Raw genomic sequence first — 71,385 nt, forward strand, 5'->3', positions numbered from 1 at the left:
TTTTTTAATCTCACTCTCTCTCTTCCTCTCACTTTTAGAGTTTCTATCTTTCTCCCACGCTCTCTCCTCTCTTCCTCTCACCTTGAAAGCTTCTCCTCTCTTTCAATATTGGCTTTTAGGCCTCAGATCGACGTGGCACAGATTAGCATGGAGGCTTTGGGTAGGTGGGATTTAGATCGCCGTGGTCCGGTGTCTACTCATGGGTAGTCGTGGCTCACCGTGGGTGAGGTGGTCGTGGCTCGTCGTGGGTCGCCGTGGGTGGGGTGGTCGTGGCTCGCCATGGGTGGTCTTGGCTCGCTGTGGGTCGGTTGGATTTGATGGGTTGGCTGGGTTGGATTCGATGGTGGCTGGGTTGGCTTCGGTGGTTGTTGGGTTGGTTTAGCTGGTGGGTTTGTGGCTTGGTAGAACTGAAGGGTATGGATCTTGGGTCTTGCGTGGGTCTCTGAAAACTAAAGGGTATGGATCTTAGTGGTTGTTTGTGGCTCGGTAGTGGGTTTGGGTATGAATCTCAGTGGTTTGGGTATGAAGGTTTAGTAGTGACAGTGGTATGAATTTTCTGGGTTTGTTCTTGTTCTCCTCCTTCTGGGTTTTGAATTTTCTGGGGTTTTGAATTTTCTTACTTTTTTGGGTTTTTATTTTTATTTCAGTTTTTTCCTTTTTTTTTTTTTTTTTCATTTAGTTAAAATTTACACAAAACATCAAACACAAAAATCAAATCCAGATTTTCAGAATATGGGTTTGAATTTAATTTTTTGGGTTTTAAATTTGTTGGGTTTGTGTTTTGTTGATCTTATTCTTGCTGGGTTTTAAATTTGCTGGGTTTGAAATTTGTTGTTCTTGCTGGGTTTGGTTTTTATTTCTGTTTTTAATTTTTTTATTTAGTTAAAATTAATAATTTTTTTTTTTTTTTAATTTAGAGGCTGACGTGGAAAGCCACGTGGACACAGGATGCATTATTTTAATATTTTTAATTTATTCTGTTTGCCAGCTGTGCAATTTTCATCTCTGATGTAACGTCGGGGACAAAAACAAGACGCGTTTTCTAGAATAGGGGCTAAAATCGGTGAAAAAAAAAGTTAGGGATCAAAGTAAGAATCGTGTGAAAATGTAGGGATGAAAAAGGGTTTTATCCCTTATTAAAACCATCAAAAGTTCACCACTCGATTCCACTAGATACTTGCAAACCAAATAATCACCATGCTCTGGCTTTCACTATTAGTGACTGTGTCCACAATTTTCTCTAAGAAATTCAAGTATTGCTAATGTCACATACATGGAGCACTGCTTTAATGCTAATGGCATGTAACTTCCCCTCATATAAAAGATGTTGTCTTCAAACAATACAATCTCACCATCTCCATCTATTCCCTCCTGATCATCTTCTAATTGATCATTACTACTAAAATTGCCTTAAAATATATTTTTCCTCCCACATGTAAGGTTCGTTCTTCAATAGCTTCATCTTCATCATCGCTACTATTGTAGTCTTATTCTTCACTATCATCATCATCATTGCTACTATTGTAGTCTTCACCTTCACTATTATCATTGATAAGCCCAACATATTTTTCCTCAGGCAGAGAACTCGTCCATAATGGCCAGCACTAGATGAGGGAAAGACATTAAACTCCAATCAACGAGGAAAGCGTTACACGCCAACAATAAGTATTCATGCCATTGGGAGAAGCAAGATCCTCTCATTCAAACCCCTTAGAGGCATTATATATATTGCATTGAAGACTGCCATCAAACACCCCTAACGGTTATGACGAAGAGGAAAAAACGTATATATACATACCTCAAGACCTTGGGAGAGGTACTGAAAAACTCTAACAAATACACCTTCATACTTTGGCATTGAATCTTCTTTTCTTTTTTAGTTACCTGACTTTACAATCGGAGATGCTGTGGTCGACACCACACCGGTGTCCTTTTGTCTTACATTCTTGCAAGGCTCTAGATGACCTTGGTTAGTTCTCCTTTTGGACGATCATTTGGACTAATGATTTTAGCATCATCAGTTTGGCATCGTCTATGGAGACGACATATTTTTGCATCTAGTTTTAGAAGTACAATTCCGTTCAACTCATGAAGTCCAGATGGAGTCCAACATTCCCCAGGATCCTGCAGCGTTAGCCCTGCAAATACAAACACTCACAGCTAGCGTGAAGGAGCTTACCAGGAAAAACCAAGAAATGAGGCTGCAACTACAGCAAGAGGACAATCGTTCCAAGACCAACTAGGACGATGACGGGGGCAGCCAAAGAAGGGATGACCATCGACAATCAGCTATTTCGAAAGGAACAAGTTCGAACCTTATCCAAGAAATGAGAAAAGAGATGGATGAGCTGAGGAGTGCAATCAAAGAAAAAACTAATCAGAGCTTAGACCGGATGGTCAAAAAAACCAATTCACCCTTCACTACAGCAATTTTTGGAATGTCCAGTACCCTTAAAGTTCTGTCTACCACATCTCGAGCCATTTAACGGACTAAAGGATCCCTTGGATCACCTCAACACTTTCAAGACGACTTTGGGTCTCCAATAGCCCCATGATGAGATACTATGTCGTTCTTTCCCCACTACTCTCAAAGTAGCAGCTAGGGAGTGGTTCACTAAGCTACCAACGTCGTCCATTGACAGCTTCGAGCAGCTAGGCAATTCTTTCCTCCGTCACTTTGTCGGCGAGCAGCGCCCAAAAAGGCCAACCGACCATTTGCTTACCCTATTAGGCAAGGAGAAAAAGAGACCCTGAGGTCGTATGTAACGCGTTTCACTCGAGAAACTTTGGAGGTAGACGAAGCAGATGACAAAACACAGTTGACAACCTTCAAAGTTGGATTGAAGTCTAGAGAGTTCGTGGTCTCTCTAGCGAAGAATCCTCCTAAGACAATGACAGAAATGCTTTTGAAAGCGTAGAAGTACATGAATGCTGAGGATGCCCTGGCAGCAATAGAAATGGTAGAGAAGCCCAAAGAAAAGAGGAGAGAGAAGGAAGATGACCAAAGAGGACGAAAAAGGGTACGAGCAGATTGTCAGAAGACTGAAGAGAACAAAAGGAGAGATGATAAAAACCCTCGGACGATAAAGTTCACTCCTTTAATTATGCATGTTGACCAAATTTTGGCGCAGATTAAAGATGAACACTTCCTCAAATGGCCTAGGCTGTTACACTCGTCGCCCAATGTGCGTGATAAGAGAAATATTGCCGTTTCCACAAGGACTACGGGCATTACACAAAGGACTACAGAGACCTAAAGGAGCAGACAGAAGAGCTCATACGAAAAGGGAAGTTGCAAAAGTTCGTAAAGAATGGAGATTCCAACAGATCCAAGGACGATAATAAGGGTTAATGCGAAGCCTCTCAGAGTGACGAAGACCACATATCCCTTCATCCACAAAGTGCCATAAGGGAGATAAAAACAATCACATGAGGATTGTCAATAGGGGGATCATTTAAGTCACTCAGGAAGTTATACCAGAGGCAGGTAAATAGTGTTCATGGGATGCCACCTCTGAAGCAAAGGTGGAAGGACCTAGATATTCTATTTTCAGAAGAAGAGCCAGAGGGGTGAAATAGCCTCATAACATTATGCTCATGATTGAAGGATTTAATACCAGGAAGGTTCTGGTAGACAATGAGAGCTCGACATATATCATTTATCTCTTTGCCTTTTGGCAGTTAAAAGTAGCCCCGAAAAGACTTCGTCCATTCGAATCCCTCCTCGTCAGTTTCAGTGGAGACAAGGTGTATCCACGGGGAATAGTAATGTTGATGGTCACGGCTGGTTCATACCCCCTCCAGGTAACCAATCAACATAACTTCTTGATAGTTGACTCACCTTCGTCTTACAATGTGATCATAGGAAAGCCCACCCTTAATCATTGGAAAGCAACCACTTCCACATAATGCCTGAAGGTGAAGTTCCCAATAGAACGAGGAATTGGGGAAATAAGAGGAGACCAGGTGTTAGCGCAAGAATGCTACCAGGCAATCTTAGCGTTAAAAGAAAATCATACATGGATAATTGAAGAAAAGACGCTGAAAATTGCCGAGAAACTAGAGACGGTTGAGTTGGTCGAAGGAGATCCTACAAAGACGACCCAGGTAGGGACGAGTTTGAACCTCTAGATGAAGAAAGAAATCATTAGTTTTCTGAAGGATAACCTGGACGTATTCACCTGGAGTCATGAAGATATGCTTGGCATACCAACAAACATCATTCAACACCGCCTAAATGTGGATCCTGAGAGGCAACCCATCCAGCAGAGAAGAAGAGTTTTTACTCCTGAACGAAATAAAGCAATCATGGATAAGGTGAACAAGCTGCTCGCTACTAACTTCATCAGGGAAGTCTACTATCCCGAGTGGCTGGCCAATGTCTTCATGGTCAAAAAGGTAAACGGGAAATGGAGAATGTGCGTTGACTTCACGGATTTAAATAGCGTCTGCCCGAAGGACAGCTTCCCTCTACCTAGGATTGACCAACTTATGGACTCGACAGCAAGGCACAAGCTTCTCACCTTTATAGACAACTTTTTCGAGTATAACTAAATTCAGATGGCAAAAGAAGATCAAGAGAAGACTGCCTTTATCACTAGCCAGGGGCTCTATTATTACAGGGTCATGCCATTCGGCTTGAAGAACACAGGAGCCACATACCAGAGGTTGGTAAACCAGATGTTCAGTAAGTAGATTGGGAGGAATGTAGAGGTATATGTGGACGACATGCTCGTCAAGAGCAAGGAAGAGGAGAATCACTTGGACGATCTTAAGGAGACGTTCAACACACTCAAGTAGTATAATATGAAGCTAAACCCGGCCAAATGCGCCTTTGGGGTATCCTCTGGAAAATTCCTTAGCTTCATGGTATCATAAAGAGGAATAGAAGTAAATCCAGAAAAGGTAAGAGCCATCTTCGAGATGTCCTCCCTAAAGACGATCAAGGAAGTACAGTCCCTCACGGGAAGGGTGGTAGCCCTCAATAGGTTCGTCTCCAAAGCAACAGACAAATGCCTTCCTTTCTTTAAGAGCTTAAAGCAGGCCTTCGTCTGGATAGACGAGTGTGAAGCAACATTCCAGGAGCTAAAGCGTTACCTGAGCAACCCCCCACTCTTGAGTCCGTCCAAAGAAGGAGAAGACATGTTCCTTTACTTAGCTATGTCCGCAATTGCGATGAGCGCAGCCTTGATCAGGGAAGAAAATAGGATACAACACTCGATGTATTACATCAACTAGGCCTTTCAAGGAATAAAAGCCCGATACCCGCGAATAGAGAAGATCACCTTCACCTTGATAGTGGCTTCCAGAAAGCTCTGTCTGTACTTTCAGGCTAACCAAATCATAGTAATGATGGACCAGCCTATTAAGAAAGCAATGAATAAACCTGAGGCTGCTGGACGAATGGTATAGTGGGCCATCGAGCTTAGCTAGTTTGACATAGAGTATCGACCCCAAACGGCCATAAAAGCATAGGCGCTGGCAAATTTCATAGCAGAATTCACCTCCCCCGAACACGAAGACAGCCAGGAAGAACTCTGAACAATCCATACAGACGGGTCATCCACACCAAAGAGAGGCGGAGCAGGCGTTGTCATCACTTCCCCTGAGGGGGACACTTTGAAGTCTGGAGTTCAACTTAATTTCCCCGTAACCAACAACAAAGCGAAGTACAAGGCTATATTGACAGGGCTGAAGATCGCCCAGGTGCTTGGAGTTAAAACTGCCTTGCTAAGAAGTGATTCACACCTCATCATAGGGCAAGTTAAGGGAGATTTTGAAGCAAAGGAAGTAAGGATGCAGAGATATCTCAAGTTGACGAACCAATTGATTAGCAAGTTTGATCGAGTAGAGTTTGCTCAAATCCCACGAGATCAAAATGCAGAAGCTGGTGAAGTGGCTAGGAGTGCGTCAATAGATACTCAAGCAAAGGTGATTGATTGGAGATTGGAAGAACAGGACTCTCCCAGCATCAAAGAATTTCAGACCTTCCTAATGCATACCCGCACTGGATGGACGAGCCCGATCTTGTCCTATCTTAAGGATGGACGATTACCACCGAATCTTGACGAAGCCAAGAAGATCAAGAAACGAGCTATTAGATTCACAGTGTTAAATGACGAGCTTTACAAAAGAGGCTTCTCGTAACCTTATTTGAGGTGTGTCGAAGAAGAAGAAACCAAGTATGTTCTGGAAGAAGTTCATGGGGGCATTTGCGGTGACCACTTGGGAGCAAAATCCCTCGTAAGAAAGAACATGAGGGCAGGTTATTTTTGGCCCACAATGCAACAAGATGCAGCGAACTTCATCAAGAAATGTGACAACTGCCAAAGATATGGGAACGTCTATCGAGTCCCAGGAGAGAAGATGACGGCCATCACTTCGCCCTGGCTGTTTGTACAGTGGGGGATTGATATCATGAGGCCTCTGCCACATGGAAAGAAGCAAGTAAAGTTCTTACTCATCGTTATCGAGTACTTTACAAAATGGGTGGAGGTAGAAGCACTAGTCACGATCACAGAAGCAAAGGTACAAAGTTTTGTATGGAAAAATATTGTTTGAAGGTTTAGGATCCCGCAAATGATCATCTCGAATAATGGTTGTCAGTTCGACAGTCAAGGATTCAGATCGTTTTGCTCAAGCCTTGGCATCAAGAACAAATATTCATCCCTGAGACATCCTCAAGCCCATGGACAGACTGAAGTAACGAATCAGACATTACTGAAGATCATCAAGGCTCGACTAGTGGGGGAAAAGGGAGCATGACCAAAGGAGTTACCCAGCGTTTTATGGGCTTGTAGAACTACAGTAAGAACCCCAATAGGAGAAACACCCTTCAACTTGACATATGGCACAGAAGCAGTCATTCCCGTCAAAATGGGGCTTACTAGCCTCAAGAAGGAGTTCTTTACGAACACAGCAACGATGACCAATTAAGGTTGAACCTAGATTGTTTGGAAGAAGTTAGAGACCAAACTTCTCAAAGAATGACCAAGTATCAGCAGAAGATGGCAGAGTACTACAACCAGAAAGTAAAGCTCAAAAGGTTCCACATCGGAGACCTCGTCCTACGAAAAGTGACACCTGCAACGAAGGATCCAGCACAAGGCAAGTTAAGGCCAACATGGGAAGGGCCCTATAGAGTCGTCCACTATTCTCAGCGAGGAAGCTACCACCTGGAAGATTTGGACGGGAAGAAGTTACCTTGTCCTTAGAATGTTGAACATCTAAAGAGGTATTACGAATAGGAACTGTAGCTCATTTGTAAGCAGTCAGCGTTGTCTTATACTTTTTAAAGCAGAACAAATAAACATATTATTCGGTGATTAACATATTCTGACCATCTTTTTCACGTTCGAACTAAAATCACGATCTGGACACAAAAACTCCAACCAAGTTAAAATGATAAGATACCTCCAAAGGATGTAAATCATTTTAACTAAAAAAGATGATAAGATTTCTTAAATGAATGTACATCGTCCACACCTAGAAAAGACGATAAAATTCCTTAAATGGATGTAAATCGTCCCCAACCAAGTTAAAATGATAAGATTCCACCAAAGGATGTAAATCATTTTAACTAGAAAAGACGATAAGATTCCTTAAATGGATGTACGTCATTCACATCATCTAAAGATGATAAGATTCCTTGAATGGATGTAAATCTTCCCAACTGAGTTAAAGCGATGAGGTTTTTTCTAACTAGAGCAGACGATAAAAGTCTTTGGACTGATGTACATCGTTCCCACTAAGTGGAGATGATAAGATTCCTTAAAGAAGGCGTGGCTCGTTGAGGCCTAGACCTTGAATAGATGAAATTTGTGTAACTAGAAACTAAGGCCGAGGCAATAGAATGGCGAAGTAAAATTCATAAGTAGAAAAAATTTCTTCTAAGTCCCAAGATGGACGAAGAGCATGCCCCAGCAAAAATTTTTCCTAAGTCCCAAGATGGACGAAGAGCATGCCCCAACGAAAATTTTTTCTAAGTCCCAAGATGGACAAAAAGCATGCCCCAGCAACGCAAAGTATAGCAAAACAAAAAATATAAGTATTCACAAACCACATGAATGCAAAGAAGGTAAACACACACACACACACACACACACACACACACACACACACACATATATATATGAAAAAGTTGTAAATTGTTCAAAAGCCCCAAAACAGGTGAGGCACCCAAAAAGTACCCAAAAAAAAAAAAGTAAACAAAGATAAAGGAGCTAGGCAGCAGGGTCGTCATTCCCTCCCTTTTCTAGCGCTAGGGGTTCCTCATCAACAGCTGCAGAAGTCTGAGCAACTTGTGCAGCCTTGTTCGCTTCTATTTCTTTGTTGATAGCCTCAAAGTCTAGATCTTCTAGGTCCGTCTCTAGGCCATGCTTCACTAGGTATCTCCTCAGCAACTCAAAACCTTTATAGTACCAGTTGAACATGATTGTATTGTACTAGTCCGTGAGTTGAAAATCATGGACGGCCTTGGCCATAGCATTCTTCATTTTCTGGTTGGTCGCCGCAAGTTGCTCGTCCTTCTACTTCACTAGCAGCTTCTCCGCATTGAGCTCCTTGGACAAAGCCTTGAGCTTCTCCTTAGACACATTACTGTTGTCCATTATGGCAATCAAGTCCCTTCTCAAGCGAGAACCCTCAGCCTCCAATGCCTCCACCTTAGAATTGGCCACCACGGCCTTCTCCTCGTTCAACAGATATTGGGAGGTAATGTGCATCGTCTACCTCAACACCTGGCAACCAAAGCATACAATGATCAAAATTGACTAAGGTAACCTATGGACGAGCAATGAAAGACGAAGGAAGATTACCTGGACGAGCTTATGCACATGACGGCTCACCATTTTGTGAGAAGACACGCTTGAAATGTCCTTTATCTCTTCGGGCGTCACAACCTCATTGGCTAGAGCAAGAGTTGTCCCTACATCAGCCCAAACGCTAGCTCCTATCTTCTCCTTTCCTTTATCCCCCGTTTGGCATTTCTTTGAAGGAGGAATGATCTCCTCAATAGAAATGGCCGAGGAAATAGCTTGGCCCTTTACTGGAGCAAGGATGGACGAAACCCTCTCGATCACTTCCTTTTCTTTCTCCTTCATAACAACCCTCACTCTTCGTTGATCGATACTAGAGAGGGGCTTATTTTTTTTCACCTTGATCCGAGCATACAACTCCTGGTTAAATTTAGTAGTCATCTCTTTTATAAAAAATAAAAAAAAAAACGCACAAGTTTAGAATGGACAATTAATGTAAGCAACGAAGTTAAGATTTTTGCACAAGATGTGAACACACCAAGTTGCGGGGTCTCTCACCGATGCAACAGCCTAGGGACCTCCCCCCAAAAGTCATCGGAAAGGGTCTCCCAACCATCACCCGACACAAAAAATACCTAGACTTCTAGTACCGGAAGGACGAAGGCAAATTGACGATGAGTCGAGACCTTCCGTCCCAGGGTACGAGCTCATAGTAACTAAACTCTTTAGATTCCTTTAAACGATAGAGATGGACGAACTCATTTAGCGTGATCATGTCTCCGTCAACTATGGTCGTCCAAATCACCATATAGCTTATGAAGATTCTCCATGAATTTAGCATAAGCTGTCCTGGGGCTATATTTAGATAATGGAGAAGTTCCATTATGAAAGGATGAACACGAAATCTAAGGCCACATAGGAAAGCTGCCTCATAAAATCACACCTCGCCGTGGGCAAAGGTACATGATTTCTCACCAAACCAAGGAAGACGAATCCTAGTTTCCTAGGGAACTGGAACCTATCCCTAAATCTACCAAGGGTTTCCTTGTTTAGGGAACACTTCTCTTTGAGGGCGTAAAATGGTCAGGATAAGGGCGAAACAGAAAGGTGGGGAGACGCGGGTATAGAAGCAGTGATGTCTGTGTCAATCCCAACCATGCCAGCTTTAGACGACGGACTCGTCTCCAAATCACTCGATCTAATCTCCAAACCCATCCTTTCCCTCCTTAATACCTCTCGCATAGACCTAAACCAATCTAAGGATTGGTGCAACAGAGGATACAAGCTAACCAACGCTAGCTTTAAACCACTATCACCCAAGACAAAACCCCCAACCCACAGACAATGACCACTAAGGGAACCTAAAAATGCTCCCAAGCGAGCAAAGAAAAATGCAATAGAGGGAGAAGTACACCTAATATCAAAGTAATCAACCATTAAACACAAGGGAAAGGAGGAAATAAAAAGTCCTAAAAAGGAAAAAGGAACAGAAAAGGGGCTTACCTAAGAAAGAGGAAGAAACTGAAAAATCAGAGAAGCAAATGCGAATCAGAAAAAAGGAAAGTGAAGAGAGAAGGAAAACACAAAGATACTTAAAAGGTTGCCTCGGAAAACGAAAAGGTGTGGAAAACCAAAAAGTTTCACTGGAGTGAAAACTCCTTAGCTACTCCAGGCGTGATGCATGGCCACGACATGCGCCACACCACCACCACGCAATAAATACGAAAGGGGTGGATCCCCAAACGCCACAACCGCCAAAAAAAAAAAACTTTACATATTCTTGTGACCGTCCTCAAGTGGACGACCTCGAAATAGGGGGGCAACTGATAAGCCCAACATATTTTCCTTAGGCAAAGAACTTGTCCATAATGGCCAACACTAGACGAAGGAAAGACATTAAACCCCAATCAATGAGGAAAGTGTTACACGCCAACAATAAGTATTCATGTCGTTAGGAGGAGCAAGATCCTCTAATTCAAACCCCTCAGAGGAATTACAGTTATTGCATTGAAGACTGCCATCAAACATCCCCAATGGCTATGACGAAGAGGTAGACACGTATATATACATACTTCAGGACCTTGGGAGAGGTACTGAAAAACTCTAACGAATACACCTTCGTACTTAGGCATTGAATTTTCTTTTCTCTTTTAGTTACCTGACTTTACCATCGGAGGCGCTGTGACTAGCACCACATCAGTGTCCCTTTGTCTTACATTCTTGCAAGGCTCTGGATGACCTTGGTCAGTTCTCCTTTTGGACGATCATTTGGACTGACGATTTTAGCATCATCAATCATAGTAGTCTTCATTGTCACTATTATCATCATCCTCATCGCTACTATTGTAGTCTTCATCATCACTATCATCGTCAACTTCATCATCACCTCTAAAAATATTTATACCTCCAACATTAAGGAAATCATCTTCTTGTCCTTGACCATCAAAAGCACCTTCACCAGTGTCATGAACTTGATAGTTACTCCAATTTTTGTGGTAATTAAGTCGGCAAAAGGCTAAAAGACTTCTATAAGCAATTGCCACAACTATACAATTACCAGTAGCTATGTTTTCTGGAAGTAGCTTCTGAAGAGAATATAGTCTTTTTGATTTTGTATAGAAGAGTTGCAGGGTTTAATTGCTTAAATTGCGAACGTATAGTCTGTGATGAGGCAATGGAATCCAAACACCAGAAAAAGGATTGAACAAGAAATCCCCTTGAGTCATATATATGATCGCCTAATATAAACCAACCATAAGATGACCCAAAACACCAACTTCGGCTCACAAATCTTGATTACGGAATCTCCTAAAAGCTGTTATTCTCAAGACTAAAGAAAGTACGTGATGTTTTGGCACTTTGAAAATCCTATAGCTCGTTCACATTAATAAATCTATATCTTTTAGCTTTGGACCATTTGGTGTTTATAAAACTTGGCCAATTATATTGGACAAAATTTAGCTACAAGATTGGTTGTAGCATAAGAGTACAACCTTACTTAATATCTTTTTATTAGAGGTGAATTTTGACAAATCTTTAATTGGATTACATCTTCTTCTTATATCATTCATGCAATTAAAAATCAATAGCTATGTTATCAATAAATTGTTTAAATTATAAGTTTTTGTAGTTTAAAATTATGTATAAAATATAAGTTTATAGATATATAGTAAATAATATCTGATTGACACAAAATTTGACATGTATATTAAGAGCGGAAAGAACACGCAATTCAATAGTTAGATTTTCAAAATATGTAGTAATGTTTATTTATTGAGTAATGTTGTACCTTAGGTTATAATCAATTTTGTAGCTAAATTTTGTTCAATTATATTTTATGTTTAACCATTCAATATATATATATATATATATAAGTTATTATAATCCCTTGCACTATAGTTTAACTTTAATCACACAATATATGCTAATCATATTTTTCATAATAATATTAATTTCTTTCCAACTAAATCATATATGATTTTGTGTTTGACAGATGCCTGTGCTGAATGTGTATGAAGCAACAAAGCAAATAAGGAAAATGGAGACGTCCTACTGTGTTCATATTCCAATCTTTGCATTTACTGCTCATACATCAGGTGGGGAAGCTAACATGGCAATTGAGGCTAGAATGGATATGTTGATCTTGGCAAACCACTGAAAAAGGAACATCTTTTGGAGGCCATTAAATATATCGATACTAAATGAAAATATGCGTAAGCGTACCTTATGACTCTTATCTATGCAATAATGGTGACTCTTTATGGTAGTTTTGTTGTACATGTAATATATGTATGTGCAGTTGAAATCGTGCTAAAATATAGAGAAATGCTAAAGCATTTTTGTTGGAATGTAGAAGTTCATAACATTGATTGAAAATATGAAGTCATTTATACATTCTATATGGTTTTTAGTTTTTTGTTTATCGAGGAAGGACACAAAATCATAGTTTTTAGCGGTTTCCAAATGTTAGCATCTAAAATGAAAGGCCCCAATTCAATTAACAATAGAAAGTTTATAGCACAAAAGTATGACATGGTAGACAGCAAGATCATTTTTGTCAATTTCAGTTCACTTCGGCCTGTTCAGTCCACTTTGGTCTATTTCATTGCACTGACTTAAAAATAAAATAAAGACAGGTTTGGGTTAATAATACTTATTCTAAATCAAAATGTATTAAAAAAATAGGAGGAAATACTATTTTCGTCCCTACATTTTCATCTCATTCCCACTTTGGTTCCTACTTTTTTTTTAATACCAATTTTAGTTCCTAAAATAAAAAAACCTTTCCATTTTGATCCTTACCATTATCGCACTAACGGAAAATAGTCTATGTGGCAAACGAAGTACACAAGTCAGCATTTTAAATATTAAAAAAAGTCACGTCATTATTTTTCATTTTATTTAATTATTTTAAAATAAAATAAAATTTTCCTTTTTTTCCCCATAAAATATTTAATTGCTCTTCATGTTCTTCCCAAGAACATGGTTGCCCAAAAAATTAAAAATTCAAGATTTTCTTCTCTTTTCTTGCATTTTCTTAGCAACCAAACCGACAAAAACACATACAAAATATGATCAAACTCAACAATTCTAACACAATCAACTAACAAAACCCAAACCACGGTTAGATAAAAAAAGACACATAACTAAAAATACCAAAACCCAAACCACAGTCAGATCAAAACACAAAACCAAAAATACCAAAACCCAAACTGGTCAAATCAAAACAAAAAACCAAAAATACCATAACCCATTCCCACAGCAAGCACTCAAAACCCACTTAGACACCCATAAATTCTTTTGAAACCAACCCATACCCATGAGCACACACACACACACGGCACACACAACTCTTCGTTTTGATCTGAGAAATTAGAGAGAGAGATAGTGATGGTGGTGGCCAGCATTTTCATGACGGAGCAAGGAGGCTCCACCACGTCGACTATGCTGTTGCCACTCTTCAATTTTGCTCTCTCCAATTTCCTCTCTACCAAGTCCTTCACACATAGCTCTTCGTTTTGATTTAGAGGTAAGCGAAATGGGTTGTTACTGGGTTGAATTTTTTGGTTTGGTTTTGGAATTTTTGGGCTTTAAGATTTGATGACTGATGTGTTTTTTGGTTTGTTTTTCTTGTGGGTATTCTATGTCTTTTGGGTTTACTGGAGATGGGTTTAATTGCAAGTTGTTGGTGGTTGTGAACAGAGAAAGGTAGTGGCTTGGTGGTTGGCTAGTTCCAATGATGGGTGGGGTCGAATTTGTGTTTGTGTTTGGATTTGGGTTTTTTGGGTTTTCTAAAGATGGATTATGGGTTTTCTAAAGATGGATTGTTGGGTTTATGTTTGTATTCTTGCTAATGTTTGGGTTTGGGTTTGGGTTTGTGTTTGTTGTTTTTGTGTTTGGTTGACAAGAAAGATCTGTTGTTGGGTTTGTGTTTGTATTCTTGCTAATGTTTGGGTTTGTTTTTGTGTTTGGTTGACAAGGAAGATCTATTACTAGGTTTGTGTTTGTGTTCTTGCTGGAAATCAGTTTGTGTTTATATTTTTGTGTTTGGTTGACAAGAAAGGGCAAGAAAATGCTAGAAAATCTGGGCATGTGTTCTTTTGTTTAAATCTGGATTTGTGTTCTTTAGAGTTCTTGTTGAAGATGAACTTAGATCTAAATTCATGTATTTTTTAGATTTTAGTTTAGTTTTTTTCTTTTTTCTTTTGTAAAAATTGATAAATTAATTTTCTTTTTTAAAATGGGAGGTTGATGTGGCATTTTTATTATTATTTTATTAGCCATGTCAGTATTTGTTGTGCAAATAGTGTACTCTGTTTGCCACGTAGGATATTTTTTGTTAAGTGAGTAACGTTAAGGATCAAAATGAAACAGTTTTTGATTTTAGGGACTAAAAGCAGTAAAAAAGAAGTAGGGACCAAGGTGGGAATGGGGTGAAAATGTAAGGACGAAAATAGTATTTCCACCTAAAAAATATAGATGACAAAAAAATAATAATATTATTTTTAATTTAATGATTTGTGGTATTATCATTTTTTTTTTTAAAAAGTAAGTTACACAGTTTTAATGTTTTGATATGATATAATTTGAATTTGAAAATCAAATTTTTAACACTTATTCTAAATCAGAATGTATTAAAAAATATAGATGACAAAAAATAATAATATTATTATTTTTAATTTAATGAGTTGTGGTATTATCTTTCTTTTTAAGTAAATTACACAATTTTAGTGTTTTGATATGATATAATTTGAATTTGAAAACCAATTTTTAAGTCATATAGAAATTAATCAAGAGATTTCTATAATTATGGTTCTCTTAAGCTTTTAAATAATTCACTTGAGTACGTGAAAGCTTTTTTCTATTGACAAATAAAGCTTATCTTGTAATGTATATAGTTTAGTGTTTTTTTTTTTTTTTTTCGATACATTTGTAATGTATAAGTTATTCAGCATACTATGACAGAAATTCCTTTATAAATAAATTTACTATTCTCTCCATTCTCGAACAAGAATAATCATATATATTTTCATGCAAGCATTCAAAATAGTTAATATGACAAAACAAGGCTGCATGAAGTAAACTCTTTATGTTGATGACTTTGTTGTATTGGAAGAGGCACCATACTTTTTAATGAAAAAAATATTTAAAAAATTATATAAACACAAAAAATTGTAATTGTTCCACGCATTGCATGGACCTAGTGTATATAAAAAAAAGTATAAAACTAAAAGCATTTAGCTTTTGGATAACCTTATAATATTATACATACTTTTTGAGATCTCACAATTTTACGTGTCATTATTTTAATATTCTTTTAAAATTAAATTTAAATTATTTTGTGTGTTTAAACAATCCATTAGAATCTTGACAAATCCTATTTTCTTTAAATGTTAGAATATATAGTTCTATATATAAACAAAATTATAACAAATACTTGATCTTAGAATATATAGTTCCATATAGAAATCTTATCGTAATAAATCTTTGTTAATACTATTAACTACCAAAATTTGATATTTACACAAAAGAGAAAAAAAAATCATATTCTATCTATTTTGGGCCGTTTCTTTTCTTGGGCCGAAACGGATAAGAATATGGGCTCTTGGGCTGAGTTAAAATAAGAGGGGTTTGAGGAAAAAAAAAAAAAAAACTAGGCCGATGGCCCAAAAATGTTCCCTAACCCAATAAGGCTGCTCGAAGATATTAGATTCCCCCAAATTTCTAATCGGTGGCTACTCAAATTTAGAGAAGTAGAACTCTGATTCCATTCTCTCCTCGACAAATAAGTCCATACACTGTCACGCTACGACTTCCTTAAAAGAAAATTTCTTTTTTAAAAATAGACTTTTACTCAAATTAAAAAAAAAAATTCTTTAACTATGGTTTACTCTTACCTTAATATGAATAATATTATTTTTTAGCGAGATTAGAATAAATTGTAATTAAGAAAATAATAAATTAAGGGAATTTTTTTCTATTAAAAAAACAAATATTATATTACACCATCCAATAACTTGTTATTGAATTCATATTTTGAAAATCCAACCATTGAATTATATGTTCTATATATTATTAACATGCATGTCAATTTTCATACCAATCGAATGTGATTTATCATTCAATCCATAAAGTCCTCTTTTATACATAATTTTAAACTACAACAGACATCTAATTTCAGGATTTTCTATAAGTACCAAATGGATGTGCTGTCATTTGAAAGAAGAAAATAAATCTAGATTAACTAAACTGCAGGTTCACTACTACTAAATTGAGATTACAGATGAGTTATTGTTTGGATTTGATCTTCTCTATTCATCTTACATGGGCTTTCTTTGACAAGGTTCTAGCAAACTATGAAACTAACCTCATTGTCAACTAAAGATCAACTAATAAAGCTCAAATAACCCAGAACCAACCAAGAACTGAACCAGCAACCAAACCAAGTCCCAGGAAAACAATCATTACAATTGCAGAAATCTCTGCTTCTGAAACTGGTACAGACTTGGGAGTGAGGATCATGAAGACACTTGTAAGATATCCATTGGTTAATCCAAGCATAAAAGTTAGAGTTACCACTGGTACCTCAGTTTTTAGCCACTTTGGTCCATGCAGACAAGCTGTGAAGAGTGGATAGAACATAAGCCTGGCAATGCAAGCCCATGAAGCAATTTTAATACTGTTTAGAAGGTAGATTGCAGTCAGAGACTTTCCCAACAAATCTGCAATATTATAAATTGTGATCAGCAGAATAGGATACCAATCTCGAAGAAGCTTGGATTCTAGATTTTCAGCTATAAATCCAGGAAAAATGGACAGAGTCACAACATAAATCATAAAAATCCCAAAAGCTGGCCATCGAATTTTTCCTGCCACAGACCAAAATTTGGGCCTTGAACACAAGGGATCAACTTGAAGAAGTTTATTATGCTGCTGCATGACCGGTAACTTGTATAACAAGTTGCAAGAAAGTATGCAGCATATGAGGATAATGGTGCCAACAATAAAATAGAAGTGAGCACTTGATCGAAGACCCTTTGGTGTCTGTGGAAATGATGCCTTTGTTATAATCCTTAAAATCGAAACCAGAACACCTGCCAACAAGCAAATGACTTAATCAGGGGTTGTTTGCATGGGACTTGCCTATGGTTAAAAGTCTAAAGTTGTGGAAGAAACAGCATTCCCTGATTCCTCCTGGTTACATTATCACCAACAATCCATTTTACAGGTTTTCAAAGAGTTCTGTTTCAGTTCCAGCAAGACAACCAGAAAATTGGTTATGATATGCACAGTTGCATTTTTTGAATATCAAAGTTGTCTTGCAAGAGGAATTCCTTTACCAATTGAAATGAGTGACCAACAGTGAGCACTGTAATATTTTCTGAGGAATTCACTGGAGGCATTAATATTTGAAATTAAAACACAAATCTCACACCAATCATGACATGCCACATGACTAGAATGACTGCACATTAACATACAAGCAAAGTGTAACCATAGTGTCTATTATGAAGCCATCTTCCATGAATTTATTCGCATAGTCCAAGCCTTTTCTCTTGCAGATGCTCGTTCATATTTTGTTACAAGTCTGAAAATGCTTCACTTACAGCACACTTCATCTTTAATGCAAGTTTATATCCACTTAATTTTTGTACTCCCAAAGTATTTTGTTTGTTGAATTAGAAAACTAAAAGTAGGAAAGTCGATATTTATATGGTACCTGAAGAAGCGGTTCCTGCAAAAACAGCCTGCATATACTCTTTGGGGAGTTTTCCAGCTGATCCTATCAAGCTTCCTCCCACCAAGCCATCAGCTAACCCGCAGACTAGGACTGATGCAACTGTCACAGCATAGGCTCCATTTGGTGGTTCATTTGAGTCAGAGCTGCACCAAGCCCAGTCTATAACTGGAGCCACCATTAGAGAGATCACAAACATTGAATATCCCAAGTTCATTCTCAATCTAAAATTCAGCCTTCGACTCCATTCACCCCAACTCAACATAACAATCAGAACCAGCACTGAAGAACTCATATAAGCTACAGCGAAAACCTTTTCAACGTGCTTGGTTGAATATAGATACGCAAAGTAATCAACAGCGGTGATTAAAGCATTCCAAGGAAGCAAATTGCCAGCACCCAGCAAGAAATGGATTATGTAAGCGATCTTGTATGTGTCTCTGGGTGCATTTTGGTCTCCAGGACCCTTCACGCCTTCCATTTTTATGTTCTTACCGGTTTCTAATTCCAACATTATTGGTTTCCATTTAAGCATTTTATAAGGTGTGATTGATCATTGTGAAATGATATTTTGATTAGAGAGGCATATTCAAGCTGAGCTGACCAAAATTCTGCCTAGCTGGGAGTGGGGCTTGGAAAGAACTATGACTTATATTTGCTATATGCAACCTTTCTAGATTTGTATAAGAAGTTACCAATGAAAGACTGGCTTCATTGGCCATGAGAACAATCAAAAGCCAGTTGGACTCATTTGTGACTCTACTTTGCTGATGGATTTGATTGATGGGTTGGGAGCCGGAATAATGGGCCTCGTGCATGTAGGAAATTTGTGCATTGTAGGGACAGCAATGGATGGGCAGCATTAGAAGTACTTTTTATTCTACTGCTACACGTGTGTAAGCTGGCTGGCATTGTCCATTTTTAGCTCACAATTGGGTAACTAAAAGTTGGGGGATTTCACCAGAATTTCTATTCACATGCAAAGATTTTTACACAAAAGAATATTTCCATTAGTCTCTCAGAAATCAAAGTGCCCATACTCTAAGATTAAAAGAACCATTATAACAAGACTAAAAATGGTGAGAACTAAGAAAAGCCAAAACAACTCTTGTCAAGAGTGACTTGCCGAAATGAAAGAAGGGTCCCTTCAGCGTGCTCAGGAGGTCACCATAGTCCATAGCCATCACCATCAGGAATTTGATTCTGTCCTTGCCTCTAATGTCAGGGAATTTTCATTGGATAGCTTAATCATCCCCAATTTGACATGTGTCACTTCGAGCTATCACTCACCATTGTTCATGGCTTTCAGAGAGAGAGAGAGACAGGGGGGCGGCATGGCACAACTTTTCTTGCATTATGCTAAGAGCCTAATATAATAATTCAGCAATCAACCACCCCACCATTGCTTCTGTGGCCTGGAGCTGGAGATAAAGATTTGAAAAGATAAAAGCTTTTGTGATAGATTTGTACCAAACAACATGCATGGTGATCAAATTAACAACGTATTCCATATTCCCATTGACTTTTTGGTTATTCCTATAATTAGATGAATGATTCCTGTATTCGTTACTTCAAGTTTTGATTCTGGTTTCAAGGAATCTAGACTTGATGGCTACAAAATTTATTTCTAAAAAAGCACAACACAAGCTGAAGATAGCTAGCCACGTACACCATTACAGCAACAATGCCTGCATTCGAAGGCATGCACCCTCCAGTTTAACCCTATGGGACACGCACTTAGGCTTTTTCGCTTTGAATCAATTACCAGTTTTAAGGTCTACACCAAATTGCAATCATAATTAGGTGTAACAGTTTCAAAAAGCGACACAGCACTAGAAGCTATTATTGCGTATGATACTTTTTAGTTTTTGCTTGTCTGTCATTAATTATCGGTAGAAGTCTGGTTTTTACTTTTGCATATATTAAGATTCTTTTTACAGTTAGTCTCTATGACGGATTAGCACGCATTTACTAGTCTAAATCGTCCTCACTCACTGTTACTATTCACTTTTTATAGTAGATATCTGTATTAAAATTGTGGATATCACACATAATTCTGAATATAATGTCTACGGACTATTGAGTGTGTAACGAAAATTTTCCATTCTACCAAAAAAAAAAAAAAAAAAATTTTCCTAATTTTAAAGCTGTAATTGTTAAAAAAAAAAAGAGAAATTACAATAATTGAGTGATGTGTGACATATCTGAGTCTGACCTCACTCAGCTAAGAACACCACCCCGGCACCTAAAACAAATTGGTAGTGGTACTTGGTACAGTGTATGGTTCTAAGGTGATATACAGGATACTTATTCCTTTGCTACTATAAGTCTATTTGGATACAATTTATTTTGTTGAAAACTGAAAAAAATATAGCAAAATAATTTTTAAATGTGTAAAAAATTATTGTACTCTTTTTTTTAATTGTTCATATGTCTTGGTGCACTGTTCATTGAAAATTGTTCATATGTCTTGGTGCACTGTTCATGTTCAATGAACAGTGCACCAGACGCAGGTCTTAAAAAGGAAAAAAAAAAAAAAAAAGCTAAAAACGCGCAAGCCTGTAAAAAGTGAATGTGTATCCAAACCGGCACTATGTGCCCGTTTGGTTTCAGCTGAAACCTGCGTTCACGTTTTGCGTTTTACTTTTTTTTTTTTTTCCTGCATCGTCTCTGCTTTAGGGGGACAAGTGTACTGTTCACACACTGTTGAGTACTGTTCATATACTATTTGGCACTGTTCACGGGTTAAAAAATATTAAAAATGAGTCCCACGATACTATTCACACATTTAAAAATAATTTTGCTACAGTGTTTTCAGTTTTCAGTTTCAGCAACAATAAATTCAATCCAAACGGACCCTATATATCTATATATATCCGAACTTCCGGTTGGGCATGAATTAAAAACATCATAGTCGTTTTAGTCATGTGTTGTGTTGGTGGCAAAATGTGTATGGGCACCCATATTATGCATTTGCCAATAAAAAGGTAAGGCTACTTTAAGAGAATGGGTTGGAAAGCATTTTCCATTACTAGCCACAGGTCCAAAAGGGCTTATGGTTGTCGATTTATTTATTTATTTGTTAATATTTTCTTTGCGAATTTATGAGAAAAAGGACTCAACAATAACAAGTATTTTATAGGTTAATTATCATGTTCTCACATATGATGAAATGCATGCATACATGAAATAAAATAATTAAGAGAAACTCACAAAGGGGAATAAAATACAAAAAGAAAAGAAAGAAAGGTTCCAAAGTCTTTTTTAAAATGGGGACCTAGGATGTGTTGGATAGGGATTCTTTTTGGAGCGTTAGCTTTTGCATCTTGTCTCATTTAGCTTTACAACTTCTCATATTTAAGGATAGAAAGAGACCATAGAAGTACAAATTTGGTTTTTGAGGGCAAACTTTGAAAGCTATATAAATTTTCCGTTGTATAGATACCTTGTATTGTTCCATTTTGTTGTTAGTAATACATATTCATGCTGATATATGCACATAATAAAATAAGTCATATATGTTACGTAGTCCAGGGCATTGACTATACTTTAATAAGTCAAACATGTGTGGTACAAGTACAGTTGTATGATATCGTTTAATGCATATCCCTTTCATTACCAAAGAAGGAAAAAAAAGGGTATCATACAATTTGCAATTTGTACCCATGTGGCTTAATGGTAGAGTCTTTGTTCCAACACCCAAAGAGGAGTAGTTTGAAGAATAGTCCCAATAAGGCCCGTGTGGTACACATGGTATTATCTATTACCGTCACGTGGCATGGGATTAATGAGTCTACACCAGAAACCCCTTTTTCATTTAGCAAAAAAAAAAAAAAAACTTGTACTTTTTTTTTTTGGTAGAAAGGAAACTTCATTAAAGAAAGCTAAACAGCAGGACAAATCCTGTTTGTACATAGACCGTGGCTATCAGCCTCAATAAAACTTAAAACGTCCACAGGCAGACTAGAATACACAATAAAATCCATAGCTTGCGAGCAACCAATATTAGCTAGACTATCTGCACACCCATTAGCTTCGCGGAAAATGTGCTTGATCCGACAGTGGGATAATTGGAACATCAACTGTCTGCAGTCTTCAAAGAGAGGGGAGATGACAATATTAGTATAACTAGGATTGTTAAAAGCATCTACAAGAGATTTAACATCCATTTCCACAATGATCTTGGGGGAATTTAGTTGTTGGCATAAGAGGAGACCATCCTTAAGAGCCTAAAGCTCGGCCAAAAAACTGCTAGCATTCCCTAATCTCCTAGAGAAGCCTATAACCCAATTGCCATTCTCATCCCTTACAACACCTCCACCCCCGGCTAAACCCATCACACCATTTGCAGCCCCATCCGTGTTGAGCTTCAGCCACCCCATATCAGGTTTTCCCCAACAAATTCTTTTAACAATCCCTTGTCTGCGATGCTTCCATCTTCCTGCACAGTGGGCAAATTCATTGGACTGCATAATGATCTCCTGCACAATGTTTGGGTTAATGCCTTTGTTTTTGAAAACCAACAGGTTTCTTTGCTTCCAGATAATCCAAATGGCAAATAGGAAAAGGGAATTCCAAGGTGGAAGGTCTGCCGTGTAGTTGGTCTTATCATGGCAGTTAGAAAGAAGCCATTCCCTAGTAGATTGAGAGAAAAAGGAGGGAGTGAGAGCTTGGTGACGCAGCTGAGCCCAGATAGGTTTGATGCAAATGCAATCACAGAGAGCATGTGAAATGGATTCAGCTTCCAAATGACATAAGGGGCATGTAGGATCTTGATTAATCCCTCTACCCAAAAGACACTCCTTTACCCCAATGCTACCATGCATACATTTCCACACAAACATTTGGATTCTAGGGAGGGTGTTAAGCTTCCATATCCATTTTCCTGCAAAAGTTTCAGTCTTTAAGGGGTCAATTGCAAGACAGTAAGCACTCTTTAAATCAAAAGTGCCCTTTGGTGAGGGACTCCAAGCTATTTTATCAATTCCTCTAGTGAGAATAGGAGTTGGTATAGCTTGGATCTCAGCTTTTAAGTTATCAGGAAGCTCAAAGGGGATTACTAACCAATCCCAGCCATACGGGGTAGCCACATCCTTGATTCTGAGATTAACTATGTCATGGGGGAGGGGGCCATGAATGAGTTGTCTAATTGGGCCAATGTTTAACCAACGATCCGACCAGAAGTTTAGGCTACTATCATGCCCAGGGATCCACTTCACCCCGTTTCGGAACACATCTTCTCCTTTTATCATACTTCTCCAGGTGGGAGAACAAGGTAGCCTCGAATCATTCCTGGACTCCACTCTCAATCTAGTGCAGTATTTCAATCTAAGAACTCTTGCCCATTGTGAGTCACTCTCCGTATGAAAACGTCAGTTAAGTTTAGCCAAAAGAGCCGTGTTTCTACCTTTGGTTGATTGCAAGCCAAGCCTTCCTAAATCCTTTGGCTTGGTAACCTTATGCCAATTTACCAAGTGCATCTTTCTTGTGCTTTCTGTGGAACCCCACAAGAAGTTCCTATTTACCTTATCTATCCCTTCAAGAATCTTATTAGGTAGGAACACATTTTGCAAGACATGAGCTAGAATAGTGGAAGAAGAGGACTGGATTAGAACAAGTCTTCCCACCATCAAGAGAAGATTGGCTTTCCACCCTGCAAGCTTCTTCTTAACTCTATCAAGCACAAACCCAAAATCTTGCCTACGAGAACCCGGGTGTTTTAGAGGAAAACCTAGGTATTTGCCTAGATTGGAAGTCGCATGAAAACCCAGCTGATCAGCAAGCACCTCTCTTTGATCCGGATCTATATTGGGAGAGAAATACACCCGAGATTTTTCTGCACTAATAGTCTGACCCGAACTGGCACAAAATTCTTCAAGCACACCCTTAATGGTGGCACTATTTTCTGGGTCAGCCCTGGCAAAAAGGATTAGATCATCTGCGAAGAAGAGGTGAGAAAAAGCTAGCCCACTTCTAGAGGCCTTAACCGGAACCCAAAGCTTGGAATTGCATTTATCCTCAATTAGAGCTCCTAAAAACTCTATGCAAAGAATAAATAAGTATGGAGAGAGAGGATCGCCTTGCCTAATGCCTTTTGAAGGACAAAAGGACTCAAGTTTACCTCCGTTAAACAATAAGGAAGTGAACACAGAGGAGATGCAGCTCATGATGAGGTTAGGGAGATTGGGAGGGAAGTTAAACCTAGTCAACATGTCCCTAATAAAACCCCACTCAAGTTTGTCATACACCTTTTCGAGATTGATTTTAATAGCCATATACCCTTTCTTCCCCTTGACTCTACCAATGGAGTGAATAAGCTCTTGAATTATGATAGTGTTATCCACACCTCTTCTACCAGGGACAAAAGCAGCTTGATAAGGAGAAACTAGTTTCTTTAGGTGTGGCCTTAACCTAGCCATAATTACTTTAGTGATAATCTTGTAAATGGTGTTACAAAGACTTATTAGTCTATAATTTCCCAAGACCTCAGGCCCTTGGATTTTAGGGATGAGTACAATATGGGTTTCATTGAGATATTGTGACACTCTCTTCTTCTCAAAAGCTTTCATGACTTCCTCAACCACTGAATCCCTAACAGTAAGCCAGAACCTTTGAAAAAAACCGACATGTAACCCATCTGGGCCGGGAGCTTTATAAGCTTTCATGGACTAGAGGGCATCCTTGATCTCCTCCTTGGTGACCAACATTCCTAAATCTCTCTTATCCTCATCTGAGAGTTGGGCTTGCCATTGGAGGTTTAGAATAGGGTTTCGATGGACCATTCTCTGCGAGGTAGTATACAAAGAAATAAACCCTTTTCTAAAGTAGTCCATGGCAGCCCCTACCTCCGTAATCCACTCCCCCACCTCATTTTTAATCGAGGCAATGTGGTTCCTTTTCCTTTTAGCTAAGGCTGAGACATGATAGAATGAAGTATTTCGGTCCCTTTGAATCATCCAATTAATCCTTGATTTAAGAGCCCATAGGTCTCTCTCCTGGTCTAGAATGATTTCGAGCTCCCTGTGAAGCTGGCTCTCAAAGTTGATTAGAGAATTACTGGGACTGAGAGCTATGGCACGTTGAACACCATAAATTCTAACCAAGATTCTCCTCTTTTTGCTATGAATATTCCCAAAATGGTTCTTATTCCAAAAGGTTGCTTCGTTAGTAAAACGGGTGATGGAATCCTCTAGATTCCTGGTGTTGGTCCAAGCATGCGAAACAATACTAGGAAAAGACAAATCAGAGAGCCAGAAGCTTTGGAATCTAAAAGGTCGATTGAGCAAGACAGACCTTGTAGGCTGAGTTTCCATAAGGATTGGGCAATGGTCTGAGTGGCATCTAGAAAGATGTGAAACTTTAGCCTCTGGGTACAATAAGCACCAATCAGGGTTCGCGAAGAAGCAGTCAATTCTTTCAAGAATTAAATTGTTGATATCCCTTTTGTTGGTCCAGGTGTACCTTGGACCAGAGAATCCCATGTCAAGCATATTACACCTATCTAGACAGTCCTTAAATAGAAGAGACCGGTTAATGCTAACCCCTCTACCCCCAAACTTATCCTCCTCTAATAGAGGTTCATTGAAATCTCCTACCATAATCCATGGCTTATTATGTAAATCTGCAACTTTTGTTAGATTATCCCACAAGACACATCTTTCTGCACTCCTAGGACTAGCATAGATAGCAGACAATAACCAAGCAAAGTCAGAGGACCGTACCTTGACGTCTACGTGAATTTCTTGCTTAGTGATGGCAAGAACATTGATCTCCACTCTGTCTAAATTCCATAAGAGCCAGATCCCACCAATGAAGCCAATAGCATCAGAGCGAATTGCGCCATTAAAGGGAAGTCTATCCGTGATTTCCTTTGCGCGGTCCCCAAACTTGTACTTTGTACTACACATCATGACTTCTATGAATCCTAGGTCTAATCAATGGTTAATTTATCTATATATGCCCCCAATATGATCATTGTAATATAATAATGAGTCTTGTTAATTGGTGCCCTTAGGGTAATTGTTAATGAACCGTTTTATAAAAGTTTTAATATTACTTTTATGGGAAATATAAAAAACAGTTAAATATATTAATTACCTTTTTATTTTCTCATAAAAAGTTTTTAAAAATACTTTCTAAACCAATGCCCTTAAAGCATTTGTTGACTTTACCCTATAATAATTTCATGTTCAAAGTTCTCCTCCATACCAGGTTGGAGGAGTCTTCTCTAAACCATTACTTGGCAGTTTATAATATCATCCATGTGTATTAAATCATATGAGTCACTAAATCATTTAAATAAGTCACATGGCTACTAAATAGGTCATGTGACTAACAACATATATGGAAGATTTTATGAACTGTGTCATTTAGTGGGTTTGAGAGAACTTCCTCAATACCAATTTCAAGAAATTTTTTTATATCATAATTTCATTTAGGGTGAGTTTGATTTAGCTTTTAAAAATTATGCTTTTTAAACAAGTGGTGGGACAAAAAGCATGATTTGAAATTGCAGCTCAAAGGATCCATTGTACAAACGCAAAAAAAAAAAAAAAAAAAAAAAAAAAAAAAGAATTCACATTTACTGGGCCACAAACATGATTTGAAAATTTTACTAATCATCATCGCTAATCATCATCTATCTCTTGTGTTCTATTATACATTTGTATTCCAAACTCAAGATGACTTTTAAGCTTTTGTGTTGAGTATAAGTAAGGCTAAGCATTAGCATCAAGTGTGCTAAATGCTAAAATTTTAGCATTTATCACACCATATACCAAAAAACAACCTACATCAAGTGTGCCAAATACCAAAAAAGTTGGCATTGATGTATAGTAACGTTCTATTATTGGCACGGTATAGTAGAAATGCCAAAATTTGTTTCTCTTATTTTATTTTTTTTTCTCTCTTCTCCAACACAAATCCATCTCTCTCTCTCTATCTCTCTCTCTCAACCATGCTACCACCGGCTTTGCCGTGTCTTCAACCATGCCTCGCTATCAACCTTCCACTCAGCTTTTGGATCTCTCTCTTAATCAGCCTTCAGATCTCTTCCTTTGAATCTCTCTCCTCTCTCCCATGGCCGGTCCTCTAGCAGAACGGTGCCACTCACCATTGCTGCTTACAATCGCCACTCACAGTTAGAGAAGGCAATTTGGTGAGGCGGGTTCAAAGGATGGGGTCTTCGCCCCCGCCCCACATGGTTGTCTTACCCCATCCTTGCCTTGCCCTGCATGTCAGGGAAAATTTTCTTACCCCATCCCTACCTCTTAGGGCCCCGTGAAGCCCCACCCCACCTTGTAAAGCTCTACTTCTTGTTAATTTGCCCATAACTATTACAATTGTTTTTAATAAAATTTGTTTCATTAATAAAAATATACTTAAAATTACAAATAAATTTATCCCATCAAATCAAACTAATTTTTAGTAAAAATTGAATAATTTATTAAAGTGTTTAACAAGACAATATCACAACAAAAACAAAAATCTCATAATATAAAATCAATGATTCAATAGTATATAAATTTGTTTATAATAAAGACAAAAGAAAAGGTTAAAATTGGTACCTTTTTTTCAACCTTGCTAGAGGAAAAAAAAGAGACAGAAAGCCTTGTTGGGTAGTATAAAATAAGTTGATGATGTGTTTGTTTAAATAGTGGGGTTTTAAGGTATGAAAAATTTACAATTTAATCTTTATCAATACGGGGTGGGGCGGGTTGGGTCTAAAAATTCTAAATCCATCCCCGCCCCACCCCGTGGTGCAAGGCTAAAATCTTGCCCCATCCTCGCCCCACCACCTTTGCAGAGTAGAGAAAACCCACGTGGGGCGAAGCGGGGAAGGGCAGGGCAAAATTGTCATCCCTACTCACGGTGGTGGTTTCTTTCTGTCTCTCACTTTCTCACTATGGTTGTTTTAGCCACTCACAATGGTGGGTCTTGGGTAGTTTTTCAAATTAGGTTCATAGGTTTTGGGTTGTGATTATTGTTGTTGGAATTTTTGTGGTGGTGGTTGGTGTTTTTGTACGGTGGTGGTTGTTAATTTGTTGGTGGTTATGGGTTTTGTAATGAATTTGTCGTGGGTATTTGGTTGGATTTGGCTAGTTTTGTTTTAAATTATGTTTGGTGTTGTGGACAATGCGGTGGCAGTGGTTGTTGGATGGTGGTGGTGGCTATTAAGTGGATAGCCAAGTCGCCAGGCCAAGTCGATGGTGGTGGCAGTTAGCTCGCTACTCAATTAAGTTGCGAGGCCAAGTTGCTAGAACATCCTGTTTGTTACAAAACTGACTCTTCGCATTCCATACACACCCTACTATATATAAACCCTTATACCTACGAAATGTAGAGAGCTTCTAGAGAGAATTTTGAGAGAGAAACCCTAGAGAAAAACAAGATTGATTCATCCACAATCTTTAGCCTTTGATTCTCCAAATTCCTCTACTCTTACCCTCTCTATTGTTACATCCTTAAAAGGTACATTAGCCAAAACCTTTTCTCATCATACCCATATCTGTGAGGAGGCTGTTTAGTGCTTAGGAAGCAGTTAGGAAAGGACCAATAGATATTGGTTAATGCTATGGGCTATAGCGGAATCCGGTAAGCTAGAGAAGACAAATGTTCGGCGTAACCTCGTTGGAGCAAGATGCTTGGAGGGCTTAGGTATACTGGGTAGATTAGGTTTGGAGGGTCTTTTGCTGTTCATGTATCCCAACTTCATTCTCTAGTGGATTATTGACCGCTTGGAGGGCGACAGAGAGATTTTACGCCGAGGACTTCGGTTTCCTCTTCGATAACACATCGCTATATTGTTTTTGTGTTTGCATCTCTCTTCCCTTAATCTTTGTCATTTAATTTCTGTTGTGGTTGTGATTTTATTTGGTTTAGATTGTTTTATCAATTCTGTTTTAAGTTTATGTTCATATTCCGCACATACATTATTTGATAATAAGCTTGAATTGGTAATTTGTAATTTGGGGGTTTAAACGTTTAAGGTGTTATACACACTATTTGAACATTCAAGTTTGAAGGATCAAAAACTCAAAGTGAATATTCTGAAGTGAGATTCATTTCAATAACACGTGTTACATGTAATATAATATCAAATAAAATATTATTAAATGGTAGTATTGTTTATACAAGATATTGGTTCTTATACATGGGCAGGGACGGAGCTAGGATTTAGAGTTAGGGGGGCAAAAGTATAAACAAATTTTTTTTAAAAAAACTCCAAGTAAGCATTCATTTAGAAGAGAAATCCTATGTCCACAATATCTTCACTACATTTTCACAACAAATCGTAAGTGGTAGGTTATTATTAATTGTTATGAGTGAGCAAAAAAGTAATTTAAGTTGTAGATTCAAATTAGAACCAATAACAACTTACCGCATGTGATTTGTTATGAAAATATTGTGGACGTAACACTTCTCAATTTAGAAAGTTAAGCTTTTTTTTTTTTTTTTTGGTGTCTTGTGTGTTGTCAAATGTATGTAGGTGTTCACTTAGACTAGTTAGAATTGGCTTAGGAATTTTTTATTTTATTTTATTTTTTGTTTGTGTCTTGTGTGGGTTTGTTTTGGGGTATTGTTTAGGCTTAAGTTTGTCATTCGTCAATTTTGTTGTTAAGCTTGTTAAATTTATTTCAAATTTTAGATCAATAAAATTTTTTATAGCCTTTAAAAAGATTAATAATATTGTTGAGAGGGCAAAGTGAAAATTTATTGAAATAAATTGCTAAAATTAATACACACACATATATATATACACTAAAAAAAATTTGAAAAAATTTAGGGGGGGCCACTACCCCTAGTCTAACTATAGTTCCGTCATTGTACGTGGATTCTAATTAGTTTAACTGGTAAAGTCTCTGATAGTTAAATAAGAGATCTGAAGTTCAATTTCCATTCACACTAAAAACCTATTGATATTTTGGTCTAATGATAAAAAGAAAAAGTGAATGTCAAATATTAGAATGTATTTAAATGTTAATACAGATCGATAGAGTGAAAAATGTGTACTTATTATGGCTCCCACGAAAATATACAATTAGGGTAGGGCCCAATATATTAATAATTTATTTTTTTAATAATACTCTTTTTTTTTTTAGAAATATTTTTTTAATAATACTAGTTACTAATAAAGTAATAAGTGTTATAAAAAAAAAAAATGTCGCTCATATTACTTGCTCCAAAAAAATGAAAAAAGAAGGTGTGGGGTTAACTGCCCACTCTTGCTCGTATTAGAGACTTGTACTAGTAACTGGAACCGAAGTCCCACGATGTTACTTAACCGTCAACTATAGTTCCAACTTCCAAGTCCAACCAGTGTTCTGTTCTGTACGGCAATGGCTTTCTAAATCTGAATTTGCCATTTCTTCCTTATTTACAGCTCTACGTGTGTAAGTCATCTTTCTCTTTGTTGGGTTTTTTTCTTCTTTTTTTTATTTTTTGCTTAATTTTGTTGGGTTTTAAATGCTCTTAGATTTTCTGGGTTTTTTTTTTTTTTTTTTGGTTATTGTAATCTAAACAAAAATTGGCTCATCTGTCCCTGTGGGAATCGTCACTACACTTGCGTATGCCACAAACAATCTTTTTGTTTTGGGGCTTTGAGAGTTAGGAAATGTGGTTCTTTCTTTGTGGATGTGTAGGATTTGAATTTAATGTTTGGTAGATTTTGCGCTTTCCTTCTCTTTATTATGCATTGATGCTTGACACTTTCCTAGTTCTTAAATTTTATTTGAATTCTTGGGCACTTCGTTACTAAAACTTTAGTGGTCCCTTTTGCCCATTTGGGTTACACACACACACACTCTCTCTCTCTCTCAATTCTTGAAAGTGTAAGATGGACTGATTGGTCGGTTATTAAATGAAAAAGGTTCATGCTAGTAAATTTTGCCAGTACTGTGTTTGGTTAAGACTTAAGAATTAAGAAACGTGCACTGTGTACCCATTTGTGTGGAAGTATTATATAGTTTCTATTTGATTGCTAATGCTAACAAAGTTTGAGGAAATAAGATAAACCTTTTTATATGTATTTATATATTTTTAAACTCTTAAGTTTTACAAAATGTTGGGATCTGAGGAAGCATTTGAAAATCATCTGGTTTACTTGAGGTGAGTTTTCCCTTTCCTTGGGGCTAAAGTAACTTAAAGAATGATGTTTATGGTTTAGAACTTTAATTTGTTTGCCTCATTTTAAATGGAACATATGTTTTCTAAAAATTTTTTAGCTTTTGGTTGCAGTTCTAAGTGGAAATGCTTTCTGATTATCTACTTCTCTTTATTATGTTTTTTGGCTCTTTCCCTTTCAATATAATTTTCAAATTGTTCATGACATTGGTTGTCATTCTGTTTAGTGCAATGGATGCTAGTGACCCTATAGCTGGAATGGAGGTGAGCCACCAAAATGAGGTATCCAATTCTGGCACTGATGATGTTATCATGGAGGAAGGAAGCAGTGTTCTTAATAATGCTGTGGAATACGAAGGGCTAGATAAGAGTTCTGTAGCTGATTCCCTGCTGGGAGAGAGTGGAGCTTTCGAGCCCTTGGCTGAGAAAGATGTAGAAAGATCAAGTTTCCCTCAGGAATTCACTGGTTTGACCATAACAAAGGTGTATTACTACTGAATGGCTGATTAATGTACCTTTACTTTTAGTTGATTAGGGCACATCTCAGTCAGTTTGTTTAAATTAATAGGAAACAAGGGAGGGAGACAACACAAATAGTTTGGAAAATTCCAAGAAAGTTCAAGGCAGGGGAACGGCCATAAAGCATTCAAATCCCAACTCTATAGTGACTTCAGTGAAGAAGAACAAAGATGGGAAATTTGGTTCGGTCACCTTAAAGAAACCTTTTGCCCTTGCAACTAACCGGAGGTCACCTAATGACAGGCAGATTGCTGAAAGCATCACAAGCATTCCCTCAGTCAGGGCTAAGAAATTGGCATCTGCAGCTAGTGCTGCTTGCCATTTCCCGGTAAATGCCAGTAACATGATAGTCTACGAATATATTGGATTCAAGGTTAAGAATCATTCTTTTTTGTTTTCATATGCTTTATGCTAATATTTCTTATGGTGTTACTCCGTTTTCTTTTGGGCAGCAATCAGGACAATCTTGCACAGCATTACCAGAGTTAAGCACATCAGAGCCAGAATGTCTCGGGTATATTTTTCTTGCAATTATGGCATATTTCCTTGCTCCTGCTGATTGATTAGTAGGTTTTGAGATGGAGAAAGATCATGGTTGATGTCTATCAATTCCAAAATATTTTACTTATTAAAATGTATCTGACCAATTGACCATATAGTAAGTGTGCAATTTGTAATTTAAATGTAACTGTTTGCCACAGGGAATACATCAAACATAAGCCAATGGCTAAAGTTGAAGAAAACTCTCATTTTTTTTCTTTGTGTGTTGTCTAGCAGTGGTTGTTGTTGTGCTTTCCTGACATTAATGCCATTCCATTTTTCCATGTTCACTGAAGGGTTGTTTTTCTTTAATTCTTCATAGAAGCCCTGCAGTAGAGAGTACTAAACCTGAAAGAGTTGGTCGTCTTCCTTCCTATGGCTTCAGGTTCAAGTGTGATGAGAGAGCTCAGAAACGAAAAGAGGTTGGTCAGATTCTTATTTGCACAAAACTTCAATCATATTTTCTCAATGGTTTTGATTATATATGGCTGCTTCTTCAGTTGATGATTTATTGCTTGTTTATATCCCTTTTGGTTGGGCAGTTCCTTTCGAAGATTGAGGAAAAGATTCATGCAAAAGAAGCGGAGAGAACTACTTTGCAGGAGAAATCCAAGGTAGTGCTATTCAATTCTGTCTCAGATTTTATTATTATTATTATTATTTTATTTATTTATTTTTTTTATTGGCTTTGATTTGTCACAGAAGTCTGCCCTTAGTGCTGATAGTATATGCTAAATTGTTTTTCTAGGAAAGTAAAAATGCTGAAATAAAGATGCTTCGTAAGAGCTTAACATTTAAAGCAAGCCCCATGCCAAGCTTCTATCATGAACCTGCCCCACCCAAAGTGGAGTTCAAGAGGGTAAGTTATATGCGGTATCTTGGTCATTGTCAATCCGACCCTGGATAAACTATGTGTGTTTGAAACATCTCCTTGCCCTCCTGCTGGACTTAATCTATGTTTTAATTGTGTGATCAATGCTAAAGTATGTCATAAGCTTCTTCATTTTGCTGTGACATGCCAACTGGAATTCCCCTTTCAGCTACAGATTGAGGTGTGTGTATTAAATGTTACACTCATATATCAAACACAAGATCTAATGGGAAACATTCTTCCATTGTGTTGAGAGATTATATTACCACAGTACTTTATGGATCCTACCTATTCTATGTTTTATGCTCATCTGATACCTATTCTATGTTTTGTGGTCATGATAACTTTAGGTTGTTTGGGAGTTTGATATGGTAACAATGGCAAGAAATTTATGGTCTTCACAGTATAAAAAAAATTTTATTCATAGAAATGTATCCATTGGAAATTCTTTTGTGGACAATAAAATTATATGTTAATGTGTGGGGTTTAGTTGAGAATATTGAGAAGAGTACAAGATATCCCTGGGTATATAATTTTTCTGCTCTCAGCAGGCACTGATGTGCTTGTTTGGAGAAGCCTGGAATCTCTCTTCAAGGTCCAATATCCTAGAAATTGCACCAGAGTAGATTGTCCAAAACAGAAAATGTTCAATGGATCATTAGAACTTCAACAGTTTGTTAGATTTATACTTATTAAAAAAAAAAGGGAACAGTTTGTTAGATTTAATTGATCTTCTAGGTATATGTCCTGATTTAGACTTTTTATCCTTTCTTTTACTTTTAGCAGTCATCAAATCCATCTAATTAATTACTTGTTTTGTGCGAATAAGCATGTAATTCTGCTTCGATATCATGATTGATTTCTTTCAATCACTATATTGTACTTGAAAATGCAGTAACTAATGGAATGAACCTGTTTATCTTGCAAGCCTAAATTTAATCAAATTACTGTTCGCTCTTTTGTTTCTTATTACAGAGATTTTGTTATATATATCAATGTTTTCCCCCATTTTCATTACAATTATACAATGCAGATACCACCAACAAGAGCCAGATCTCCCAAACTAGGCCGTGGCAAGGGATCATCAGCAGCATCCTCTGAAGGAACCGGCAGCCACAGCACTCAATCAGGCCGTCTAAGCCTAGATGAGAAAATTACTCGAAATTATGCTTCCAAAGAATCATCTGGTAAGAAGCCACTTCGAAAGTCCCTACCAAAACTTCCTTCTGAGAAGAATAAACTGTCCAATTCAAGAGAAAATATGACGTCTTCCACTCAACATTTAGAACAACATAAGATTGACCAGGAAGCAGGGAAAATATCTGAGCCAAGCCAACGTAAAACTGAAATTGATGCAAATCCTGTACCCAGGAAACAAGACTAGCTCCCTCAGAGCAGACGAAAGAGGGGTTTGCCACTGCTTTTGGACATTCAACAGAGCAAACATTAGATTTGAATATGTGTGCTTCTGAAGAACGTAGTTTCACTTGAGTTAAAAATATAAAACTAGAATTATCTATTGGTTATGTGGAGGATATTGCAGTGTGGGGTTGCTAAAGTTTATTTGTTCATGGTTTTGTAGCCAGAAGTGTTATTATTTCTCTGCTTGCTCATGTGATTTGTGATATGCAGGAGCAGATTTATTTGCTTGATTTCTTTATGTAAATTTGTATTGGTAATATTATACATCTTACTGTTGATGGCATTTCTACCTTTGCAACCTCTGCCTGATGTTTAACCACTAAGTTGCATATTTCTTGTTTAGTTATCTAAATGCTAGCCTATTGATCAGGATTTTATCGCATGGCTCTCCAACAAATTACATCCCGATTTGGTTTTTCCCCAATAAATGATATCAGTGATATGCATGTTCAATTCTTGTTGCATTAATTGATAGAATCCACACCCTCATGCGGGCAATACTAATATTTATTGTTGAGATAGGGATTGAAAAGTTTTTACTTGAAAAGTATGAAGTTGTATCATGAACTTCTCAAAAAAAAAAAGTTGTTTCATAAGATATTTATTGTTGGTGTAATGATTGAGAAAGTTTTTGTGGAGAACCGAGTTATATTATAGGATTTAACGTGGCTCCTTGAGCTTGTCAACTTTGTATAGTAAGAGCATTCACATTAGTCTTACCAATTTAATATTTCAGCAAAAATTTATCTAAACTCAACCGAAACAAACGTGCATCAGCCTCACTAAATTAACTAAAGATTTTAAAGAGGATAGTCTCATCTCTACATGTAGTGAGCCTCTATCCTTGTTACATTAAATTTCAATGTTGATAAAGTATTGTGACTGATATATATCTATGAAAATAATAGATAGCTATCGTAGTAAAAGTAGAGTTTTTTGGATTAGTTTAGCTAAATATTTGAGGAAATTGATGTGAATGCTCTTATATGGACAAAATTTTACTCCAAATTGCAATTGGAGTGAAGGAATCTCCTCCAACGCATAGGTGACAATTCATAAGAACATTTATATGTATTAAATCATTTAATCAAGTCATATAACTATTAAATAAGTCATAAGATTCGTGTTTGAGCGGTCACCTAGTGGGTTTGGGGAAATTTTCTATAAACTAATTTAGAGAAAATTCTGTCCATAGAAGATTGAGACAAACAGATTTAAAAAAAGAATAAAGAAAAATGCGTCTAGAAAATCATGTGTGGTGGCTAGGGAAGAAAGTTCGGGAAGAATGGAATTAATAATTTGATTTTATAATTTATATTTGCTTGAATTGATAACTTTTTTTTTTTTTTGGGTTGAAATAAGGATTTATAGTTTCAAAAAAAGAAAAAGATGAATTTATCACATGGTTTAAATGAAGAATTTACTTATTTGCATCCTTAATTATTTGCAAAAAGTGAGAAAAAATTTAGAAGTTAGCTTATTTTTAAAAAAAATTAATATTGTAACTTATTTGATAAAAGGTGAGATAAAAAGTTGGAAGCTAAAAGCTTTTTAATCATCACTTTCTACATAAGTTTCTCATAATTTCGTGAATAAGACTAACTAACCAAATCACATGGTAGAAGGGATTAATGAAATGTTTGATGAAGAGCATTTGCACTAGCTCATCTAAAATAAGGTAAAACCCAAAATATAACCTAAAAATCATCCACATTAGATCAAGAACTACTTATGCAAAATAAGACTTTGTAATATTCAAGTCAATTATAGCTTATGCAAACAATTTGTAATATTGATATCCCTTTAAAAGCCTACGGGTAGTTTATTAAAAGCCCATTAAACCCAGTCTGTTAAAGACAAAATGTGCATTGCCCATTAGTTAGAGTTTTCCCTTCTGACATTAATTGAATTGGCCCATTGACCCGTCAACAACCTACTAGGCCCATGGGACAAGTGAAAATGGGCCGATTTGGCCTGGCCTGGCCCATTGCCTTAAGGCTTATTGTGATTATTTCTACCTTAAAAATGTTTATTAGGATGATTCGCAAACACCACATAAAACCATTCCATCAATGAATGTAATCTAAGATTTTTGAGGAAAAAAAAAAAAAAAAGAATGTAATCTAAATAAAATTAGATAATAGCTGAGCTTGGTAACGTAAGCTTGTCACCAAGTGGGGCATTAAAGTGATTGAATTTATGTGTGACTTTCCAAGGTAGTCATGTGTTGAAGGGTCCTGACCCATGGTTTAATGGGCTAATCACATTTTACATGGGTAGGTAGCAATTACAAACAATTGAGTTTGAATAGATTATCAACACATCTTGAAGGCTCTCTTAGTCTATGGGTTTAATGGGCTAACCTCATCTTACATGGATGGGTAGCAATTACAAACAATTGAATATTAAATAGATTGCTCACATATCAAAATTAGGTAATAAATTTAAATATCATAAAACCCCATTAATATAATTTGACCCTTTTTTTTCCCCTAAAATCTTTCCTAGTACCCCGGTAAGTTGGTAACACTAATGTGAAACCAAAAGGGAGATGAGGCAGCCACGTGGCCTTTCCCCATTGAGAATCCTCTCAGTGACTGTGACTCTCTCACTCCTTCGCAAGGAAGTTGCAACTTAGACTGAACTCGTGCGATCCTTTTTAAGCTTTAGCTCTCCTTGTCTAACTGCCCCCAGGCTGCGCCACTACAAAACGACGTCGTGGGGGAAGAGAGATAGAGAGAGAGAGATGGAGAGATTAGGTGAAGAGAGAGGCGCCGGAGGAAAGCTCAGGAAGCCGCCGTCGCGCAAGCCGCCGTCCACACCTTACTCTCGGCCACCACCACCGCCGAGCCAAGCCGGAGCCGAAGCAGGTGGTCGGCGATGGATTTCGAAGCTGGTCGATCCGGCTTACCGGCTAATTTCCAGTGGCGCCACTCGAATTTTTCCTTCGTTGTTTTCCAAACCAGATTCCATTGATGCCCTTCCTGCACCCACTCCTCAAAATCACCGTAAGTTTATCTCTCTCTCTCTCTTAATTTGTCTCTATCTTCATCTTATTGTGAGAGATTAGGGTTTTGGAAAAGTCTTGGTTTTGGGACTATTCCAATTTCCTTTTATATTTGGTTGATTTTTTTTTTTTTTGAGAGGATTATAATATATTTGTCATGAAAAAATGCTAATTATTTAAGCAAATTATGAAGCTTTTGATCGTTTATTATAATTATAATTGTAGTTATTTTTTAAACCCTGTAAATCTGAGTGTAAGAGTAATTAGCAAATAATATTTTGAGGTTTAAAAGCTAGGAAGCACAGACACTTCATTAGTGTCATACTTGCCTTATCATGTTATAATTTTTAAAAAATTTACCCGTACCGTACCTTGTCAGTGCTTCTTACTTAAAAGGTGTCAGCTTTATTCTAAAGTGTTATACTTGTACATTATATATTGTAGAGTGAGATGCATATTTTAGAGCATAATATTTGTGGGCTTGCTTGTATGGCAATGCTGAGGATGATGGTGAGAATTTCTTTTTAATTATTATAGCAAACCATATTTCATTAGAATATTTCAGATAATATATTTATCTGTTTACCAATTGTTCTATTTTTTTTCTCAAAGTTGTGAAAATTGATATCCCTCTTCATTTTATGTACCGTGTAAGAAACTTAAAGATTTGTGCTGAACTTTGGGTAATATAATTTCATCTCTCTAAATAATGATTTCTTATTGCAATGGAAAACTTGCTTGCAGAAGTGGAACAAGATGGTGGTTGTGACGATGGAAAATGCGCTATAAATGTAAGGATTTTGAATATTTATATATAACTTGGTAGCCTATCCTGTGCCCCTGACCCTCATATTTTTATTTACCATGTTGGAGGGGCTTTAGTAAGATGAACCTTTCTGTTCCCATTAACATTATTCTTGATTTAGCCGTATTTATTGCAGTTTGGATCATCCAGATCAACTGGAGTAGCAAGTCCTAGTGGGGCAGCTGATAGATTGAAGAGTGGTTCTAAATTTGATGGGTACAAACAAGAGAAGAATGCTGGCCTTTCTGATGATGACAGGCTTTCTGAAATTGAGAAGCTTTTGAAAGGGAAAAGTTTTTCTAGGTAGATCAAAATTATTTGTAGTCTTGTCTGATTATTTGGATCTCTCTCTCTCTCTCTCTCTCTCTCTCTATATATATATATATATATATTCCCCCCTGATCCCAGATTAATGTTATGTTAGGTTTTTAATTTTTTTAATTGATTTTTTAAGTCTCCTTTCTATGATAAGGAGAATTTCAGTTTCATTGGCTGTGAATGTTGAAAGTTTAAGCATTTTTTGGACCAATGAGTTAGTAAAGTATTTACCATTAATGTAGCACTTTCTAAATTCTACTCATTACTATGCAGGGACGAACTTAATCATTTGATGGAGATATTACATTCTAGGGCTGTTGATCATAAGCCAAACATGATTTTGGGAGGAGACCCTGCTGGGCTTGTAGTAGCACAGGAAACTCCAAGAATTTCAAGTGAAGAAAAAGATTCAAAGAAAGCTTTAAAGGTAAGTTCAACCCCTCCCCCCCCAGTCAGCTGTATGTAGAGCAAGTTATCGCTGTCAACTTGGCTTTTGAAGAAGTGACATATGCCTGTAGAATAAACTTTCTTAGGCTTACTAACTTATGCAAAATTTTCCATTTTGCTCTAGTTGTGGATAGATTATATATTTCTTTCTTCCCAAAAAAAAAAAAAAAAAAATAAATAAATAAATAAAAAAACTGCTGTCACAATGTACAGTTTTTAAATTTAGTTTCAAATATGGAAAAATATAAGGCCAAAATATAAAATTTTAAATAATAGAATACACAACAATTTATCAATTACTTTTAGGAACCTGGTATTATTTTTTTATTTTATTTTATTTATTTTTTTTAAAAGAGAAGAAATAAAATACTTCCAGCATGTGAAAAAAAAAAAAAATTCGGCTTTGATGCATTCAATTCTACAAAATGTGTCATTGTTAGAATATCTTGGAATTACTTGAAGAAAAACTTTTCTAATGCTTCATCATAGCTATTATCAATAATGCATGCATAGGTATACATTGATGGTATGGATAAGGGTTGTTTGATATGCATCCCCTAAACCATCAAAACATGAGGAGGTGGACACACAATTTTAATTGTTGCATGTCATTGGAAAATGTATATTTGCTATATATTTGTTCTTTTTTACATGATATATTTTATATTTTTTACTTTCCATAAAAATATGGTTTTCAAGTCAAGTATGTCGTTTCATACATCTGTATTTGGGAGGAACTGGTTGCACATGAATATGGATAAGGTGAATAAAGACATAACAGAATTAATGGTGCTTGAAAAGGTTGTTATTCTTGGTTGTACTATACATTAAAGGTAAATAAAAGATTAGTAGATCAATTCATCTAATGTCTCTTAGGAGTAGATGGCAGATTAGGGCCTGTGAGGAAATATTAAAGGATCAACTGTCTAGAAGTAAAGTTGGAAAATAAATGAGGAAGAAAAGGCTTGTGAGAGGGAACAAAATTAAGAATCAGTTGTCTTATGGGAGTTGCCGGAGAGAAGTAAAAGAAATTGTCTAACAACAAGTACTCTCTCTCTCTCTCTCTCTCTCCCTCATTTGTGCTCACACCTACACAAAAAATGGTCTTATGTTGCAGTTTTTGAGTTTAGCAGTCTATATGTGGGAAAGTAGGGGTTGATTATTAGGACCCACCTCATTTGATGTTTCGAGCTAGTTAGTTAGCTAAATTGTTAAGTTAGAAAAGGGAGAAATTTGAAGCCTTGTTCTCAGTCAGAAAAGACTGTAAGTCAGTCAGAAATAGGGCTGAAGGAGCCATTCCATGACTTAACATTGGTGGAACACTACCTCCAATTCCCTATACATTCGATAGAGCCAAGGCTTCTCCCTCACTGATCGGATACACCGAATTGCTTGTTACCACATGCGTCTGTGCATAACCAAAGTAGGCAATAAATGGGCGTGTGCCCTGGTTTCCCCTGAAAATATGGAAAAATAGAAAACTAAAGCCTTCCTGCGTCTCAGAAATATCATCTAGGTTGGTGTAAAAATAGTGGGTTTACCGACACATATTTCACTGGAAAGGGAATTTGAGTCTAGAAAAAACTTGAGTTTTGGGACCCTCAAAGTGATTGGGGGTGAAGGCAAAACCAGTTTATCTTTAGCGGCTGGAACTTGCTGTATATCTCCTTGAGTAACAACTGAAATTGACCTGGTGTCTGTATTCACTTGGGCTCAAATGTTGATACATAGATGTGCTTGCATCGTGCCTATTCTGAAACAGAGCTCCTTGCAGAATTATTGGACTCAGATTTTTCTTTTTTGGTTGTGGTAATGCTCATTCTGAATTGCCTTTAATGTCCCTTTATGACTTTTCCGATCGGCGCCTTCGCTAGATAGTGGGGTTGGTTTATCAGTCTGAGCCATAAAGAAAATCCAAGTGAGGCAATAGGGTGGATCTAAATGGGTTTTAAATTTAATGTCTAACATGACCATGTTGATTCCTTGGAAATTATTTGGAGATTGAAGATATTCTCATTTCTATTATTTTTTCAAATGTTATGCTATAAAAAAATGATTGAGGTTGAGTCTGTAACGACTATAAGATGGGGTAATATATAAATTTTAGATGAACACTTGATTAGATTGATATTCCTTATACTATAGTGCTTGCTGAGGTTGGTAATTGAGATGGACTGTGGCTTAGAGAGGGTTATGACTTTCCATATTTATCTCATATCTCTGTTGGGCCTCTAGCTCAAATGGCACCTCATCCCTTTGTAAGTGTAATGTGGAGGTTGGGACTGTGGGTTCAAGAACCATTGGGTGCATGTGTTACCTACCAATAAAAAAAAGGGTATGTTGAGAGTGGATTACAAGTTGATGTGAAGTAGATGCAGGAGGAGTTATATTTCCAGAGCAATTTAAAGCGCTGATCTTTTCCCCTCAAGTGAGGTATTTTTCCTTAGGAGAAATTTGTCTCTCCATGTTCCCCCTTTCTTCTTTCTCTTGCTCTTAAAAGAATCCTTGTCTTATGTCCAACACCACAAAAATTTGAGGTCTTGCTGTAATGTAAATTTGAAGTCCTTAAATTTTTTTCTTTAAAGTAACTTATCCCAATAAATAAATAGTTTTAATTTATTTATTTAAATTCGAACTCTTTGTGTTGTTTGAATTTGCTATCTTAATGAGTTCTTGGTCTGCTTTAGATGCTGAAGATGAAAACAGTGGGCTTTATAAAAAATTTCCATGTTAGAAATATAGAATGAATCTATAAAATTTGAAGCCTTTAGAATATAATGGAAGTCTCTAAATGCTATTAATTGTCCTTAGTGCCTTTAAGATAATATTAGGTTTCGATCTGAAGGGAAGTTCAGAATTTTCTTTTTAACTTTGTGCACATATTTTATTTACCATATTATGTTTTAGTGCCTTGGAATTTAATATATGTTGTTCATTATCATATTCTCAGAAGTTGAAAGGTGATATAACAAATGTATGAAATTTTCCAGTTGCAAGATCAAGTTGGTGCTTCGCCAGTTGAAATTGCAAGAGCATACATGGGGAACAGAGCATCAGAAATAGGCCTTGGTTCTAAAAATATAACATCAGAAGATGAAAGAGCATTACTACATGGTGATGAATCTGCTGCAAAACCATTTATACAATCACCTTCACCTAAGCCGTCTGCATGTTGGCCTGGTTCCATGGCACAAGATCAACATGGTTACTTGACCCCACAAAGTCAAAGAAGCAAATTTGGACTTCATAACTTTCCCCGAACTCCTTATTCTAGAACTATTTTTTCGAAGTCCAAGACCAGGGTATGTATAATTGAATTACTTAATTATGCCATGATTCATTAGATGCTCTTTCCTGCATTTGGGATGACCGTTTATGCTACTGGTATGTCATCAGATCACCCCATTACGAGGTGATAGCAATCGGGGCATGAACATTTCATCAACTCCCTTTCAGCAATCACAAACTCATTTATTTGGACAGGTAAATTTTCATATTAGCTGTCCTAATTGCATGCCTCGATGTTGTAATCCTCCTGTGAGAATAATTCTCTATTTTTTTTATTTATAGATTTACTGTTATTGTTATTGTTATTATTTTGGATACCCATTGGATCTTGAACTTATTACCTCACCATTCACTTCCTTTTATGGGAGGAGGAAGTGCCATTTGAGCTAGATTTTATAGCTGCATGGTTCTTGAAAGATTTCTATAAATTTAATTTGGATTTTGTAGATATTTTCTTGTTGATTTTCTCTGTTAGAGTGATGAATCTGTTGATTCATTTTTGTGAATGAAATAGTGACCATATGAAATCCTTTTTTTTTTTTTTTTTTTTTGACAAGTGAAATCCTAAAATTAATTCAGCACTTAAACTTGTAATTGTCTTCTAAAGAACCTGGTTTGTTCACTGGTCATGTGCTCTATCAGTATACTTTGTTCTAAACATAGATGTGCTTTAGAACAGATTGTGCATACGTTCTTTCTTGGGGTTCCTTTGTTGGGTAGGCATCAAGTCTTTGTAGTATCGTCATACTTATTGTTGCTAAATAGTGGTACATGTCTTGGGTGAGTTGGCAACCAGATCAACTCAATGAGGTAAGCTGGAAGTGTCCTGTCAAATATGTTCCCGATTATGTCTGGACTCGGGAATTTGTGGGACCTAAACAGGTCCAATATGCCAGAAATATCTCAGTAATGATCTGAATCAGGTCCATACGTAGTCCTGCAAGTTGAGCACTCTTCTTGAGCTGACTCATCCCTTTTAGAAGGCCTATCCATCTTGCTGCCTACCAAGGCCCTTCTACTCCAGAGTTTCTTAGTTGTTTCAGGCCCATTTTGGGACTTAATTAACTTAATCCAGCTGTTGAAATGCAGGGACAACATCCCCCATGCACGGACTTTTTTAGATGTAAGGTCTGTTTGGATACTGCTTATTGCTGAAAACTAAAAATTGAAAATACTGTAACAAAATAATTTTTAAATATGTGAATAATATTGTGGGACCTAGTTTTAAAGAAAAATTTGCATAAATTAATGACTTGTGGGTCCCGTGAACAGTGCATGGGACCCACAAAAAAAGCTAGACGCACTATCAAAAGAATTTCAGCAACATCCAAATGCTCACGTAATATCATACTTTCTTTTTTTTTTTTTTTTTTTTTTTTTTTTTTTTGAAGATAACGTAATATCATACTTAGTTCTTTGACTATGCTAGTAGGAGATTAGCAAAAGATAAGGCAGGTCACATCTTTTCTCTCGTCTTTAAAAGTTTCAAATCAGGGTATATTTTCTCCGGTCATATCTTTTCACTTGAGCCCACTGCCTGAGATGGAAACTTTTTTAGCCTTGGATAAGGCTGAACCGTTCTATTATTATACTGTTTACTCGTGTTAAGATTTTCATTCTTTGTTACAAAAATAAAAGGGTATTATTCCCTCTGAAGGAATTATGGATTGTCTGTTATTGTACTTAGCACTGTATTTAAGTGCAAGAGATACATGCAGGTTAGCTGAATTTTGGCTGTTTTACCATTGGCATATGGGACTTTTCTCTGTTCTTGACCTTTTTTCAGCTCCTGAATTCATAATTGCTTGAAAAAAATTTATGCTGTGTTTCTTTTAGTGTCTTATAAATGTCTATGTTGCACTAATAAATATGTGGATTTGAATGATTGAAAATTAATCATCTCTCCCCCATTGTAACTGTTGAATTATAAAAAAATTACCTGTTAGGGTGCAGACTAGTGGTTGGAGGCTTGGGATGAACTGTAGACCTAGACATTCTGGGTTCAATCCCCATTAGGAGTTCCCTTGGATTACCTTATACATGGTTTTGGCTGGTGGGGTTGTGCATCTGTGATTTACTCTTTAGGGGTGGGTCTAAAGGGCCCTGGGCCCTGCCTTGGTGAGGTTCTGTGTCATAAAAAAAAAAAAAAAGAATGATTGAAAATTTGTGTGCTGCAATTGAAGGTTTTATCAACTTGTGAAACACTGAATGTATATGTCAAGCTTACGATACATTTCCATTTTATTTAGATTAAGCCTATGTATCCTTTACTTTATATACATCTGAGAACTAGAATATGCTAACTTGGCAAAATTGAATTTTTGTCAACATATATGTATGTTGATCTGATCGTTTTACTTACTCCTTGAATGCATAGGTGAAAAGGAGTGATGCTCTGGATAATGATTATGGATCGGTGGGACCCATTCGTAGGACAAGGCATAAACCTCTTGCAAAATATTCTTCAGGAGGGTCTGCATATTTACGTGCTTCTGTAGATGGTCCTTCACAGGTGAAAAATTCTGATGCTTCTGAAGGCATCTTGTCTGCTGTCAAGAAAAATATGGAAATTGGAGGAACAAGTAGCACTTCAAAACCTCAGTCATTATACAGTAAGCCACACAGGTCTGAGAAGGCTGTTGCTGCAGTACATCCACATACTACTGAGATGGCTAGGAAGATTTTGGAGCATATTGATAGAAATCCACCCACTCCTAAGGATAAGACTTCAGAGTTAAAGCTAGTCGCTACATGGAAGAAACCTGAATCTTCTGTTGTAAGCAATGCCATGTCAAATGAGCGTAATACCTTACCAAATTTAGGATATTTTGGTTCTTACAAAAATAAAGATCAAATTGACCAGAATAATTATGCTCAAAGGAGTGAAGATATAAGGAACTCTCATTTTAAGGTTCCACCTCAGGACAGTACTTCTGAAGCTGCCAAGGCTGTAAATAAAGGTGGTTCAGCTTCTTCAGTGACTAGACCAGTTTTGCCTTCTATATCTATTAGCAAGCCTGTGTCAAGATGGCCATTTACTTCCGATGCTGGTTCAGGGTTTACATTCCCAGTTTCTTCCTCTGGAGTAGAGCCACCAACGCCAACCATTGTGCCATCACTCTCAGGCAGTGGTCTGCAGCAGAAAGAGGGACCTGCCATTCCTTCATATAGTTTTGGCTCACAAAGGTCTAATCCTGCCCTTGTATTTTCCTTTCCTTCTACAAGCAGTGCTACCATTCATGAAGATGCTCTGGATATTAAGTTCAGCTTTGGATCTGATGAGAAGACGCAGTTATCTTTCAGTTCATTCGAAAAAGATGCTGTCTGCTATTAACTAAAATGATCATGTTATAGGATTTTTATTTTCCCCTTATATTCATTTCCTTTTCTTTTCTTTTTTTTTGTTTCCCAGTAGCTTGTACTCTCTAGCCATTGTTTCCTTCAGTGGGAAAGGAGTAAAAAGAGCAGTTTGAAGTGGAAAATGGCACATTTAATTTTTTAATACCCTGGCCCATGGTTCCCATTAGACCACAATTACAGGTAGAATTTAACAGGTTTGGGCAGCCCTTTTGCATTATACTGAGGTTGTAGAGGATTTGTTTCATGAGTCATTACCTGGAATAGGAGATTGATCCGTACTGGTTAACTAGTCGGAATGGAAGATTTTGGTACGAAATTATAAACAATGGTCATTAGTCCCAAATGGAGGTGCAATCGTTGACATTGACCTTGGATTTTTACTTGGACGCTCTAGGTTGTTCCTGAAGTCTATGATAGCCGAGAGGTCACTGTAGCTTTTATGCTTTGTTTTGATTGCATCGAAAGCGAATGAAAGCAGAAGCAAAATTGAATAGACTCTCCACTGTTTGTTTTTCTCTCTCTTGTGGAGCCCATTTAGGCCCAAAGCATCAGACAATCTGAAACAAAGCTATCTGATAAAATCCATCCCGAAGTTACAAGTTTTGCCAGACCAATAATTATAAAGTATGTTTTTCATAATTGAAACCCTTTGGATAATGGCCTATGGGGCCAAAACAGGGATGGAAAGGGATCAAGAGAAAAGAAGAGAATATTGGGCCCACCTATATATTCTTCCAAAATTTTGAAATATGTCCTTAAGTACGAGCTATTCTAATATACTTTACCAATATATGGCCAACCCAAACGGCAGTATTTTCTTTTTGATGATTCACCATTTCATTAAACAAACAGACCACAAACATCCTTCCTTAACTCCCTCAAAATCAAAGGAGGAAAGCTTATTACAATAGACACATGACCTATTAATAGAAGCAAGCGCATAAGCAACTCTATTTGCATCTCTCCTAACCCAACTAAATGCATAGAATTCAAAACAACGGTTAAGCTGATCTACAAAATTGTCCAACAAAGTAGAAATAAACCATTCAACATTGGGAAATTTTTAATTCAAAGCATTGAAACAACTTTTGGCATCGCCCTCTACAATGATTATATGCAAATCCTCAGTTTGTGCTAATTGTAAGGCCCAGAGAATAGTAGCTACTTCTGTTTGCATTGGATCACAAAGTACATGCACCTTAGCCCATGTGTATCGGACCTTAGCTTCTTCATCTCGAGCCATTACAACCAATGTTGAGAATTTATCATTGACATTAACATCAACATCTATCTTCATTACTTTTGTTGGAGGTTTCATTGCATTTCTTGTCAAGAAACCTAGTCTTGATTATGTACAAGGTCTAAAGTTGGCATAACTTCTCTTACCCTCTTATTGATATTGTTGATGATGATAGGAATATTCACATTTTCCTTCTAGTGAGCAACAAATTTCTTGAGGTTCTAAATGGCCTCAAGAGTTATAGCCATAAGCAAGGTGCACTGTTCATAATCCTTCTTTGTCAATTGATTATGCCCCATTACCTAAATTGGAGGATCCAAAACAAATCTTACTATGCCTTCATGGTTGAATATTGTTAATCTATTAGGTCTTATTGCCAAACTTCTTCCAAACTAGATTACTCTTTGTTGTAGGGAATAGCAGAACAAATGAGCACAAGTTTCAGTAGTAGCATCACATAAGTAGCACCCTTTATCAAAAACTCTGATCCTTTGTTTTAAGCTATCCATTCTCGGCAATAGGTTGGAACCTTTCATTTGTTTTAAGGTAAAGATTGGGTAGCTGTCGTAAACTATTGACTCACTCTATAGGCAAATTAATTGAAAATTTTCCTTTCAAATCATTTAACCATATGAAATAAGTAATAACTCTATCAGTTTGTTCTGTCCGTATGATAAGGTCTATGAAACAAATTTTTGAAGGATCTTTCAAATATATATATATATATATATATATATGAAGGACAATAAATAATTCTAGATATATAAGTACTTAGCTGAGTTCTAGTTTTAGAAAAAAATACATTATATTTCCGTAATATAAGTCCTCTTCTCATATGAGGGTAGACCCCACAAGTATGGGGTTTACACTCATGTAAGAGGAGGATTCATATTACAGAAATATGATATTCTTTCTCATATCCTTGTGGTCCAATTTATATTAGGCCTCGCTTTGATTGGAAAAGGAGGCAACACGTGACACTATTTATTATCACAAAATGGAAAAAAAGAAAAAAAAATGAAAAAAGGAAATAAAAATAAAGCCATTTTGGAAGAGAACAAGATGCCATGGGAATCACATGTGAGCTTCCATTCTCGTATGGAAGAACTAATCCCTTTCACCAAACAAAAGCCACCCATGATCCAACCCAAGTAACGGTCCCCATCCCAAAGTTCATAAAGACATCATCAAATTGCTTATCATGGACCCACTTAGGCTTATCTTGCATTGGAGTAATAGGAAGACTAGTTTCACCTTGTACATTCTTACCACTTCTTAGAGAGAGAGAGAGAGAGAGCGAGTCCAAAGTCCAAACTCCAAGGTGAGCGAGTGCGGAAGGGAAGGGGGGGTCTGATTCTGAATGTGGTGGGTGTGGGGAAGTCAGAGGTGAAATGACATAGAAATGTAATGAATGCTTTCACAGACATGAATTTGACGTTTCAGATTCTAATTGTCAGAATGTGGTTCCTATTTCTGTAATCTATTGCACTGCACCTATCTATAAAGCCTATAAGCCTATAGCTACCAGCTGCCTCACCACTACAAGCCGTATTCGCCTCCCACTACTCCCTTCCCACGGGATTTGGATTCGGTGCAATACCTAAGATATTGCACCGGGTATAATTACACTAAACTCACTCATATTAATTTTTACCATTTTTATTTTTTAATTTTAACTTTTTAATTTTTTCAATTTTTTTTTATTTTTTTTTATTCAATGATTAAGATTAAAAGTTTCTTGTTTAAACTTTCAAGCTTAACTGTGTATTGTTATTGCATCAGATGTAATATCTTAGGTATTGGATCTTATCTGAATCCTTTCCCATGTACTCTATTGTCATAAAGTTGTGAATTTTGTTGATATATTAGTATTTTTTGTTGGTTCTCAAAAAATTAAAAAAAAAAAGTATTTTTGTTTATTTATAAATAATACTTAGAAGATTAAATTTTATATTATATATATAAACCCATTTGCCAGTTTGTAATCTACTAGCAGTGCCCACTTCAGATCTCGAAGGACGTTGAATGATTAATTTTAGGACTTTCTTCTAACTTCCTAGGTAAATATTATTTAATGTATTGTCATTTAAATAAAATATATAAATTTTCCAATTTATTATCTTTAATTTAAATTCTAGTGAAATAGATGTATTGGCTTTTTTTTAATAAAATACGAAGGGGTCAGGCTTAGATTCAGTAGTATTGGACCTGTTGAGATGATAATATGTGTCAACTTTTAAACATGTGTCACCATCTAACTGGATCCAGTGCACTGTAAGTTGAAAAATTTATTTGTTAATTAATTAAAGTGTACAACTCAAAATGGAATAAAAAACTAACAAATGAGGACGAATGTGTGTGTGTGATAAATATGAATGGTCTACCTTTCCCAAGATGAGAGTACCAAAGAAAGGGCTTTTGTGAGAGATTTTAAACGATTTTAGTATGATAAATATGAATGGTCCACCTTTTCCAAGATGAGAGTACCAATGGGAGGGCTTTTGTGAGACAATGAACCTGAGTGGACTTAGAGGTAGATAGCTGAAGTGGAGTGGATGATTTGAGAGGGGCGAATGTAGGCAATTTTTTTTTTTCCTTTTTCTTTTTGAAGATTTGGGATAGGTAGGGTAAGATAAGAAGGAGTAAAGTTCACTAAAAACTTGTGATTTTTCATTTAAAATGGATCTATTTTATGATTTGAATTAAATATTGTAAATTTAAAAATGAATTTAGTGCCACATTATTTAACTTTTTTAATGACATGACACTCTATATATCATTGCATTCATAAAATAATATTTGAATCCTGAAGCAACTCTCTTCATCTTAAATGAAATAGAGAGGATCTTGTCCTAATTGGCGTGGATAGATATATAGAGTAGTTTAAGACTTTGAAGCATTTATGAGGAGAAGATTATAAAAGCCAACAGCACCAAGTATTTTCTTTTTGCTAGTCAAAATAATGCCACGTTGGGTTGACCATTGTTAACCTCAACATGTTATTTGCTCAGGTATTGTTAATTTGGTATTTAGTATTTGATTTTTATTATTACTTCTAAATAATTATTTTAAAAATATATATGATTTTTTTTTATCTAATAGAGATGTAGAGTATAAAAGTTTATGTCAAATTTATCCATTTTTCTTTAATTATTTTAATGATTATGTAACATATATCATCATTACCGTCGATTTTTTTAATCATATTTTCAAGGAAAAGTCAAATCATATAATCGTCGATCCGATTTTATGAAGATTAGATTCATGAAGTCGCTTCATCGATCCTATGTAGGATTCCAATTTTAACAACCTTGTGTATAGTTATAAGTAAGCATACATATTTAAGACAAAATACCATAACTTAACGCTTTTATGGAATGTTTGGTAAACCACAAAAAAATGATTACCTTTGAATAATATATCGTGTTTAAAATTTTTTGTCTGCAAATGTAGCATACAAATCTGGTTCTTGATTTTTCAAGTTTGTGTTTAAAACTAGTATATAAATGTTTCCTTAAAATTACTATAATTTAATTATAAATGGTTTAGACAAGAAATATATATATACACACTACATATATATTTATTAAATTGGCTTATTTGAATTTGAATTAGTTATGGTGTTTGCTAAAGGATCTTGTTTACCTCCAAATAAGTTTTGAGGAAAATTCCTCTAACCTAAACTCACGATGTGATAATTTAAATTGATTTTCACGTGTATTTATAGACACATGACCTATTTAATGAGTAATTTGACTTGTTTAAATAATTTAATGAGTCAATTAATTTAATAAATGTTGATGGTTACGTAATAAATTAGAAGAAATTTTTTCAAGCCAGTTTGAAGGAAATTTTTTTCTTTTACTAAACATCCCTTGATTGGCTTTATCTTGAAACTTATCCATTTAACCCTTTTCTCTTAGTTATTTTAAGAAACCTGCCTATATTATTATTATTATTATTATTATTAATTATTTTTTAATTTTTTTATACGTGCAGATGCCAACAGCTTGGATGCCTATTAAGGTGAAGCACGCTGTGTATAAAATGCATCCAAGATGAACTTAAAATTCTTAAGTTATTTCTTTACGCTATTGTTGATAATTAATCCATAATACCAATTTTATACCAAGTTAATTAATTAGTCCAAATTATGTTAAATGCTTGGTTGGTACGTAAAAACATGCACAATCTATATATATATATATATATATATATAAAGCTAAAAGAAAATTCAATTAAATTTCAAATTGGAATTCAATTAGAGTCTAATTTTGCGCCACATGTTCCATCTAATTTAAGTTTTTAAATTTTTATACCAAGTGAGTTAATTTAGTGTAAAAATTAGATTTCAAATAGAGTTTAATTTTATGCCATGTGTCTCATCTAGTTTAATTTAATTATTATTTTTTTTTTGGTGTCAAATGAGTTAATTTGGTATAGAAAATGAGGAGTCCAATATAAATAAACCATAAAAAAAATCTAATCATATATCCGACTCTATATAGTCCTATATAAATAAACCATAAAAAATCCTAATCATATATCTAACTCTATATATAAAATTAGAGGAAGAGAGAGTTTGAATGATTTTATATTTATGATTTTATTTTTGGTATAACTAAAAATAATTCAAATTTATAAGTCATTTATGTAATATACCATGACTACGTATCATTCATTACTAACTAGGTAATATATGTATATATATATTGTTTTTTTTTTTAACCAAAGTTTAGAGAAAATTTAATTAGAATCAAAATTGGAGTTTACTTTTTGTCAACTTTTCATACAAATTAAATTGTTTATATTTTTGCTGTTATTTTTCTCTGAACTAATGAGCATATTTTTTTATACTGTTTCTATTCAAATATTTTGTATGCAAAGATACTGAATGTAACAAATTGTAATTGAGTTAAATGATCCCATGCACCTATCCCCATTCAATTTAGGAGATACTATTTGACCAATTTATTATTTTATTTTGTGCTGTATTTAATAGAATTTTACAGATAATAATTGTGAATTGATATTGTATATGTAGTATCTAATAGTGATTTTTAGAATTATGTACGTAATAGCAATGTAATGAGAAATTTGGCATAACCAATATTATGAAAATTGCAAAGAAAAGCTATTTTAGTACTTTCAAATGTCCTGGTTGAACTATATCATATATATTTAATAACTTAAATCAACATCAATAACATCATTACAATTCATCATTTACATGTGTAAACATAAGTTACACACTAGTGTTATGTAAGTAAAAAGACAAGGGAACATGCAATATGGTTACGTAGGGAAAACCAATAGTACAACAACCGTTTAACAGTAAAAATCATTGCGAAGACTTAACCACCAACCCCAAAAGAAAAACATATTCACTATGTAGAATTGTAGTTTTTACAAATAGAATAATTTATTCTAATTTGCTACCTCTTTGTAGTAATTACTAATGTGATCTCACACAACACATGCTCACGATTTTAAGTACAAACTTGAAAATTCACTCCAACAACGTTTTGTTAATTAGATGCAGCAACTTCACCTTGATCACCAAATCTTCAAAAATATGAACTTTGAGCTCTTGTTGATATTTCAAGAGAGCTTGAAAATCTCCCATTCTTGTGTACAGCACACAGGTCTCCAAAAGTCTTGAAAAACGTGTCCTAAAATTTCTTTAATACCTTGGTATGAATCTCGAGAGGTTGAGATTCTATCTTGATGGGTTGGGACAAGTGACTCGATCAATTGAGGATGAATAAGATTTCAGAAACTTTGTTCTTATTGAGCTTGAATCTTGGTCGTGTCTTGAACTTGAATTAGACTTCAAACACACTTAAAAGTCACTGAAACTCCTAACAAATTGATTACATTTACAGTTTGCCAACCTTGTCATATGGACTCAACAATAATCACTAGATTTCAATTTTTTTATTATAAAAAAAAGGTTAGTTTTCATTTATTGTACTTCATGTTATTCATGAATGGCTCTTTTATCTTCATAATAGAAAACTGGTGGAGATCATTTCCTTCTTCACTTTTCGACATAATTATAAAGAGTGAAATCTAAAATTTGGCCTCTTTTTTACCATTTTTTATAAGGATAATTTTGCATCTGAAGTGCATGGAAAATAGACAGTAATAGAAAACTTGGACCATCTACATCTTAGTCAAGAGTTGATAAAAACAAAGTTTGAATGAAGCAATATCTGCAAAAGTGATTTCTCTACCTTTAGTGCTTTTGTGGCGGATTCTCTGAATGTTGAGATGGGATGCCGGAAGGCCAAATTGGTGGTCCATAAACTCCTTTTCACAGAGGGCATGTTAATTATGAGTTAGCCCATACTTGGACAGAAAATATCTTTTCTTAGATATTTACTTTTGTAAGAAAAAGGAACATTAATTTTTTTTTTTTCCTCTTTCATTCCCAATCCACATCATTCAATCATCCAAGTTAAAATGCAAGTTTCTCATATAAAATCTTGATTAGGAACAAGTTGTAGATGATATCATGATATGAAGGTGCCCATATAGCCTTGGTGGTAAATTCTGATTGGCCTGATACTGATACTACAGGTCTAGTTTTTCCAAAAAAAAAAAATTGCATGTAATTTTTAACCTGTAACTTACGCATCAAACATTTGGTTTACACGTATTTTCACTTATTTATCATAATATTATCATTTCAACTACACTTGTTTGATAAATATATTTGTTTTTTAACAGCTCAACACTTAGTGTTATAGAACATAGCTGGTATATATATATATATATATATATATATTTAAAAAAAAAAAACCTTAATAGGTATTCTACAATTACACAATAAACCTAATGTGTTTCTTTACTTCATCTACCTTACTCTTATTCTATAATTCACATCCTATTAAATAATGCATGCAAAAACTCTCAACATTTAGTATCTTTTAACCATCAATTAAGGGAGAACCGTTTATTTTATTTTTTTATTTGGACAAAGTTTAGTTACAAAATTGGTTATAGTCTAAAATTACAATCTTGCTTAATAAAATTAACATTATTACATATTTTGAAAATCTAACCATTATATTGCATGTTTTCTACGCTCTTAATACACATGTCAAATTTTGTATCAATCGGATATTATTTACTATATGATTTATAAGCTTATATTTTGTGCATAATTTTAAACTATATAATCTTGCAATTTAAATAATTTATTGATGACATAGCTATTGATGTTTAATTTTCTAGAAATTTTGCAAGCATGAAGAATATAAAAAGATGTAATCCAATGGTAAATTTGTCAAAATTCACTTCCAATAAAAAGATATTGAATAAAGTTATAACCTTATGCTATAACCAATTTTGTAGATAAACTTTGCATTCTTTATTTTTATTTTTATTTTATCGGGGTCGGATTGACATTATTCCTTCATACAATTTAAGGAGTTTGGTGGAAAAGAGGAGAAAGAAAATCGATCGAAAGGTCCGACTATTAGTGAGACAGAAAGACAGGCATATTATTCGTTATGCAATAATTTTGAAATTCCACTCATGTTACTCTAGTGCCTCAAAGCCTTTTGTTGTTAAAGAAACATCCACCATGCGAAAGTTGGAAAGCTTTAAATATGTTGAACTTGCAAGTTGTAGCACAACTTTGAGAATATGAGAAAGATTAAAGGCAATATAGCACTTGCAGGGCAGGACTACTGTATATCTATATATGGTAATAATATGGTGGTCATACAATTGAGGTCATAAACACTATCCCTTTTCACATGTTGATCAGTAGGATATTTCCAAGACAAATAGAGTTTTCCTTCGGGTAAACTACTACTCTGAAATAAGAAACATTTACACGATGCACCCCTAACTTCAAAATTCTTCAATTTACACTGTAATACGAGATTTGAGAAGTTACGTTTAGACCTCGTTGTTTGAATTTAGCTAATTTAAATTGAATTAGTTAATTAATCAATAATGAATCCAATGGATTCACGGTTAATTACCATAGATTTAATAAGTCACCAAATAAAGTACTAAAAAGTAAAATGAAAAATACAGGAATGTATGGGTTCCAGTTAGCTCAACTGGTAAAGTTTTTAATGATTGTATATCAGAAAGAGTTATCATCAGGAACGGACACCATAGGTTAAAACTTTCTAAAAAAAAAGGAAAAAAAAAAAAAAAAAGGAATGTGATAACAAAGTGAAAAACTCAAGAAAAACTATCCAAGAGAAAATCACTACCAGGATTAACCACCAATCCCAAGGAAAATTTATTATTCAGAATCAAAGTTTGCAATAGAAATAAACCCTTCTAAATAATTAAGTTACCTTGAGTAGAGCTTACAATATGACTGCACGTTGCTCTAAGCCCCTTGAACTCTTCTATCATGAAATTTCTTCCTCGAGCGCCGTTCCTGACTCCAAGGACCTCCTCAAAGATTTCTTCACAGTAACTATTTGTGGATGCTACGTGGCTTTAGCCTTGATTACCAATCTTCAATGATACCGTCTGATAGGCTAAAAATGTATTGACCCCTTGTGATGAATTAATCAATTAATTAGGCAAGTTAATTAATTAATACAATTAGCATGCAATATACGTGGTAGCACAAACAAATCATTAACTAAGTTAATATGCAGCAGAAAATAAAGTTGACACATTAATTTGTTTACAAATGGGGAAAACCTCAAAGGCAAAAACCCCACCGGGTGATTTTAAGGTCATCACTCTTGAGAATCCACTATTACCACAACAAGCGGTTACAAGTAAAGGAATCTTAGTACTTTATACCAACTTACAGTTGAACCCTTACCCGAATACCCAATTGGACTTGTTTTGTAGTGACAGTCTCTCCTTTTAATGCATGGTTTCCAGTATATGACTAACCAATTGATGCACGGATCCAAGTACGTGACTAACCACCAACTTGAGAAGGATGTTGGCTGCAAAGTTCTCCAGTTCATCTACATGATGAAGATCATGAATCTTCTTGGTTACAAAACCTTATGGCATACAAATGCAGCAGCTTCTTGAAAAAAAAGATGAACTAGGGCAAATTGTCTCCAGTCACAATATGCTAGTGAAAAACCTTTGCATCAAGTTGCACTCACCTGTATCAGCTGTGATGGCTCTTAAAATAATCCTTATATATGTTTAGGGTTGTGAGAAAAAAAAGCTTAAACATGTATACATGGATTGGTGTGAAATTAGATCTGAAAAAATGATTTTTGTAAATCTCGATAGATAGGTTATCTATTGAGCAGCTGTCGAGCATCAGACAAAAGCTGCCTTTTAAATCTCAATAAATGCTATCTGTCAAGCTAGCTATTGAGTTTTAAAATCCAGCACTTCTTTACTTGATTCTTGGATAGATTTACATGGCTTTAATACTTGGACTTGAAACCTTATTTCTTGAAGTATTAAACATATCCTAAATCTACCTAATTATAAGTAAAATGCGTTTTGTTAAAGGATTAGCCAATTCTACATTGACATATGTTCCTAACATGATTCACATATGTCCTAACACCGTCTTTATATTCACCTTGTAGATGTCCAATATGAGGGTGATAAAATAGAACTTAGGTTTTAGTTTTTAGAAACATGGCACAAGCTTTCTCTCTTCTCATTTAGTCGTCTATAAGTTCCTCTTATATACTTTTCCATGTAGGGCATCCGTTCCTCTGCTTGATTGCTAACTTAAGGGTCTGTAAGAGAATTAGCCTTCTCAATTCTTGATCGATTGATAATCTGTCGAGAGTCAATCGAAGGCCTAATCTCAATTGATTGAAAGTCGATCAAGTGGTGTGTTAAGCTTAGAAGAAGTTATTTTTGCTTGAGTTAATATTGGGTTTTCATCTTGGCCTAGAATAGACTCATTATAACTCAATAAAATTTATAAGTTGTCATAATTTGCCAACACAAACCTATTTTACCTAACAAGATTAATTTGCAATGCATCCTCATGATCCAAATTAGTTTTTAATAAATAAATTAATGGGAAAGTGTTGTCTACCTTTCGCCCCCATTGTATTGGTCTAAATATGGTCTTACAGGCAACGAAAATTCTCATTTAGCATGGACACATTTCTGTTTGGTACTTGACATACAATCTAGGATACACTTTTGTTTTATTTTTTTAACCTTCGTGAAAATTCAAAGTACGAAAAGACTTGTTGATTTAAGCTTTCAAATGCCTGAAACTGAAAGGCATTCATTACTTTAACATAGAGCAATATAAGAAGGCTGCTTGCGGAAGCCACTGGAAGACATATCAATTGGTCAATTTAGTTTGGATCACAATTGTAGGATATTTATAGGGTAAAGTACAATTTTGATTCATGAAATATGGGAGTACAATTTCACTAGATTAAATGATTAAATTCACATTTTTAATAATTTAAGTTTTAATATGTTTAGTAATTTATCATGAAATTAGTCTCAAAGATTAATTTGGCGGATATGGAAATTACAAGAAATTATGAGGAAGAATTGAGGTATTAGCCTCATGACACACGCTTCATGCATGTGGTGAGGCTTTTTTTTTTTAATAGTGTCATAATTTTCAGTTTAAGATTTACATGTTTTCTCATTAATATTATGTATTTAGAACTATTAATACAACCAGGAGTGTCGTGAGGTTAGCTTCAAAAAATGAACAAATATTACATGTTTATTTTATAGCCAAAAAAAAAAAAAAAAAAACTTGTGTTTTTATTTTATATATATAATTTATATTTTGAGAATCTAATTTATAAGTGGATAAAGTAATTTGAAAATCAACATAAGAGCAGCCCTATTTTTTACGCACTATTTTAGTGGGAGTTAGAGTTGTATTTTTACCGAATTGTCTTTTAATTTTGTCTCTACTTAAACATAGGAGTATGTGTAGGGATGTTTTTGAAAAAAAAAAAAAAAAAAAAAAATGAGGACCCCAAACAGGAGAAGCCTTTAAATAGTAGTATATATGATTTCTAATGGATTGTGGTACTCTTTGGAGTTTATGGTTGTAGTACATCTTCCCATTGTGTTAGTCTTGAAATTATTAAATATCATGACCAAATTTAAATAGTCTTTAGTCGGATTTGACTTCTTCCGTATTGGTAATATAAACAAACTTTTCCTGGCATGAATGATGTGTACAAAGTCCTTGGTAGTACGAAGAATTTAATTAGTACCCTAGGTAGTTTTTACAATTGTGAAGAAGATATTCGATGAACTACGAAGCTGAGTATTCACATCAGTTTGTTAGTTTGTCAAAAATTTTCATTTATTTAAGTATAAGAATCTACTTTTTTTTATTTTTTTATTTTTATTTTACATACTTATTTTTAAAAAAATCAAAAATTACAAATCAGATTACCTATTTTACATTGCACTATATTACATTAAAATATCAAATATTCTTAATTTTTAAATTTTTTTTTTCTTTTTTCACACATAAGAACCATCATTCATTCTCTCTCTTTGGTCTTGGAATATGTAAAGAAAAAATAAAAAATAAAAAAAATTCAAAGTAAATAATATTAGTGTAAATTTATATAGTTACTATAGCAATTTTGCAAATTTACCCATTTTAGTTTGACTGACGTGGATGATTTTGGAGATTAAATATGTAAAATTGATACATTTCTTTATTTTATATTGATTAATGCAAATGCTCTAACAAAATGCTTAAATTTATTTCAGTCATTATCTTCTAAGGAAGTGAAAGTTGATAAAGATGAAGAATAAAGTAGCGTACTTAAAGCCTTGTAAATCACATCCCTAAACAACTGGTCACTAGTACAATGAAAAAGGATAGAGTTAAAATGTCCTTGAAACAGAATAAAGTCAAGGCTATCTTTTACTTGAAGAACTTAGATATGCCGGATCTTGAGGGATCAAGACAACCTTCATTTGTTCAGTAGTGCAGCCCTTGACGTTAGATGCTTCTCAGAGGCCTGTGAAAATCAGGGAAAAAAAAGGAATCAGCAAAGCGACTTTATAATTAGAAGTTATAGCACGCATCAATGTTCTTGACCCATTATTAGCAGTAACTATGCATGAGTATATGGAAGTATTAACTAGCCCATTATAAGTAAGAAAAAGAAAGCCTACCAAAGAAAATAGGATTGGACTATATGAGAAAAGAAGCAAAGAAGCATAATCCTATTTCTAGAAGGAGGTAGTTGGGGGAAGAGGAGATAGGAAGGGAGGCTGAGATATACTAATTATATTCTGACCACCTCCCTCTCTACTCTTCTCTCCTCACTCTCCATCTCCCCCTGTTCTAAACATACCCTAAAGATGGATTTAGGACTAATAAACTAGAGAAATTTAGATAGGAGAAAAAATCACATCATGCGGAAAGGCCACTGCAAGAAGTTGGAGTGATTGATTTGTAAGAACTTTGGCAATGTATTCAAAATATGAGCTTGATATAAAAGGGTTCAAGAAGCAAGCCCTAATTAGGACTTCAATGAAGTGTTGAGTGCTTTAGAATACTAATATGCTGCCAGGAAATAAGATGAAGTCAATGCAATTACATGAAATTTCCTTTTTAAATATCATAATATATTACATAAGTTTCAGCTAGTTCAATTAGTAAAAAAAAAAACTTAAGTTTGAATCCAAATTATATAAAAGAAAAATCTATTAATATCTTAACTTGATAATAAAGAACAATTATCATGGAGCAAAATTTATAAATTTTAAATAATGTATATATATAAGTTTTCCCAATGCCCTAAGACATTGGTTTATAATATATTTTTAGAAACTTCTTATAGAAAAATAAAAAAATAATTATTTTGTAATAGTTTTTAAAAAAAATATTTTTATGTTATTAAAACTTTCTTTAAATAGTTTATTAAAAAATGTTACCTTTTAACCGGATCCTTAAAACAAGTAACCCAGTTATATATTTCAATTGTGTTCCCTTTACTGAAATGAAGCAAAAATGGATAAGAAGTGAGAGTTTTTTTTACCCTTTTCAGAACTTACTTTGTCCAGCTTAGCCTGATTGTTGGTCTCCAACATCAGCCCGAAATGAATATGAGGGAAGTGTGCCCACTACCAAAGAGAGAGTTAAAACTGAAAGTCAATCTCAAAAAGGAAATCAAGTTAATATAATTATTAGAAGCATTTGAAATTAATGTTCACTTACATTTTTTGCTGCAGTACTAAATGCTTCCCTGTGGCTAATATCCGGATTATTGGCCTTGATCCTCTGGATCTCCTCTCTACAGAAAACATTATTGTCTTATATGAGAAATAGAAGTGAAATTTGTATGATTGTACACAATGCATTTAAATAAATTTCTTTTTTACTTTATGAACTGATTGTATGCAGATGGTACTCGCTGCCTCTTCTCGGGAGCTGAAATGGAAAATAACAGCTCATGAGAAAAATCAAATTGAAACTAATAGCAAAGACAAAAAATAAAAATAAAAAAATTCAAAAATGTAAATAATTTGAATCACATAAAATATAGGATAACTAGTCATCAAAGTGGGTGCCTCACGTCGATTCACAACCCTTTCCTCAGTGGCGTTGTTGGTTATTGGTGCTCGCATTGCAATCTTGCTGTTGCATTTGGAAGAGGAAGAGCTTGAGTAGTCATTCCTGTGATCAGGTGTGATGTGGTGTGGTGCCTGAAAATTAAAAGCAAAAGAACTAAGCTATATTATTAGCTCATTTTCATGAGCGAGAGAGAGAAATGAAATGATGTTTTGTGAGAGAGAAAGCCATGATTGAAAGACTGAATTAGTTTGGAATATTTACGGCTCAGAAAAAAAGCAAGTAAAACCCAGATTGACAGTTGTAAAATAAAAGATTTTCAGGGATCTTAAAAAAGGTCTTTCTTTACACAGTAGAAGACAACAAAAGCTCATGAAAAGAAATCATTAAACCTAAGAACCCTGCTTGTCAATCAAATCAAAGTAGAATATTTTTCAAAAAACGGCTGAAGAAAATTTCACTTTCAATTTAGACCAAAAAAAAAAAAAAATCATGCTAACGAGTAATTGTTTTTTTTTTTTTTTTTTTTTCATTTCTGTATTTTTAGTCAGTGTTCTAAAAATACCAGTTAGTATTTCTAAAAAAAAAAAATACTTTGGCCTCGATGGGTCGGCAGGCAGAGCCGCACAGGAACTGACTCCTCTACCCAAAAAAGAAGAGGAAGAAAAACAATAGGTTTTGATTAAGGCGGCTGGGTGCTAGGGTTACAGTACTTCACAAAGCAAAAAAATGCTTTGAAAAACTCGATCTATGTCTATGTATCTATATAAAACAGAGAGACAGAGATCCAGTGAAGGCTAGGTAGCTTCGATTTTCTCAAAAAGAAGCTACAGAATACAGACATCATAACTATCGGTTTCAGAGGGACATCCTATCCATCAAGTATCAACACCCAAAAAATAAGCTGAAACTTTGTATGTTTGTGTGGAAATTAGCAACAATAGCTATCACCTGAGCATCTTGCCATGACATTGACTGAAAAGCGGCGGCCATGTTCACGGACCATAGATTGGTGCAGTGCCCACATCGGACGGTCACTATGTCCAACAAGCTGCTGCATGGAACACTGACCTGCTCAACCCCCAAAAAAAAAGTCAGAAGCCGAAAGTTTAGATCGAAACTAACTGAATTTCAAGAAATAAAAAGAAATCACTATAATTTTGTCAAAAAAAAAAAGAAGAAAAAAAGAAAAAGAAAAAAAGAAATCACTATAATGAAATAGGTTGAGTACAGCTCATGAAAGCCTAGGCTAGGCTAGGAGGACCCTGACTTTATTTGGTACATACAACAAAGGAAAGTTGTGAAATTAAATTGGCTTTAGCTTTGTAGAAATGGGCTATTTTTTGAAAAGAAAACCCTAGAAGGGATGGTGGGTTTGTTGGTCTTTCTAAGGGATGGGTGTGTGTTGTTGTGTTGCAGAAATAATTGAAGTGAGATCTTCATTTTTGCTTTCCCCCCTTGAGCTAAAGAAGCTAGGTTTGCACAGCACCCAGTGGTGCAGTGTTTTTGGTAAGGGAAAAGTAAGTCTCAGCTAGAGGAAGAAAATCAAAGAGTGAAAGACTTGTCCTCATCAGTTTGAGTTTTTCATCAAAATGCTTGTTTTGACGTTTAAAAACCATATTTACAAAAACAACCATCACACACACACACAGATACACATGTACACACACACTCTCTCTCTCTCTCTCTCTCCCCCTGTGGTCTTGTGCACTTCTGGACCTTCAGATATGACTTTTCTTTGACTGCAAAAGAAGAAGGAAAAAAGAAAAAGTCCAACGATGGAGACCTGACTGTAGCAAAAACAAGAAACCCCATAAAGAATTTTAATGTAATTCAGTAAATTAGACCACTACCACAACCAAACTGATCTAACAAAAGCAAAAACTAGCTTAGCTTTTTTGAGGATCTTAAAATGTTCTTCCTCCATAGATATATATACTTATGAGAAAGAAAGCACACATACATTAAAAAAAAAATGGCAAATATAAATTTCCATTAGTGGGGAATTTATAATAAGAGATAAAAAAGCAGATCTTTCATGAAAGAAAAAGAGTTTTGTCAGATCAGAGATACCGCAAGAACGATATTGCAAAAGTTGCAGGGGATGTAGCAGAGTTGCTCAGGCGCAACATCGATGCAGCTCGACATGTCTCTTTTTTAAGTAAGCAGTCAAAGCAAACTTGTTTACCCAAGAAGGACCAAAAGAAATAAAAATAAGAAAACCAACTAGCTCTTGCAAATTGCAGAACACCAGCGAGAAAGAAAGCACAAAGCTTTTGTTTTCTTGCTTTGGAACTCGGCTATGTATCACAACAGTAAAACTTAAAGGTCTTATATATAGAAATTTTTGGAGAGAGAAAGAGAGAAAGAGAGAGGAAAAGAAAAGTGAGATTTGGGATCCGAAGAGGTAGTAAAGAGTGGGGGAGAGAAAGGTAAGCTAAAATGAATCAAATAATTTTTTTTTAAAAAAATTTTAATTTAAAAATAAATTAAAAAGAAAGAAAGAAAGAAAGAAGTGGCTTTAGTTTAGTAGTGCCCACGGGTGGCAGGAAATGCTGGGTCCTGCAATGGAAAAAAAAAAAAGTGGGATTATTTTATGGAAAACCGGGTTTAATTGGAAAGCAAAAGCAGTTTAGCTATAGTTATTGGGGAAGGTTAGGGTTTGAGAAGAGAAGGGGGAAGAGGTTTTGGCGTTTTTGCCATCGTACCAAATCTAGGCAGATGATATATGGTAACTAGGATAGGAACTAGTTAGTTTGGTGAAATGAATGTGAGTGTGACCACACCTTCCGTAATTTCCCCTTTATACAACACAGCGGATGAGAGGTAAGAAATCTGAACTTTTTTGCTTTAATACAGTAAAAAACATGAGTAAATGTACGTATGTAGATATATATAATGTAAGTATCTATAGATGCTTGTACATAGAATGTTTGCATAAATGGACATGTGTGTTTATAAACTCAAATATGATATATGTGGCTCTAATTTTGATGCAAAGAGATATCATGTCACTTTCCTCTTTGCTAAAATCTATAATAATCATTCTCTCACATTCACTGATATACTTTTAGTCAGGAGTGGAAATAGAAATTTTTGTTTGGAGATCAAGTTACGGCACTATTATATTTTTCAAAACAATCCCTCTCTCTCTCACACACACACACACACACATATATATATATATATATAAACACACTTTTTTATTATATACACACTTTTTTATTTGATAAGTTATATAAGTTATAAGAGCACATTTTACAATAAAAATAAAATTACGAAAAATAAAATTATGTTTCTATAACGATTAGATTAATTATATTTTTTAAGAGTATCATTGAACTAATTCAAATATTTGGGGGGGCCAACTCTTATTTTTGTAAACTAAAACCCAAAAAGTAATGGCTCAATTTGTATAACTTGTGATATTCGAATGGGAAAAATGACTCCAAAATCAAAATTAATGTGGAAATCATAGTAGGAAGTGCCATGTCCGGAGAAAGACTGTGGCTGGAAGTGGCTGGACAATGATTACCAAAGGCGATCAACAATTAAGTCGAGTAATGGTTGGTGGCTGGTTGCTTGAAGTTTAGTGAACTTCACAAAAAAAGTCATTCTGATACTATGTAAAAAATAATAATAATAATAAATAAAATTCATAAAGAGAGTGGAAGTATGGAAAATTACGTGGTTGAGTTTGATAATCTACATCCAAAGTAGAAAGCATTTAGTGGCTACATTTTTCAGTTTTCACTATTATGAATTATTGTTATACATTGAACACTAAGTGTGTTATGTAGAGTTACTAAAGTTGACTTAGGAGAATCCCTTGATTTGACTAAAATCAATGATAATTAATGTTTCTTGATTTTAGTCAACCAATGATATCAACTTATGCTAAGTATAATATGCATGTTACACTAATAAGAACTATATATTTAAAGCTTATCATGTGATGCAGTGGAATCTACTCTCAAATTTGATGCAAACACTATCTTATTTGATCTTTATCAGAGTCTAACATGAAAAAAAAAAAATGTAGTTTCATGAATTATACTAATGAATGTGAATGTCACCTAAATTCTATTAATAAGACACGTACCTATATACACATAAAAAAAAATTGTAGGCATAGTAGAATTCCCATCCTAAAGGAGGAGCTCAATCTAAAATTTTATCAACAATATAGAATGACATACACACACACACACACACACATATATATATATATATATATATATATATATATCTTCTTCTTCTTTTTCCCCTCTTTTTATTAATATAGAATTTCACATTCTAAAAGAACACTATCATCTTTGTTTGGGGGTTTCGCTTACCTCTAGTACTTTTTTAACTGGAAATGTCTTTTTATTTTAAATACACAATAGCAAACATTTTGTTTAGTTAATAGATGATATGATAGTTTCTTATTAAAATAAAAGAAGATTTCAATTAAAAAAGTAAGGGAGGTAAGCCAAACATTTTGTTCGGAGATACATTACTTGTCAATCCAAACTAAAGTTAGCCAAGCCATCAGGCTCTAACTGTAGCTAGCTGAAGCCAAGTCTCAAGAGCCATTAGATTCTGAACTGCCTGTACGGCCGTGAAAAACACTGAAATTAATGTAGTTTGTTGGAAATAGAATGTCTGCAACATGGGGTGGGTCTCAATCTTGTTTTGCTGGTCTTGCAGTCATCATTAATGCGAATTAAACTTACATGAACTAACTACCCTTATAAACCTTAAACCCTATATAATTATATCAGCACCTCATTTTGTAGGTGCTTACTTCTATGGTCTTGAGAGCTTCAATAGATTAAGAGAAACATGATACGCCAATAACATTTTGGAAAGAAATTAAAAACTATCCAATTGATTGCTGTGAAAATTATCGAAGTGGAAATACACAATAAACAGCCTTCAGCATATATGGACACTATAGAAAATGAGAAAACATGGTTAGTATCACTTCGTTGTCAATTTAGCCAACCTTACAAGGTACCGGTACGCCTGTTTAGTTTAGGTCCTTTTCCATGTCCTCTGCAATAAATTTTTGTGAGACAACTTCTGTTTGCTTAACCGGCAACATACTTTTGGAAATTAATTAGCTATGGTGCTTACTGTGTATTTGTTTTTATTTTCCAACAGTCTTCAGGAAATCAATTATTTTATAGTTACTATATCATAGTAATTTTAACACAATATGAACGAGCTGTGTATTTTTCAACCGCAGGGTTCCCCAAGTAAAGCTAAAGAAATTAAGAAAGGAAGTCAAAGGGCGTTCACGTATGTATTTGAGGATGAATTGAGGTTCCAAATTTTCTGATTTCTATAATTGATTAAGAATGTAGCTTTTCCCAATATTGCTGTAGACACAAAATTTCAAGTTTGAAAATTAAACAATCGAAATAGTTTTACAAATGTATTTTTTTTATTGATGAATGTTTGAGTACAATTCTCTATATTTAAATCCTAATACAATAAAATAATTCCCTGATTCGATCTCCTTGGAAAAATTTTCAATTCAAGAATTTTGTCGATGTAGTTTTGATTCGAACACAAGATGTACTCACTTTGATTGGAAAATGGATTGAAAGGTTTTTGGAACGAAATTGCAATGATTCTGACTATGAGCTTGTTAGAAATTATTTATTTTTTGCGTTCTTTGTGTGTTCTTCGAATGTTTTTCATCTTTGAAGATTTGTAGTGAAAATTCCTCAGGGCTTTAGAGCTTAAATCCAATAAAGATTTGATTGATTAAAGTTCTTTAAGTTTTTGGATGCTTTGAAAATCCAATAAAACTCTGAGACTTGGAAAGATGATTTGGATGAATTTTATTTGAATATTCTTTGTACTCGAAGATTTGTGTTGGAAGTTCTTCAGAGCTTTAGAGGCTTGAATACGTAGAGCTTCACTAATTTATAGTTTTTTTGGAGTTTATGGAGGCTTTTGAGCTTAATTTCAGGGCACTTTGAGATTTAGGAGAATGACTTGAATGATTTTACTTTGAATATCCTTCGTATTCAAATATTAAAATTCTTGGGAGACTTTAGAGCTTGATTCTGGCAGAGTTTTGAGACTTTTGAATGTGCTTGAATGTGTCCCCCAATAAGACTGAGAGGAGTTTCTATTTATAGGAGTCTTGAGGAGATTTGAAGACATGTGATTGACTCTCATTGGTGACACGTGTTATGAAATAAAATGGTGGGACTTTATATCTTGTTCTCCAAAAGATACATGTCATTAGTTAATTAGCCAAAGTGTTTTAATTTAAAATAACATATGACAATATTTAATTTGACTACTTTATGTCATTTAAAATTAAAATATCAACTCGTATCGACATGTGATTGGCTATTGGGTATTCTTTATAATTTTTATTTAGTGGCACTTGGAATATTTTTATTGGTCTCTAAATAATTACAATGAAACCCACTAAGTAACATGTGGTATCTTGTAATTGGCCACTCTGAATGTACTACATGAATTTGGTGGCAATTTGTAATTGGTCATAAATTTTCACTCTCTACAATTGCAAATCCAATATGTTACCTGAGCTTTTTATTAACATATCCAAGAAAAAAGGGGCAAAGACGAAGAAATAGATAGCATTATGACCTCCTTATATTTCATTTTCAATATAATTCTCATATCTTAAGTTATATTTCATTTTCATATCTTTTATTGCGAATGTTAGATCAGCTCATTCAAGTATAGGCAAGTGGAATAGAGTTGAGAAAATGGCAATGTAATTGAAAAGTAACTACAGGACAGTACTTAATTATCAAGATAGAGTTTAATATATCTTCCTGTTATGGTTGAGTCTAGAATTACATATCTTATCATCTTATGATAATTCGTAATTCATGTGTAGCTAATCTTTTATGGTGTCCAATGTACATAGTGTTGTTTTTCTGGCAAAAAAAAAAAAAAAAAAGCTTAAATTCTTCTGAAAAAAGATAGTGTACACCCAGTTGAAGATGAAATGACCACACAAGAAGCATAAATTCTTCCAACATATGTGTTAAAAAAAACCAAAATTTGATTGATAGAGCTCTTTACAATGCTTTCATATTCAACCTTCACATTAATTATCTGCGTCTATCTAGTTGGTAGATCTTAATGTACATTATGAGCGGTCCACCAATGCAAGCTGTTCACTGGTTATAAGGTTTTCTGTTTCTTTATGTTGACAAATTAAATGAGAAGAAGTGGAAGTTGTGATTTTTAGTTAGTTCTGCTAGGATAGTATTGACAAACCATGACAAATTGTGAGTTTTGTTGAGTTGTATTGTATCTATTCAAGTCCAAGACAAAGACCTAAGATCAACTCATGTAAATGGAAGTTTTTGCAATCTTGACGCACTTCTCGATCATCCTCAAATATCGATTGAGATTTATGCCTTCGATTGACTCACAAGTAATTCTTGATTGATCAAAAATCAAAAGCCTAATTCTTTAAGGCACATTAAGTAGCCTATCACCTATCAAGTGGAATTTTGAGCTCTACATGGAAGTATATATATAAGGGTATGCTAAAGTCGAATAATGAGAGAGAGAGAGAGAGAGAGAGAGAGAGAGAGAGAGATGGTTATTATTATTAATAAATTGAGTATTAGAAAAAACCCACCACAAATAAGACCAAATTTAACACCAAACCAACACAATCTATACAAAGAGAATTTAGGGTTTGAGTTTTATTTAGGAAGATGTACAAAAAAGTAAATAAAAAAAATTATATAATATATTTTTAAATATATATATTTTAATTTAAATATATATTAAATATAGGCATGTTGGGTCGGGTTAGATGAATTTGTGAATCTTATAACCCAAACCCAACCTAGCCTAATGTAAATAAATAAATAAAAGTCACAACCCAACCCAACCCACCAACCCCTAAAACCCGACTCAATTTGGAAGGTTGGGTTGGATCGGGTAGGTTTAGGGGTTGTGACACACCCCTACACAAAATAGCTGAATTGATGCAACAACCACTAGATTAATGAACTTAACCACTAAATCGACACATTATAAGGGTAATATTTTTATTTATTGGCATACCCAAGATCAAAAGACACTTTTTATATAATTGAGTCCAAGTTTTAGTCTGTCATTATGTTACTTATAAATGGTATTATTGAAGACACAAGACTGCTCAAGCAAAACTGAATTTGCAGGCCTCGATACTTGGCTCAATACATATCAATCTATCAAAAATAAATGAATCTCGATACCTGTCTCGACACCTCGATCTATCTAGCCTCGGGAAAACTAAACTTTAAATTCTGTTTTTAGCTTGTTTGTTCGTTTAGACCCCTAAAACCAGATTGTTTAACCTAATTAATTAACCAAGTTGATTATTAGGTTTATTATTCAGCTCTAAGTTAAATAAGCAAATATCATATCATGCATAAAAGTGGAAAAATAAATAACACCATGATATGATGACCCAGAAAAATTAATGAAACGAATCGTTTCAAGGTAAAAATTTGGAGAGGATTTAACCTAGTTATTCTCAAGGTAAAGTAAATCCACTATAAGAGAATTAAAGTTTTTACAATCAGATTTAACCTAAATCTATTACTACCTCATATAGTAACTTACTGACACGACCATGTGTAATTTCCGAATCCACGAGCTCCTTCTCTTCTCGAATTTACACTAACACAAGCACCCTTGCTTGTGACTTTGAGATCCCACTCAAAAGTTTCAGATCATCATTAGTAATGATCTTGATGCAGTAACTATATTCTACCAATGCTTGATTTTAGATCTTGCTCCGGTAGATTTTGTGTAGTTAGAAGGTACAAAGCCTCTCAGATCTCACAAAGAGTAACAGACAAGTCTTCCAAAAGTCTGAAAAACATAGTTAGGGTTTTCCTTTTATATGTGGAGAAGTTGGAATGAAACCCTAAACGTTTTCACGGGCTTGGGCCTGATTTAAAAATTTGCAAAATTTCTGTGCCTGCAATTTTCGATCAGTCGAGCCTAATTTCTTGATCTGTCGAGTAAGGCAAAAACTCACTTCCTTTTTCTGTAGTCAGCTGGACTTGAACCTTGAAACCAACACTTTTAAGCATTGCCTAACATCTAGACTAGACATATTTTGTTCTTGGTTTGCCAACACAATGAAAATATGATTCTAAACATTTAAACCTAAATATTTAGAACCTAATAATCTCTCCCTTTGGCAATCTTTGACAAAACATACATACAAATTGTAATGCTTAAATTAAGTACGCCCAAATACAAGATATTTCCCTAATACAATTATTACATAACTACTAACTATTAGTTGCTAGTATAGACAGCAACTATTGAAAAAATTAACCTGTAAATTCTCAAAACACTGAAAATAAACCATAAACGCATGCGTGGAAAATACAAGTACCATAATCTAAGTAAAAATTTGAACTTTAATTCACAAAACATATAAAGAGACAGTAAACACATCAATAATGAATAACCTCACCATCAATAACTATCATAATCAATAAGCACATCAAAATTTGTGAATCAAGTACATAAACACTAAGTAGATATAAACATCAAAACCAAAGAAACTAAAGAAAATACACCAAACTCCCCCTACATACAAAAACTCTACTCCTCCTAAGTACAAAAAGTCCTAAAACCTACTCGCCCTTTTTGTTACGATTTGCCAAAGGCAAAATCAGTCATCAGAGGGTGGAGGAGGTGAAAAAACACTCTTATGCTCTGCAAAATCTGCTCTTAAGGATGCAAACTCCGTCAACAACTCATCCAAAAGCTGTCCATAAGCTGCCTGAGCAGTCATGAAAGACTCCATCATGGCACGGAGTGAGAGAGGAGGGGCAACAGTAGGGTTTACATCATTAGCACCACCAGAAGGATCCACAGCTACAGTCGGATCCACAAAAGTCTCCTCAGTAGTAGGCACAATACCAAAGGCACGAGCTGTAGTAGAAGCTTCTACTCGTGATCTCTTTGACGTCCCAGTGCTTGGCTTAGCACTCTTCATCTGTGCCTGTCGCTGTCTAAGAAATGTGGCTCCTATGGGGACGATGATGTGAGCTAACTCTAAGGGTGGAAACTCAGACAATCCTAAAAACCTTAAAATCCTATAAATATACATGGGAAAGAACAATTTCTGACCTTTACTCTTACTCAGTGTATGGGTATGTGGGTTTACGAATTAAAGGCACTTCTAAAGCTTCAGAAAAAGTTTGTTTATTTATTGTAAACTCTTGACCTCAAATTCAGGAAGTCAAGTAATGACCACCTGTAGCCTTAGAATAGACAAATAGGTTAAAGTAAAACTCTTTAATCAAAGCTGTAGGAGGAGGATCAGACACCTCACACAAAGACACAGTTCCTAAATGTTAGGGACATATTTTATATAATTGGCTAATTCTTTGATAAAATGCACTTTACTTGTAATTGGGTAGATCTAGGATGAGTTTAAGACTTAAAGAAACATGTTGTTCAAGTCAAGTGTTAAAGCCATGAAGATTTGACCAAAAAACAAGGGAAAAAGAGCTACTCATTAAAGCTCGATAGAAGTCTCGACAGAATCATTTCTATCGAGATTTAATGTTGAAGCTTGACAGAAGCTCAATATAAGCTGTTTCGAGACTTACGAAATTAGACTTTTCAGATCTGATTACATGCATATGCTTATGTATTTGTGTAGGGTTTCTTTTCTCACAACCCTAGACATATATGAGGATTATTTTAAAGGCCGTCGTGCATGCATTGGGTGACTGAAGGCAGAAATTGCTCTCGTTCATCATTTTTTTTGAAGAAGCTATTGCGTCATTACACCAATGGTTTTGTGACCAAGGAGCTTCCTGATCTTCATTGTTGATGAACTGAAAAACTTTGCAACCAACATCTTCTTCAAGTTGGTGGAGTTAGTCACGTACTGGGATCTGTGCATCATTGGTTAGTCACGTACTAGGATTCGTGCATT

General features: G+C 35.2%; 5 protein-coding genes across 10 annotated transcripts; 2 read left to right on the top strand and 3 right to left on the bottom strand.

Moving 5' to 3' along the window:
• Positions 1–16,445: 16,445 nt before the first annotated feature.
• On the bottom strand, positions 16,446–18,614 carry LOC115956996 (equilibrative nucleotide transporter 8). The gene is made up of 2 exons (XM_031075249.1): positions 17,977–18,614; positions 16,446–17,350 (listed from the first exon to the last, which is right to left on the bottom strand). The coding sequence occupies exons 1-2, from the start codon at positions 18,527–18,529 to the stop codon at positions 16,656–16,658; spliced, it is 1,248 nt and encodes a 415-aa protein (XP_030931109.1). The 5' UTR covers positions 18,530–18,614; the 3' UTR covers positions 16,446–16,655.
• A 6,048-nt stretch (positions 18,615–24,662) lies between these two features.
• LOC115973699 lies at positions 24,663–25,901 on the bottom strand. The gene has a single exon (XM_031093962.1). It carries the CDS (start codon positions 25,899–25,901, stop codon positions 24,663–24,665), a length of 1,239 nt encoding a protein of 412 aa, XP_030949822.1.
• A 4,281-nt stretch (positions 25,902–30,182) lies between these two features.
• LOC115977075 (protein WVD2-like 5) lies at positions 30,183–34,784 on the top strand. 2 transcript variants are annotated; one of them, XM_031098721.1, is made up of 8 exons: positions 30,183–30,386; positions 31,344–31,599; positions 31,685–31,963; positions 32,088–32,149; positions 32,498–32,597; positions 32,718–32,789; positions 32,924–33,034; positions 34,080–34,784. In XM_031098721.1, the coding sequence occupies exons 2-8, from the start codon at positions 31,348–31,350 to the stop codon at positions 34,428–34,430; spliced, it is 1,227 nt and encodes a 408-aa protein (XP_030954581.1). In that variant the 5' UTR covers positions 30,183–30,386; positions 31,344–31,347; the 3' UTR covers positions 34,431–34,784. The 2 variants fall into 2 exon arrangements, with proteins under 2 accessions (XP_030954581.1, XP_030954580.1); XM_031098720.1 differs by lacking the exon at positions 30,183–30,386 and adding an exon at positions 30,974–31,101 and having other exon boundaries at positions 34,080–34,744.
• A 2,212-nt stretch (positions 34,785–36,996) lies between these two features.
• On the top strand, positions 36,997–45,835 carry LOC115977076 (nuclear pore complex protein NUP1). Of its 4 annotated transcripts, none has more exons than XM_031098724.1 (7): positions 36,997–37,476; positions 38,223–38,266; positions 38,402–38,583; positions 38,872–39,025; positions 42,036–42,347; positions 42,442–42,528; positions 44,711–45,835. In XM_031098724.1, exons 1-7 carry the CDS (start codon positions 37,215–37,217, stop codon positions 45,665–45,667), a joined length of 1,998 nt encoding a protein of 665 aa, XP_030954584.1. In that variant the 5' UTR covers positions 36,997–37,214; the 3' UTR covers positions 45,668–45,835. The 4 variants fall into 4 exon arrangements, with proteins under 4 accessions (XP_030954584.1, XP_030954582.1, XP_030954586.1 ...); XM_031098722.1 differs by having other exon boundaries at positions 36,998–37,476; positions 38,220–38,266; XM_031098726.1 differs by having other exon boundaries at positions 36,998–37,476; positions 38,417–38,583.
• Positions 45,836–58,590: 12,755 nt separating this feature from the next.
• LOC115977077 (axial regulator YABBY 5) lies at positions 58,591–62,844 on the bottom strand. Of its 2 annotated transcripts, none has more exons than XM_031098727.1 (7): positions 62,505–62,844; positions 61,383–61,502; positions 60,436–60,565; positions 60,242–60,290; positions 60,078–60,153; positions 59,915–59,983; positions 58,591–58,872 (listed from the first exon to the last, which is right to left on the bottom strand). In XM_031098727.1, exons 1-7 carry the CDS (start codon positions 62,577–62,579, stop codon positions 58,825–58,827), a joined length of 567 nt encoding a protein of 188 aa, XP_030954587.1. In that variant the 5' UTR covers positions 62,580–62,844; the 3' UTR covers positions 58,591–58,824. The 2 variants fall into 2 exon arrangements, with proteins under 2 accessions (XP_030954587.1, XP_030954588.1); XM_031098728.1 differs by having other exon boundaries at positions 59,899–59,983.
• Positions 62,845–71,385: the final 8,541 nt, after the last annotated feature.

This window comes from Quercus lobata, chromosome 2 (assembly GCF_001633185.2).
Source record: "Quercus lobata isolate SW786 chromosome 2, ValleyOak3.0 Primary Assembly, whole genome shotgun sequence".
Classification (NCBI taxonomy): Eukaryota; Viridiplantae; Streptophyta; class Magnoliopsida; order Fagales; family Fagaceae; genus Quercus; species Quercus lobata.

What these genes read in the sequence shown, in the direction of transcription:
- LOC115956996 (XM_031075249.1), bottom strand. Translation starts at nt 18,529, where the DNA reads ATGCTTAAATGGAAACCAATAATGTTGGAATTAGAAACCGGTAAGAAC. An exon ending in TGCAGGAACCGCTTCTTCAG is followed by an intron (nt 17,351 to 17,976) that starts GTACCATATAAA and finishes GCTTGTTGGCAG; the next exon opens with GTGTTCTGGTTTCGATTTTA.
- LOC115973699 (XM_031093962.1), bottom strand. Translation starts at nt 25,901, where the DNA reads ATGTGTAGTACAAAGTACAAGTTTGGGGACCGCGCAAAGGAAATCACG.
- LOC115977075 (XM_031098720.1), top strand. Translation starts at nt 31,055, where the DNA reads ATGTTGGGATCTGAGGAAGCATTTGAAAATCATCTGGTTTACTTGAG. An exon ending in CTGGTTTGACCATAACAAAG is followed by an intron (nt 31,600 to 31,684) that starts GTGTATTACTAC and finishes TTAAATTAATAG; the next exon opens with GAAACAAGGGAGGGAGACAA. An exon ending in GTGCTGCTTGCCATTTCCCG is followed by an intron (nt 31,964 to 32,087) that starts GTAAATGCCAGT and finishes TCTTTTGGGCAG; the next exon opens with CAATCAGGACAATCTTGCAC.
- LOC115977076 (XM_031098722.1), top strand. Translation starts at nt 37,215, where the DNA reads ATGGAGAGATTAGGTGAAGAGAGAGGCGCCGGAGGAAAGCTCAGGAAG. An exon ending in ACCCACTCCTCAAAATCACC is followed by an intron (nt 37,477 to 38,219) that starts GTAAGTTTATCT and finishes ACTTGCTTGCAG; the next exon opens with AAGTGGAACAAGATGGTGGT. An exon ending in ATGGAAAATGCGCTATAAAT is followed by an intron (nt 38,267 to 38,401) that starts GTAAGGATTTTG and finishes TTCTTGATTTAG; the next exon opens with CCGTATTTATTGCAGTTTGG.
- LOC115977077 (XM_031098727.1), bottom strand. Translation starts at nt 62,579, where the DNA reads ATGTCGAGCTGCATCGATGTTGCGCCTGAGCAACTCTGCTACATCCCC. An exon ending in GCATACAATCAGTTCATAAA is followed by an intron (nt 60,154 to 60,241) that starts GTAAAAAAGAAA and finishes TGTTTTCTGTAG; the next exon opens with AGAGGAGATCCAGAGGATCA. An exon ending in ATCAGGCTAAGCTGGACAAA is followed by an intron (nt 58,873 to 59,914) that starts GTAAGTTCTGAA and finishes TGATTTTCACAG; the next exon opens with GCCTCTGAGAAGCATCTAAC.